General features: G+C 40.2%; 2 protein-coding genes across 5 annotated transcripts in view; one reads left to right on the plus strand and one right to left on the minus strand.

The window, feature by feature from the left end:
* Positions 1–7,868: 7,868 nt before the first annotated feature.
* On the plus strand, positions 7,869–51,435 carry STAMBPL1 (STAM binding protein like 1). 4 transcript variants are annotated; one of them, XM_028481663.2, is made up of 12 exons: positions 7,869–8,215; positions 9,359–9,419; positions 29,415–29,497; positions 32,053–32,292; positions 34,604–34,679; positions 36,385–36,480; positions 38,830–39,187; positions 40,249–40,373; positions 42,317–42,454; positions 48,180–48,292; positions 49,779–49,878; positions 51,112–51,435. In XM_028481663.2, the coding sequence occupies exons 4-12, from the start codon at positions 32,216–32,218 to the stop codon at positions 51,166–51,168; spliced, it is 1,140 nt and encodes a 379-aa protein (XP_028337464.1). In that variant the 5' UTR covers positions 7,869–8,215; positions 9,359–9,419; positions 29,415–29,497; positions 32,053–32,215; the 3' UTR covers positions 51,169–51,435. The 4 variants fall into 4 exon arrangements, with proteins under 4 accessions (XP_028337464.1, XP_023977350.1, XP_023977348.1 ...); XM_024121582.2 differs by having other exon boundaries at positions 32,075–32,292; XM_024121581.1 differs by lacking the exon at positions 7,869–8,215 and adding an exon at positions 8,392–8,467 and having other exon boundaries at positions 32,075–32,292.
* Positions 51,436–60,404: 8,969 nt separating this feature from the next.
* The window catches only part of ACTA2 (actin alpha 2, smooth muscle), a 16,442-nt gene continuing 4,757 nt past the window's right edge, over positions 60,405–72,089 (minus strand). Inside the window, exons 3-9 of the mRNA XM_007100981.4 lie at positions 70,551–70,679; positions 68,721–68,831; positions 66,603–66,687; positions 66,067–66,228; positions 64,415–64,606; positions 63,070–63,251; positions 60,405–60,693 (exon numbers count right to left, since the gene is read on the minus strand). Of these exons, the coding sequence (XP_007101043.1) occupies positions 60,550–60,693; positions 63,070–63,251; positions 64,415–64,606; positions 66,067–66,228; positions 66,603–66,687; positions 68,721–68,831; positions 70,551–70,679 (1,005 nt within the window). The 3' untranslated portion in view covers positions 60,405–60,549. The remainder of the gene's footprint in view (positions 60,694–63,069; positions 63,252–64,414; positions 64,607–66,066; positions 66,229–66,602; positions 66,688–68,720; positions 68,832–70,550; positions 70,680–72,089) is intronic.

Consider the following 72,089-nt stretch of genomic DNA (forward strand, 5'->3'; position numbering starts at 1 on the left):
TGCTGCAACTAAGGAGCCTGCCGCCACTAAGGGCCAGTGCAAATAAATAAATATTAAAAAAAAAATTACAGATTCCAACAGAAAGAGGAGTACCTTGCACCTCTGGTGGGAAGAGACACTACTTTACTACCACCAGCAGGAGGAAGGAAAATTTTCTCCTTGCCTGGTAATAGCTCAGCCAATGAGAGACTGTCACAACTCAGCCAATGAAAAGCCACTGTACTTTGAACTCCTCCAGTATCTTCCAATGGACTTCTTTTTTATAACAGCCCCTCCCACCTTCCCAGTCTCCTCTATAAAAGTAGAGTTTCCTCTCTTTTGCTTCATCAGACTTGCATGTGGTTTGCCATAGCTGCATGTCCTGAATTGCAATTCTTTGCTGCTCCCAAATAAACCCGTTTTGCCATAAAAATAACTGGCTATTTTATTGCTTTTGGTTAACAATAGCACCATTCTTTTTGTAGTCCAGGCTCCAAAACCTCCTTCAACCCCTTCCTGCCTTACACATAGTGCTAGATGCTTTATAGATATGATTTTATTTACTCTTCATAAGAATTCCATTGGGACTTCCCTGGCTGTCCAGTGATTAAGACTTCGCGCTTCCACTGCAGGTGGCGCAGGTTCAATCCCTGGTCTGGGAACTAAGATCCCACATGACTTGTGGTGCAGCCAAAAAAGAAAAAAAAAAAAAATTCTCTTGTATTTACCCATCAAGAAACTGAGGCTTAGAGAAATTAACCAACTTACCTTTGATGTACAATTTGTCCAACTAAAAGTACCCATTTTTTGTGCTCAACTACCCTACCACTTCATATCCAATTTCACAAATTCATTTATCCTTTATAATATGTAACAGATACCCATTTGTTTCTATGTGGCATTTGAGTTCCACTTTAATTCTGACCCTTATTTTCATATGTTTTGCAGATTTGCAGTCTTCTGTCCTCCACACCTTTAGATTGTACCCCTTCTAGAAGCACAACCCTTTACCCTTTGGCCTCACATATGGCCTTCTGGTTTCACAGGGTTAAGAGAACCAATTGACATCATGTCTGGGAAAGGAATGTACAGTCGGTAAAGGTAAAATCTAACAACACTAGCTAGTGGCGAGCTAACCACGTTTCCTGACTGTAATGGAACAGACTCAAGACTCAGCTGTGGTGCTGCAGTCTACAGTGACCTTGACAAGTCAATGCCACTTTCATGATCTCAGTTTCCTTCTCTGTGAAGTAAGGAAGTTGGACTAGGTGATATCTGTGGTTAACTTGTGATTCTCAAATTTGAAAACTCTGCTTGTTCAGGAAAATGTACCCTATTTTCCACTTCAAAGAACGATAAAGATCTTTCTGACTAAAAAAACATGATTAAGTCAAAGAAAGGCAATAACAACAACCTCTTAGAATTTCTCCCTTCTCTTTTTGGAGAGCAGAGTGTGTTTTGTGTTTATTCGAGTCTCTGAAAACATAATGGATTATGACAGAGTGACCTGTGATGGCAAAGTTTGACATTTAGTCAGAGAAACTGAATAAATGAGTGCATAACAATGACAGAGTCATGATTATATTGTTCCTTGGAGTCAAAGAATCCTGCAGTTTTTACGAGACTTGTATGAAACTATGTGGCTTCATTCAAGGTCTATTTTGAACTTACTTCAAATGGCAAATAGGTTGCTAGCAACTGAATTGGGTCCCCCCAAATGTGACTCAATATGACCGTACTTAAAGACAGGACTTTTAGGGAGTGATTAAGGTTAAATAAGGTCATAATTGTAGGGTCCTAATCCTACAGGACTGGTGGTCTTATAAGAAGAGGAAGAGAGAGAGAGATCTCTTTCTCCCCTCTACCCCCATATGAGGACACAGTGAGAAGTTGGTGCCTGCAAGCCAGGAAGAGAGCTCTCACCAGGAACCCAGTCGGCCAGAACCTTGATATGAACTTCCCAGTTGCCAAAACTATGAGAAAAAGTTCTGTTGTTAAGCCACCCAGTCTGTGGTATTTTGTCACAGCAACCCGAGCAGACAAAGATATTAGTGTTTATCTACATTATGAGCCTAAGCTTTAGGCCCAGCAGCACATGCCTAAATGTATATTTAGAGATCTGCTATTTTTACTATTTGTCCTTGGAAAAGGTCATGTCTTTGCTTACATAGCAATAGATAAGTTTAATAGTTGTATTTTAGGAAGGTATTATTCAGTCCAGTGAAAACTTCAGTGGGCACATTTTTCTATAAACATAAGGTATTCTTTTTCTGTTGACCAAAGACATTTTAAATTTAACTAACAAGTACAATGCTGTCTTGTGTGTTTTGCACTGTTTCTGCTCAAACCTACTGAAGAGCTGTTAAATAATAGTCAAAGCTTACCACAGAAGGATTTCTATTGCACGAAGCAGCCCCAGGGGAGATGTGACCGTCACAGTATATGTTTTGACAGTGAGGGTGAGGGTCAGATGCTTTTCTACCACCTCCTTCCCGCTCTCCCTCCACCTGTCTGTCCCTCCCCACACATCCTTTACATCTGTAAGTAAGCCTGCAAAAAAAGGTCTTTAGAAAAAAATCTATTGCTCCAAACTCTACAAATATTTGTTCTGCATTTATCAATATCTTATGTACCTAAATCCAAGAGATTAAATAATGTCAGCTGAAGAGAGAATTCACATTTTCATCAAATGTCTGTCTGGATGTTGAAATGTTAAATAGTAGTAAGCCTTATATCTGTAAAGCACATTGTAATTTCCAAAATGCTTTCATATTTATCCGCTTCATAACTACCTTAAGAGCTTCCCAGCTACCTTTGTAAATGGCCAGCATTCCCATGTTTCGATGGAAACACTAGGCTCAGAGAGATGAGGTTCCAGGAATCCCGAAACCTCACCTCATATCCAGTATGCTGGAAATGAGAGCATAAAGGACATAGAATTCTCCAAGCCTAAGTAATTAACAGGAAGAGAGCAGCAAAATAAATCTCAGGAGTGGAAAAAGTCAAACGTGCCTGCAGTTTCCATTTTTGAAGCAGTTGCTTCCTGCATTTGCTGACACAGGCTAGTTGCCACAGTTATAATTCCTCAACGAGGTCTGAGGAAAAAAATAGGTTATTCAGAGCTTATTAGTTCCTTAATGGCACAGATTAGTGGTTTTTGCAAACTTTTCAGTCTCAGGACTCTATACAGTCTTTTTCTTTTTAATTTATTTTTTATTGAAGTATAGTTGATGTACAATGTTGTGTTAGTTTCAGGTGTGCATCTATACAGTCTTAATCTTAAAAACTATCACGGACTCTAGAGAGCTTTCATTTAAGTGAGTTATATCTATCCATTTTTTACTATACTAGAAAATAATATAGAGAAACAAAATATTTATCAATCTATTAAAAATAATAAACTGATTACACGTTAAACTAAACATCTCATTTTCATTACAATATAATGATATTTTTCCCAAACACAAGAAAAACTAGTGACAAAATTGGCACTGTTTTATATTATTACAAATCTCTTTCATATCTGGCTTCATAAGAGATGACTGGATTCTCACATTTGCATCTGCATTCTAGCTGTGGCGACATCATCCATGTAGCTCTGGAAAACTCCACTGTAAACTCATGAGAGAATGAAAAAAAAAGTCGAAGAATGGATTTGTGTTTTCATGAAAATAGTTTTGACCTTGCTGAGTAGACTGGATAGTTTTGACTGTCTGAAAAGATTTCAAGGGTCACTTCCATACTTTGAGAATTATTGGTAAAAACAAAAGCAAACCCCAGAGTTTTAAGAACACATGTTTTTAAGAATATAGTAATTTCTGAGGCACATGCTTTTAAGTACACAACCTATGAGATGAATTTGTCTTCTAATAGAATGAGTTGGGTATTTTAATTCATTTTTCCCCTTGATTTTAAAGATAATCCAGAGCCAGGAAATTCTAAATCTGTGAAACAAAGAACAAGAACTCCGGTCCATCTGGTCTCAGCAAGGACCTCCTGTAAGGGCGATTATTACCCCAAGGAGCCCCATTTTATGTGCAAACACCAAACAATTACAGGAGGACACAAATTAATTTCAGTTTCTCAATCAATGTAAATTCAACACTGCCCACTTTCTCCTTGTACTGTCAGTTCCAACAAATAAGATTCTCTTAGGATGTCGACTGATGGGGAGAAAAAAGACTACTCCAAACTCGTGGACTTTTGGGTGCCCCAAGGAGAGTGGCAGACCTCCATGTGCTGGCCAATCAGAGGCAAGAGGTTGCCTCTTTTTCTTGAATACCAGCACCCTGTGCTCATCCAGCTTCTCTGAACAGATCTGTGATGTTGTGGAACAGGAGAAAAATCTGAGTGCTGACTCCCTGTTACTTATACAGTGAGAAAGGTATTAATGTTTCTCCACTTATCACATTTGGGAAATACTCAAATGCAGCATTACTTAAAGCAATTTAGAATGTAATGTCCTGTTTCTATATGTACCATCAACTAAACAAAAGACAGGGGAGTCCCTTAATTCATCACTCTTCTTTGTGAGATAGTGTGTCCTTCATTTTTTCCTCTCTCTCTTCTTTATTCCTACCTTTGTCCTTTTCTCAAACATTTATTATGTACCTATTTTGAATGAGGCACTGTGATAGACACAACCTTATATTTTTCTGGCTTCCAATATTGTTTATTTTTAATTATTACATATTTTTTTCCGTAAATAAGATGAAATCATGCCCTTTATAGGAAATTTAAATTACAGTAAAGTATAAAGAAGGCAATTATAATTGCCTACAACTAATCTCTAGGGATAATTTTAATAAATTCTCCTAGATGCTTTCCCTGTGTTTTTACCTATTTGAGATTATATGTTTATGCAGTTTTGTATCGTTCTTATTTATTTAACATTGTATCATAAGCAGCTTCATCATAAACATAACTCTAATGCCCAAAGTTGGTGATAAATATCCCAGTGGAAAAATCTGATTCCTCATTTCAGATTTCCTTAGGATACATTGCTTCCTGGAAGTGGAATTACTCTGGGCAAAGGGATGTGTATATTTTACAGCTTCTGTTAACATACTGATAAATTCCTTCCCTGGCAGTGTATACAAATTATACCACCAGATGAGGGGGCTCATTTCATTGCATCCTCACCAGTATTGATGGGCAATGTTTATTTATACACAATCTTTGTTAATATAATTGATAAAGGCAAAAAAAATTCTACCTTTTTTTTTTTTTTTTTGGCAAACTGGGAAAACAACCCTATGGTTTCATCCTAGCAATGACGCTCCTCTCTTCAAGTAAGAAGACTCTGAAATGAGGACCAGTGCCTTATGGGGGAAATCTGGGCCCTGATGGAAAGGGGGAGCCAGTCCCGGAGGACAGGGGCCACAGCGGGACCGAACCCGTGTCCCCTGCATCGGCAGGCGGACACTCAACCACTGCACCACCAGGGAAGCCCCAAAATTCTATCTTTTAAAGGGATTTATATTGAAATAGAATCTTTAAAAGTGCAAGCAAAATTATAGAACACTTTAAAAGTCTCTAAGATAAAATGTGTATAAATATTTGTGTGCCCACTTTTCACTAATTCAGTTAATGAAAGGGAGGCAGAGCTTGGATCAACCCAACCTCACCGTGTCAGAGTTCTCATGGCAAACACTAAAACCAATTCTGGTTAACTTAAGCATCAGAGAAATGTCTTGGAAGGCCATTACATAGAATACCAAAGAGACAGAAAGGTTGGAGAATCCGGCTCATGAAACAGGCAGGGCAGCTTGGTAGCTGGAATCAGAACAGGCCACACCACCCAAGCAGCCCACTTAGGACACCACTGGTACTGCCATTGGACAGTCCTACCTCTCACCACTGGCACTGCTGTCTATGGGCACGAAAACTACTTCACAGATAATGGTATTATTTCTAAAATGTTCCTTTGAATCAGACTGCAGATTCAGAGATTTGGGTAGGAGACTCTGATTGGCTGAACTTAGGTCACATGATGCTAGCCGCTAAGGGGAGGAGACAGTGAGTGCTGAGCTATTTTGCCTTTTATGAGAGTTTGGGATTCTAGGCAACAAGACTATGATCAATGACCACTATAAATATTTATGTGCATTCTTTGTTTCATAATACTTTTTAGGAATCTGATTAATCTTTTTTCTTTTTGGCTGCCTAGGGTCTTAGTTGTGGCACGTGGGATCTTCATTGCTGCACGTGGGACCTTTCGTTGCAGCACACGGGCTTCTCTCTAGTTGTGGCGCACAGGCTCCAGAGCATGTGGGCTCTGTAGTTTTGCAGCACACATTCTCTCTAGTTGAAGGCGTGCAGGCTCAGTAGTTGTGGCGTGCAGACTTAGTTGCCCTGCGGCATGTGGGATCTTAGTTCCCTAACCAGGGATCGAACCCGCCTCCCCTGCATTGGAAGGTGGATTCTTTACCACTGGACCACTGGGGAAGTCCCTGATTAATCTTCTTAATTATCACTGAATTTTAGATTGTCTAGTAGGTCATGAGATTATCTAGTTCCGAACTACACACTCAAATGTCTACCATATCCTCACTGTCAGGGGATGGGGCATATAGGAGTGGTGGGGACTAGGGAAAACTGAAGAGTATCTTCCCAGTCTAAAGGATACACCTACTGCTTAGTTCTAGCTGATGGCTGCTAGAACCCACCATGAAGCAAAAGTTGTCAGTCCTTCCAACTTGCCAGCACATGCCCAAAGTCTGAATTTTTGTTAAAATTTAGACTCAAATTCAAAATTAGAAAAAACAATGACACCATTGCTTCTTAAAAATCAAGGCTGCAGGCTGCCTGTAATAGTCAGACCTCTCCATTTCAAAAACCAGTGTAGGGAGATGAGGCCTAAGAGGGTGAAATGCCTTAGGCCAAACAGCTCATTTGGTGACAGAACCAGGGCTAGAAGTTTGGTCTCCTGAAGAAAAGCAGGTTAGAAAAAGTTTATGTTCCATTACCTCTCTCTGCAGTCACTTCCCTCTCTTGGAAGTATCCTACCAACCAAACTCAGGAAAAGTAAAAATATGTCTGCGTTTCACCCAGACATATATAATGTATATGTATAATGTTTACACATTCAGAGATTTACACATTAAAAGCCAATAGGAATAGCCTTTGGTGTCTGATCAGAATTTAAATCTTAACTTCTACAACTTTCTAGGTGGGTCACCTGGGACAAATTACCTTGCTCTTCTGTGCCTCAGTCACGGGAAAAGTAAGAGTGCCTTTTATAAGGACTGTGGAGAGGATGAAATAAGATTTCATGTAGAGTGCCTGGCTCCGTGCCAGGACCATACTAAAAACACTGCATATGATAATAATATAATCCAAAAGATATCATAATAGCCTGCATTACCCCAGGACACAGAGCGGGGAGAGGGGAAGAGGACTAAACTGTTTCACGGTGGGGGTGGGGTATGGATAAATCTCAAAGTGGAATTCTTAATACGGTGTAAGTGGGATTTTCACCAAAACCCTATCCTTCCTCTGACTGCGATGCGAGTTCACGGTCAAATCCAGCTATATCACCTCACGTGTGCACTTAAAAGGCACCCATTCTGGTCCACCTCAGTGAAACTGATGGTGGAGCGAAATGAGAGTTCAGGTGGTTCTGGGCTGAGAAGGGGACGGGCAGGGTTTCAGAAGAGAAAGTCGCACCCGATTGTTTCACATTCGCTCTAGGCCGAACCGCGGGGACCTGCTTCCACCGCGAGCGTTTTCTGCGGAACGCGGGAGGCCGCCGCCGAGGAAGGGGCGGAGGCAGAGGCGGAGGCGGCACCTAGGGGCCGGGGCAGAGGAGGCCGGGACCATCGCAGTGACAGTTTATTTTCCTGCGGCGGCGGCGGCATCACGGACGGCTGCTGCAGGCTCGGGATCGCCAGGCCTGAGCGTGGGTTTTCGAGGGAGCTCTCTGCGCTGGGCGCTGGGGAGCTACGGCAGCGAAGGGGAGGAGGAGGAGGAGGAGGAGGAGAGGAACGCACGGAAGCCAAACGAGTGAAGGTAGCAAAGCTCCATCAGTCCGCAGAGAAGCGGAGGAGGGTCGGCCGAGTGAAGGGAGCGGGCGCCTGCTCGCTGGGTGCCCTATCACCCTACTGCAGTGCCTTCTAGCAAAAGCCACCGCGGCCCGGGCTGCAGCGGCCAGACGGATGCCAAGGCCACACGGCAGGCGCGGGGACAGCCGCTGCAGTCGCCATCCCACGCGGGCTCCGGACATCAGGGGCTGCTGGTGAGTAGGCGCGCTCGCGTGTGTGTGTGCGTGTGTGTGAGCGCACACCGGCACAGGCGAGTGTGCATGCCGGGCGCGTGTGCCCGGTGGCCTGGCGCGCGCCGGCCCCTCTTCCGCTGGCGACGTCCTGTCCCGGGCTTGCTCCGCGGGAGGAAAATGCGCTTTGCGGCCGCTCACTTCCTTCCTGCCAGTCCTGCGGTCGGCTGCCTCCGCCTGCGTTGCCTCTGTCCGCCCCCCAGCGGGCTCCGAGGGGTTAGTTTCACCTTGATGGGGAAAGCAGGAAGCTGTGGCTGCTCCTGGGGGCAGGGTGGGACGCCGGCAGTGATCTACCTCCACGCGGGTGTTTCATGGTTTAGGCTTGGGGCGCGGCCTCGGAGATGGTGTCGGCGTTCAGAGAGACCCCCGCATTGTCTTTGGGGGTGCGTGGTGTGGGGAGGGAGGGGGCGGCGGTTGGAAAAACAGGCGTCCTTGCAGGACCGTGTGTCATGCCTTTCTAGATGATGCTTACTGTTACCCCTTTTATGAGCCACTGTTACGCCGTTTATGAGCCACTCATAAGGCATTTTCATAAGGCATTATTCACCTGAATAATTTATAAGCCTTAACGGAGAGCCTTTAATGAAATGCACAAAGAAGTGGAATGTCACTAAAACATAATTTTCCAGAACTCTCTGAAACAGCCAAGATAGCTGATAGCCAAGAGCCTAAGGTGCTGTAATTACTGAAATTTAAAAATAAATAAATAAACAATAAGTAATTCAGGAAACAGAACCTGATCGAGAGGATTGAAGAAAATCTTAAGTGTCTGGGTGGCTTGGGGGTGGCCTTCTGGAAATCGGTGTTTGAATCTTTGAATCTTTCAAAGTAAGCTCCAGAGAGCACAGTGCTTTCCAAACATCCTGCTAATCACTGAGAATAAAATGAAGTCCTAGGTTTTAAGGCATTTCTCAGTTTATAATGGATATCACCAGGATGCTGATTTATGATCTCATGATTCAAGGCCCTGTCAAGGTCAATATGGCAGATTTGTTCCAGCAGTTCAATTACACATGAATGTTTGATTTTCTGTTTCAAGTTTTGGGGAGTAGTTTTCTATGATTGTTTTACACAGAGTTTAAGCCACTATCTTCTATGCTTTTCCAGACTTTGTTTCAGTTGGCAGTCTTATGTTTGTGGGATGGATGCTAAATTGAACTTCAAAAAGGTACTCTGTTTTAAAATATATAAGTATAAAAAATGTACTCTGTGACTCTATTATTGTAGACATTTTATAGCTACACTGTAAATATCTATGTTTCTTTGTAGTACTGAGTCAATGCCTTTGGGAAGGCACTGGGAAGTAGGTTCCTCTTGTTTACCGTTTGCTCCATTACATCTTCATTCAAAGGCATGAAATGTTATTAGAATCTCCCTGGAAAATGAACAGGCTGCTTGTTTTCTGTTCAAGCATATATACAGCAAATTGCTTGCCTCTTGGGAATCTGCTCTTGAATATACTACTTCACCTGTAATTTATGTATTAGCTGTTGGTTCTTGGGAATTTTAAGAAGAAACTTGTTTTCTTACACTCTTTTGTAACATAAGCACCATTTAAATCAGCAGGCAGAGAATCCAAGTCCTTTACCCATATTGTGGTCTTCAGGGCCAGTTTCTTGCATACTTTTGCTGTTTTATAGGACTCATTCCCATTGAAAGGCTTGGGAGAGAGAAATGGGAGCATCGTGGTCCCAAGGGTGTCCTCAGCAGAGAGATTATTTCCTGGAGAGGAGACTGTTTTGGGGATTGGCTTCTGAGAAGGACTGATAAAAAATAAAGAATTGTTAGTAATAGCTACCTCTGTTTACTTTTGGCACAAAGGTCTTAACACAGTTCGATCACATTCCTCCTTCAAGGACTCTAAGACCCAAGCCTACTTACAGCTTCAATCCAGAGAGCGAGGTTGCCTTTTTATAGAGAAGCAAAACCTGGTAATTCTTGCTCAGGATCTGAGGGGTAGAAGAAATAGTAGATGCTGCCCAGAAAATGCCAGGTGCCTTCAGGGAGGATACATTTACCAATTAGACACACTTATAAACCACTGGATTTGTGATTCTATCTAATCCTAGCATTTTTTTTCTCCCCCCTGTGAAAGATTTAGGAGTAACTTCAATTGAAACTATGAGAAATGACTCATGGTCATCCTTGAAAATATGAGTCTGTTCTCTACCCCTGAGGGCTAATGGATCTCAGCTGCCCATTAAATATTTGTTAAATGAATACCAATTCTAGAATCTTCCCAACCTTACTACATCACCTCTTCTAGTATTGATTATTTTCAGCCATAACTTTATATGAATCATCAAACGTTTCATTAAATTGGAGCCAATTGATATAGTCAACTAAGACCAACTTCCTCAACTGAAAGAACAATAAGGATTCCGCTAAAACAAAACAAAACCAAACAAAGAAAAAAACACTGTATTGGTACTTACTGACTTGCTTATTTCAGCTATCTGAACATGTGAATTGTCCAGTTGGATGTGTTGAGTGTACATTCAGAAATCCTGAGTTGACATCGTAATGTTCAACTCAGGAATGATCTAGATGTAGCTACATCTGGATATCTTTTGTCAGAAATTAGTTGCATTTCTAAGCAAATTAGATGAACTTCTAGTACAATCCTTCATCTCCTCATGTTGAGTAGAAAAGCCAGTTAAACTTCTGGTAAATTGCTGTCTTAAAAGTTCATATTTGATTTTCTTTCTAAATTTTAAATTAAATCTATGTTATGTTTGTCCATTGATGTGGTTGGCTTACAGACATTAATTCAGACCACTGGCTACTTAGTAACTTGTATTTATTAAAAGCAGCCCCTTGATATAAGCACCAGTAATTCGTATGTTTTGATTAGCTCTAGCTAGCCTTTCAAAATACTCTTGGAAATGAGTGCATTGTATGATCTTGAATATGAAGAGTGTTATGCCTTCCTTTTTTTTTTTTTTTTTTTTTTAAATAGTTCTGACTTTCTGTCCCCAGTCATTGGAGGTTTACCCTATGATTCATGATCTAATTTCAGGATGAACGATTAGAAAGCTGACTGAAAATTGTCTGGATATTAACATTATGGTGCATATAATAATGCAGATTTTTCTCTGATATTCTTTCCTTTTTGTCCTCCAATCAAGCTTGTTTCATCCTGAATAAAAATCAAATGAGATCCTTAAACATGTAAAAATGTTTTCCTGTTGGGCTGTGTCCAAAATAAACAAATAAAATTTAAAAATCGCTTATTACTGTGGTGAAGTAACACAAACACTACTGCTATTCTCTGCCTAATGAAACATGGCCATTCTTATCAAGTATTCATTTGATAAGTAGGCACCTGAGCACTTGAACCAGAGTTAAAGGCATGTTCCTTCCATGTCTTATTAAGGCCCTTGAAAGCAAGGGGGTGGAATTCTGATTTAGATGAAGTAGCCAATTCAAGGTAGGTTCCTTGAAAGGAGTACGTATGAAAACAGAGCACTTTGGCAGTTGGATGGGGAGTGAGTGGGTTAACAGAAGAGTGGAGGTGAAATCTGATGTCAGATAGTGACAGCCTGACATAAGATCCCAGAGACACTGAGATGAAGAAGGGAAAACTTCAGACATCAGAATTCTTTGTTTTATGTGGAAGAGGAATCGTAAACCTGGGGCATAGTGTGATCACACACGTATTCCACATCCACGGAACACTTCACCAGTTGATCACAGCATTCTTTCCTGCCGAGCCCTGGTGTAACCTCAGAATCTTGCAAACGTTTGACAAATACTTATTAATAAATACTAGTTATTAAACATGTGCTATATACCAGGCACTGTACTCAGCCTTTACATTTGTTACCTCAAGGATGATGGAGTGGTTAGGAACATGAATTCTTTTTGCCATTTATGAGTTGTGGGTCCTTGGGTAAGTTACTAACTTCTCTGAGCTTCAGTTTCTTCATCTTTCAACTGGGATATTAGTTTCTGTCTCATAAGGTTTGGGGAAGGATTAAATGAATAAATAGGTATAAATGAAAAGTACTGAGAAGTGTCTGGCACAAGGTTAACTGCTACATGTATTAGTTGTTAATATTGTTATTAATTCATAAAACAACCTTATGGAATAGGTGCCATTTTGCAGATTAAAAAATTGAGGCACAAAAAGGCTAGGTAAATCACTCAGGGTCATAGGCTGGGATAGAGTGATAGAGCTGGGCATCAAACCCAGACAATCCGACTCCGGTGTTTGCTTTCCTAACTTGTGTGTATCCCTGATCACATGCCAGGTGCTGGGGACACTGACTGGGGAGAGAAAAGTGGGGGCTTGTCCTAATGAGATCTGGGGCTCCAGTCATTTCCACTGCAGAGTTTGTCATCTCCTATATAGAATTAGTACCCAGATTATTGTACTTTTGCTATTTTTCCTTGATGTTTTGGTATTTTGTAAATGTGTTTCATTAAATACTTTAAGAAGGGGTCCAATTTGTCTTTTCACATATGCTTTAAAAATAGGTTATTTTTTGAGCTTCCCTGGTGGCGCAGTAGTTGCGCGTCCGCCTTCCGATGCAGGGGAACCGGGTTTGCGCCCCGGTCTGGGAGGATTCCACATGCCGCGGAGCGGCTGGGCCCGTGAGCCATGGCCGCTGAGCCTGCGCGTCCGGAGCCTGTGCTCCGCAACGGGAGAGGCCGCAGCAGAGGGAGGCCCGCATACCACAAAAAAAAAAAAAAAAAAAATAGGTTATTTTTGTTTTTGCCTAACAGTTGACATATGCAATACATATTATATTCATTTGTAATATCTTTCCTTGTACCTAGTGATCCTTTGCTGGAGGCAGCAGGATATGTCTCCCTAATATAATGTATAATATATACATTATATGTTTTATATATATTGTGTGATGTAATATTATTTAACTATATAATATATATTAGATGCATTTTATACAGTGTATGTCGTGTATACATAATATAATGTATACATTATATATAAGGTATGTATTATAAACTACATTATACTACATATTATATGTAATATAATATATACTGTATAACATATTATATTAGGGAGACATTTACGTTAGATGTAAAGAATCACTGGAGAAGAGAGATGTTACAAATGAGTGTGTGTACATTATATTATTGGAAAGGTATCAGTATTCTGAAAAACTTCTATGCCATCCACTTTTGGCCATGCTCTCAGAGTCTTATATATCTCCCATTCAGAAGCCATGGTGAAGTTATGATGACATTTCATAACCATTTTTATTCAGAATATTTAATAGAGTAAAAGCAGAGTAAATTTTAGCTGTTCTTTGACTTGACATAATTACATCTAATTATAAAAGGCCAGACATTTTTATTATTGGACCTGCCATTAACATTATATGATACTTCGACTATACCTCAATTAAAAAAAATAAATAAAGAGAGGCCAGATTTTAATTATAGGTGGGAAGACTGCTGTAGCAACAAAGAATCAAAAATTCTGAATTCCTCCAGAACTTCTTTAGCAAGGAGTATGTCATCACTGATTTCAATATTTTAACATTACATTAGTCCTTATAATTCTTTATTCTCATAAATAAATTTCAGAAGTCTGTAACTAGTATTGTTTTTTTCTAAGGAGGCAAAAACTTTTCTCGGTCTTGTGTAAAGTGCATGGATACTATTTAGTTGAGGAAAATTTTTTAAATCTCATTTTTAAAAATACAGCCGGCATTGTTTGATTTTACCCTTTTGTGCAAATTACATAATTATTTAACTAAAGTCCAGTTTCTTTTAAAGGAACTATTTTAAAATTTTGTGAGTTTAAACTTGATTTAGTTTGAGTTTTGGTGAATTTGGTCTTTTGTTTTTAAACTTTTGCTATACTTAGGTTTCAGTGCTTTCACAGTAACTGAACCAAAGATTCAGCCCAGGCTCATACAAGAGATAGCTATTCAGGGACTCATCACAAACTATTCATTTTGATTGCTTGACTTGATTTGACTCTGATTTGTTGGAAACAGGAGGCCAGTGATGACTCATTTTTAACCCTTCCAGTCGCCAGGTAACGCTGCCTGCCTGTTTTGCCTTTGCAGGTACTCAGGGGGAAACTCCACTGCGGGTCTTTTAGGGGAGTGTTACATTTCAAACTTGAGTGGCTAGGACAGTAATCAACTGTGCACCTTTTCATTAAAGGCATAAAGAAAACTGCAGTCAGTAATGGTGATCAAGTTTAAATTCAGCTCATCTAAGGACCCTATAATTTTATTTAACCTGTTGCTGGAGCCCTGTCTTTTAACACCGGAAGTATGCATTTCAACCACTGAGAAGAAATATGGAGAGGACTTTATGCCTGTGGGTTCATGCTTCAGTGTTCTGATAGATTGACTTCAGTTCTTTTTCCAATCTGTTTTGTCCTTGAGAGGTTGGTTTATAAACTGTTCCACAGGATAAATTTTCTTTAACAAGAGGAACAATTGGAAGTGGTAGATGGAATGAGATTAGAAAAGAGAAGCCTGGAATAAATCCTGCATACGTTCCCGTGTTTGTAAAAATGGGGCAGAGAAACTGCTTACTGAATCAATATAGTACTTTAAGGAAAAAAAAGATGAAAATCACTTAGAATCATTGGTGGGTGTGGAACTTTTTTGTCCAAGTATTGAGAAGTTCAAGAAATTCAAATGTGGCTTTTGAAAGAAATGTAAATGACCATCACATTCTTATGGCATCAAGGTTCTTTGTCTTTTGTCAAGTGTAATATTATTGAAAGACTTAGAAAGGTAACTAGGGCAGTGTATCTCAAACTCGTCTCAAAAAACCAGAATGACTTCCGTGCCACCCCCGTAGGTTATTATTCAGTAAGTTTGGGCGGGGCCTGGGAGCCTTCTTTTAACAACCTTTTTGGAGGATTCTGATGCAGGTGGTCAATAAACCATACTTAGAGAAAAACCTATTTAGGAGCTAAATCTAATTTTATATGCAAGTTTGTGCTTCTGTTTTTAAGCTTTATGCATTTATTCCTCTGATTTTCATATACATTTTTATGGATTAACATATCCATCAAGGCTGCCTTGGAGTTTTTATAATGGCACCCAACACTGTGTTTAATTTTCTTATTAATACCTGTTTTTCAGGTGGAAGAAATCAGAAAACCACAGAGTTGGCAGGAAAGAATGCTGCACCTCCTTCTGAATGGCAGATGTTGGGATAGGGCAGAGAGGGTTTGATCAAAAAGAAAAGTAGGGGAAGACTTATATATTGGGAAGCAGTGGAAAGCAAAGTCTAATAATGCACAGCACTGAGGGCCAGCAAGGGTGTTTAGACATCTTCTGCTGGACACTAGGTTATCAGTTGCTTTTTCGAGCAGGGGACTAACCTGATGCAAACAAGCCTTACTCTTGTGCTAGGGACCCATGGTACGGGGTCCAGAAGAGAGGATTAAGGAAAGGCAGAAGGGAGCAGGGTGAGCACTTGGGGCCTTGAATTTGGCAGGACTGACTGAAGGGTTCATGCAGCAGGGTTCTCCCGCGCTGTTTTCCTGAAGGTCTATAGCCAATAAACTGCTCTCTCCAGCAGCTGCATGTTATGCTGTGTAACACCAAGGCTGCCCAGTCATCAGGCCAGATAGCCTCTCTGGGTTTAGAAAGCCCTTGAATAACTGTTTCAACTACCACTACCTTCATAACATTGTGAGGCAAGTGTCTCATGCTAGACAAGGGAAACAGACTCAGGGAGTAATTGATCAAAATCCACACATCTAGAAACTGGCAGGGCTAGGCTTCAAATCTGGAGCTACCTACTGACAATTTATAGGCTTTAAAAAAAGTATAATTTGTCTGATAATGAAGTGATACATACTTGTAACAAACTGTACCGAAATGAATAAGTTAAATATGAAATCCTTCGTGATTTCATCCTTGAGAGAACAGCTGAGAAAAATCCAGTGCATGTTGTTCAGATACCTTTCTTGCAAATGCCAACATACATTAAATACATATGTATTAGTGCTACAAGGTGGGAGTCATACGTTATATGCTATTTTACAACTTGCTTTTTTTTTTCACTTAATGCTGTAACGCGGATAACTTCCTGGTTCAGCACATATAGATGTAAGTCTTCTCTAACGGCTTCATTTCCTGTAGAGATTCTTTATTTCAAATAACCTCCTTTTGATGGCTATGTATTTTAATTTCCAAAATTGTAATATTTTTAAGCCATGCTACAGTGGGAGCAAATGTGTGTGTGAGTGTGTGTGTGTGTGTGTGTGTGTGTATTAGTGTATTATTTGGGCAGGACAGTCTATGGGGGAAACTTAGAATTGCTTGGTCAACAGGAGTGCATATTATTTTTTTTAATTGCCAATTTTTCTTCCAGTCTTCATCAATATTAAGTATGACCAATCATGTAAATTTTATCAATCAAATAAACGGAAATACCATTTCAAATCCATAGTTTCTTAATTACTAGTGAAATTAATATTTTTCACGTGCTGCTTAGCCATTTATATTTCTCTCATGACGTGTTCATTCCATTTGCCGATTGTTATTCAACTTTGTATCTCTTTCTTACTGTTCTGCAAATATGCCCTATAGTTTAGACATAATCAATATTATATATGTTGCATATGATGCAAACTTTTTTCCTTTTGTTGTCATTTTACTTGTTGAAGGGATTGTTAAGGTACTAATTGAACATTTTTAAAATATTTAATTTTAAAATAATTTCAGAATTCCAGAAAATTGCAAAAATAGTACACAGAATTTCTGTATATCCTTTTTCCCCATTTCCCCAAATATTAACAGCTAATATAATCACGGTAGTTATCAAAATCAGGATACTAACATTGTTACAATACTATATTGTCTAATCTACAGATCTTTTATTTTATTTTTTTTTCTTTTTGCGGTACGCGGGCCTCTCACTGTTGTGGCCTCTCCCGTTGCGGAGCACAGGCTCCGGACGCGCAGGCTCAGCGGCCATGGCTCACGGGCCCAGCCGCTCCGCGGCATGTGGGATCCTCCTGGACCGGGGCACGAACCCGTATCCCCTGCATCGGCAGGCGGACTCTCAACCACTGCGCCACCAGGGAAGCCCTAATCTACAGATCTTATTCGCATTTCACCAGTGTCCTTCTTCTGGTCCAGGATCCCATACAGGATCACACATGACATTTTTTGTCATGTCTTCTGAGTCCCTTTTGATCTGAAACATTCCTTCAGTCTTTCTGTCTTTCATCATCTTGACACTTTTTAAGAACACTGGCCAGTTTTTTTTTGTAGAAAATCCCTCAGTTTGGGTTTGTATGGTATTTCTTCATGAGTATATGACCAAGAGTGTGACTTAGTTTGGAAGTGGTCAAAAATATCTGCCTGAGGAAGAGATGCTTAAACTAACACTGGAAAGATACAGAGGAAGTAGAAGTGTGAAATGAGGGTGAATAGAAGACTGGTGAGTTGGCAGCTGGATCAGACCCAGCTTTGTGGCACCTATTAAAGATGCATGATATTGACAGTGATGGAAAGCTATTAAAGGGTTTTAAGTGAAGAAATGACAATATCTGAATAGCATACCTGTCGTATGTAGAATTAAACAAAGGGGAGCATGATGGAAACAAATAGACCAATTAGAAGGCTATTCTAGCGATGCAGACAGAGTAAAGGGTGACACAGATTAGGGTACTGTAAGGAAAGATGGTGAGAAAATGCAGATTTGAGAGATATCTTGGAGGGTGACTCAGCAACTATAAGTGGTAGAATGGATGTGGAGTTGAGGGAGGGAGGAGATGCATGGTGACTGTTTCCAAGTTTTGCCAGGTTGTGTGTAATTGGGTGTTAATGCCATTCACTGAGATACAGGAGAAGTGTTCTCTGTTGAAGTCAGAAGCATCACCATCTCCACTTCCCTTAGATGCCAACATTTACAGTATCTTTGCCTACTTACGCTCTTATATCCCGGTCTGTCCACTTAACTTCCAGGTTCTATGTTTTTTTTTCCCTCAGAATCGCTCCCAATGGCTATTTATCCTTCTACATTCTTTTTACCACTCTCAGTCCAGTCCTCAAACACAGTTGCATACTTGCCTCCTCTCTGAATTGCCGATATCTCTTCTCTATGTAAGTTTATCCATCACTCCCAGACTTTTATTTTTCAGCTTCACTGAGGTATAATTAACAGAGACTACTTCAATTTAATAAATATGTACTTAGTTCCTCATTTGGGCAGATCACCTTATTGAGCAGAGTTGAGAATTAAATAAGAAGCTAAGCAAAATTGAAGAGATTCAGGGTCATTTTGCCTAATGATAAAAAGAATCTGTATCCTTGTTATACTCCTTACATAAAAATAAATTCCACACAGATCAACGGTATTTATTCAAAAATAACTAACCATAAAATTACTAGGAGAAAAGATTGGTAGACATATTTTTTAAAATTTTTTATCATCATTCAGTTTGAAGACCTTTTAAAGAATGATGAAAAATCCGGATATCATAAAAGAAAAAAATAGATCCGTTTGACAGCCTAAAATTTTAAAATTTTGTACAAAAAATTAAACAACCTTCAATAAGAACTCCAACTAAACTAATAAATATAGAAAGAAGGATAGAAATAGAAAATTCACCATTTTCAAACACCACAGTAATAATCACTTCAGAAAAGAATAATCTTTGGATGCTAAAATGAATGGGCAAAAGTATACTTGCATATTGGCAAAGTAATTCCCTATAAGACACTTTGTAATTACAAAAGGAAAAATAGTATCTTTACAGGGGGGAAACATGGCAGACATAACTTAGGTGATCAAAGTAAACATCGCTGATAACAGGGCAAATCAGTGTCTCCTGATGTACTGAGAAGGACACACCACCACTTCTGAGATATTTTGCTAAAAAATGCATAACCACATCTGTTGTACTTCGTATTTGTAGCACTTACTGCAGTTTTAATGATATATTTGTGCAGTTAGTTGTTTAGTATCTTAGTACTTCTGTGCTCAACCTCCTGCCTCTAGCAGAATGTAAATTTCAAAAGATCAATATCGTCTGTGTCTTTGCTCACTAGTTCCTAGCAGGAAGTAGGAGCTTCATAAATAATGTTGAATAAATGAATGAATGAATGAATTTACTTGAGCTGATACTTGTGGGAAAGATATACAGTAGTTATTAGCCTTGGAACTATTGAGTGAGAAATCACAGTCGGATACTCTGGTGAAAGTGGATGGAGTGAAGACACAGTGCTCAGATTAAGCCTTAAATGAAGCCTTGAAAGAAATGTGTCCCATGGAATAAAAGTATGTTAAGAGACAGAAAATTAATAGATAAGATGCAAGGTGAGGGAAGTGGGAGGACAAAGGAAATAACCTCTACTTCATTTAGAGCGAAGCAGGAGTTTGTTCTAAAGTAGGTACTGTTCAGCTGATCAAGGCAGGTAATTAGGGGGTTATTTGTAACTGTCTTAGAGCAGTTTTATCTGATGCAGTGAGTCTCAAGTTTCAATGTGCATAAAGATCTCCTAGGCTGCTTGATAAAGATAGAGCTTTGTGGGGCACCCTTCGCAGAAATTCTGACTTGATGGGGCATAGAAATCTGTTTCTTATTAACAACCACCCTCCTCCTCCACTGAGTAATTATGGTGCAGGTGGCCCAGGAACCACACTCAGAGGAAAGTTTACATCAGAGTAGAGGGGTGTAAGCTGCAGGGAAGGAAACTAAGAAGGAAGTGAGTGGGGTGAACAAAGAGAAACAGTGGATGGCCACTTGCTAAGGACTTCGGCAGTATAGGGAGGGGGCTCTTTAAACATTTAAAAGTAACCTGCCAGGGAAAGTTATGAAGGGACACAGCCTGTTTTGATTTTGTCCACCTCATTGAAGAGATTGTCTAGTTCAAAACCAAAAATGTGACTGCAGCTGTCTATTGAAATATGTTGAACAGTTAGAATATTTCCTTTGGTTGAGGAACACTGGAGAAGCAGTGTATGAGAGGTATTCTGGGACAGCTTTTGCTTTTGAAAGTAGTGCTGGACTAAATTCATGTCTTTCAAGCACTGCCCTTAGAAAATTTATGAAAATTAAATAAAATTGATTAATAATGCCCAAGGACTGACCTCATCTCTGGGCTTCAGGCATCCGGCAGGCAAGAAGATGATGTTATTTAAAAAATGTATTTCTAACTCATTATGCTTCATTGAATTAGATAACTTGTGGATAGTATTTTCTTTTCTTTTTTAACATCTTTATTGGAGTATAATTGCTTTGCAATGGTGTGTTAGTTTCTGCTTTATAACAGAGTGAATCAGCTACACATATACATATATCCCCATATCTCCTCCCTCTTGCGTCCCCTTCCCATCCTCCCTATCCCACCCCTCTAGGTGGTCACAAAGCACCGAGCTGATCTCCCTGTGCTATGCGGCTGCTTCCCACTAGCTATCTATTTTTACTTCACTCTGTATGCCAGACTCTAGGTCCATCCACCTCACTACAAATAACTCAATTTTGTTTCTTTTTATGGCTGAGTAATATTCCATTGTATATATGTGCCACATCTTCTTTATCCATTCATCTGTTGATGGACACTTAGGTTGCTTCCATGTCCTGGCTATTGTAAATAGTGCTGCAATGAACATTGTGATACATGACTCTTTTTGAATTATGGTTTTCTCAGGGTATGTGCCCAGTAGTGGGATTGCTGGGTCATATGGTAGTTCTATTTTTAGTTTTTTAAGGAACCTCCATACTGTTCTCCATAGTGGCTGTATCAATTTACATTCCCACCAATAGTGCAAGAGTGTTCCCTTGGATAGTATTTTCTTAAAAGCAAATTGCAATAAAAAGGGAAGTATGCAAGTGGATATTAGACTTTAGTGGCTTATGGGTGGCTTATCTTTAGAATGCATAATTTCCAGGAAATTTTAGTATTTCAACAGCAAGATAACCCAATTAAGCTCATATGAATCTATCTTGGCAAATTAACTGAATTTCTCCCCAACACTCCAAATTCATTTTCCAAATGTTTTATGAATTTTTAATTGTTTTATGAAGCTATTAATTGAATCACCTCCTTTAAAAAGTACAACAGAATCATAAATTAGTATATTTATGAGCATATGAAATGCCTTTTGAATACCAGAATTTATTTTATTTTTTTTATTGAAGTAGTTGATTTACAATATTGTGTTAGTTTCAGGTGTACAGCAAACTGATTCAGTTATACATATGTATATATTTTTTCCAATTCTTTTCCATTATATGTTATTACAAGACATTGACTACAGTTCCGTGTGCTATACAGTAAATACATGTTGTTTACCTATTTTATATATAGTAGCGTATATCTGTTAATCCCATACTCCTAATTTATCCCTCTCCCCCTTTCCCCCTTCAGTAACCATAATTTTGTTTTCTATGTCTGTGAGTCTGTTTCTGTTTTATAAATAAGTTCATTTGTATTATTTTTTAGATTCCACATATAAGTGATATCATATATTATTTGTCTTTGTCTGGCTTACTTTACTCAGTATGATAATCTCTAGGTCCATCCATGTTGCTACAGAGGCAATTATTTCATTCTTTTTTATGGCCAAGTAATTTGAGTACCACAATTTAGAATTTACATTAAAAAACAGCACATATTTGAATTAAACTGTGTCTTGGTCGAATAATTATGGATTTGAATTTCTTAACTACATTTTCCAGGTGGTCAGTCCACAGACATCGAATCACTCTGCCTAAGAAACAAGTGGAGGGAATGGATGCCCTTTTATTTCTTTGGCAGGAAGAAGACTATGAAACAGATGTAATGCTGAACTGAAGTCTCATTTCTGCAATAAATCCTTTCACTCTTGTCCAAAGCCCAAGGATTTGACCTTCCCCTGATTTCACCATCAGCTATTAAATATTAATTGCCAGCATCGCTGTATGACTACGAGTATGAACTTTGGGATCTTACACACCTAATTATGAGTCCTTGCTCCACCACTTACTTAAGTTGCTTGCCTAGTCTGGGCTCAAGTTTCTTCCCCTGTAAAATGGAGATAATGGTCATTATCATTTGCTGAGTGCTTCCTGACACCAAGCATCTCGCTGTTGGTTTCACAAGCATTTTCTCACTTCACCTTCTCAACAGGTCTTTCCTTAGTTCCTGTTATCAACCCCACTTTGCAGTCTGGGTAGCTGTGATTCTGCAGTTATTGCTTGGAGTCAGAATTTGAACCCATGTGGTCTGACCCTGGAGGCTGCATGTCTAATCTCTAGACTCAACTGCTTCCTATTTGATAAGGCTGTTGTGGGGGCTGAGAATGGAGGTCAGTGCATTACTTCAGATAATGAGGGAAGGAAAGCTTTTGGTTAGTATATAATTAGCAACCAATTACTATAATATAATTATGATATTATATTATCATAATAATATAATTATTATTACAATAGCCTTTTGCTGAATTATAGGTGATATACATAGTCCTACCTCAGCTGCCCAGAACTCAACTTGCTCTTATGTAGAAGACAGTAGAGGAAAAAAAAGGTAAGAAAAATGATTTTTGAGCAGCCAAATTAGAAATCATGTAGCAGTCACTGTAATCAGCATATAGTCTATTCACAGGAGATCCTTTCAGACCCATGTCCAGTTAAACTTTAATTTTACAAATAAATTTAAATTATTTTATCAGTAATCAAGATAGACTAAAAGGAGAGAAAGACTGAAGTCAGAGAAGTTTAGTAAAGAAGTTGTTTTTTAAGTGATTTTCTAGATGAAAGCAAATTAGAAATGGAGGGAAGCATTGCTGTTGGCAGGTACATTGAAATAAAACTGTGAATCATGAAGAAAGAGTTAAATAATATTTATATTTTAATCAAAGAAGAATATGATATTATCATAGAAATATTTCCTTCAAAAATTGTTAAATCTCACAAAATTCTTCTCCTTCTTCTTAATATTAGTATTAGTATTCAGAATTCCCACTTTCACCATTAGATTCACATAGGTAAACTTTTCCTTATGTTGCCAGAGGAATCCTGTATCAATTAGGCAGCAGATTACAGAATCCTAAGAGTGCCTTAAACAATGGTACTTATGTCTTACACAGTAACAGTTCAGAGGAGAATGGTTTCACAATAAGCTCAGCAGCTCAACAGTGTCTGCAAGGAGCCAGGCTTCCTGCACCCTCCACCTCTGCCATCCAGCTGGGTCTTAGGCTTGACCCGTCTGGGTTGCAAGATGGCTGCTGCATTTCAAGTTTTACATGAAGACACATGTCCAGCTGATGAAAAGGCACATATTCTCCAGACTATCTCTTTTTTTTTTTCTTTTTGCGGTACGCAGGCCTCTCACTGCTGTGGCCTCTCCCATTGCGGAGCACAGGCTCCGGATGCGCAGGCTCAGCGGCCATGGCTCACGGGCCCAGCCGCTCCGCGGCATGTGGGATATTCCCGGACCGGGGCACGAACCCGTGTCCCCTGCATCGGCAGGCGGTCTCTCAACCACTGCGCCACCAGGGAAGCCCCAGACTATCTCTTTGTGTTAGAGATGAAGGTATCTCAGAGTCCTCCCAATAGATTTCTCCCTTCTGGTCCCATTGTCCAAGATTTGGTCACTTGGCAACTAGTCAAGTCCTGAGTGCCAGGGAGTCTGGAAAACTGAATATCTCTACTGAGGCTGGGCCCTGCTGGCAGGAAGAAGCGGGGGTGGGGAGAGTGGGCGGCTGTTGGATAGACAACTGACAGCGCCTGTCAAAGACTAATTGCAATGAAGCAAGTAGTTAAACATTAGTCATCTCTGCTATGTATAATAGAAGCCTACATCATCTTACTTTTCTAACCATTTGATGTGAAAAGGGACTGATTTTCTTTGAGTTTTCTACTACATGCCAGGAACTGTAATAGAATTTGTGTGTGTGTGTTGTAATGATCTTTATTTAATTTGGTCATGCTGCGTGGCATGCGGAATCTTAGTTCCCCAACTGGGGATGGAAGTGGACACCCCCCTGCAGTGGAAGCGTGGAGTCCTAACCACTGGACTGCCAGGAAATTATTTTTTTTGTGGTTTTTTTTTTTTAACCTCATGTAAGCTTCCACTGAGTTCTTCTGGAAGGGTGTTATTTCCCCGCATTTAATAGATGAAGATAAAGTACACAAAAGGGTTAAATAAGACACCATAGCACTCCCACCTCACAAGTGGTAGAAGCTGGTTTCTCCTACACGTATACAGCCCCAAACCCTGCGCTGCTGGGTTAAGGGTGCCCGACCATCTCATCCTGGTGTCAGAATAAAAATTGTACTGCACTATGAGAAATAATTCTTTTATGGCCCAAAGTGCGACTTGATTGCCCTCAGGGTAGCCTAGACTTACCTCAAAGTAATTTAAAACATATATTGGGCATGGTGATTTATTTAATAATCTTTCCTGTAGCAACTGCATTCTTGCTGATTGATCTAATCTTAACCACACGGCTGAGGTATGTTTAACTTGGGATATCTTTCTAGGGATAAGAGACAAATACCTGATACCTAGCAGGTACTCACATGTAGTACTTACAAGTATATAAAAAAGACAATAAAAACTATTTCTAATATTTGGATCAAGTTTCATATTTATCATATCAATATTTTAGTACAAATGTTATCATCTGGGTCACAGCACATGATAATTTCTGATTTACAAATATTATATAAAAATAATCTCTTGAGTATAAAAAACTAATCTTTGGTTTTAACGTCTGAATCCTTCCAAATGAACAGCAAGGATGGGCTTAGGTCATTTTTTTTTTCCTGAAGCAGGTCCCAATCTGTAAGCCTCCTGTGACTCAGGATATGCTCCTTTCTGCCTCTGTCGTTTAAGGCATGGGAGTGACCCTTTAACCTCCTTTTATCTAAATCAGATTAGGTCACTGCAGCCCACAGTCTAGGTTATGATCATTTCCTTTATCTCCAACTAAGTAAATTGCACCATGTTCTTCCAGGAAAACCTGAACTCTAACCCAGTGGGGAGAAGAAAGGCTGCTTTTGGCCAATTAGAAAAGAGACTACAGCATGTGGCATGAGGTGTTCTGGCCTCTCTCATCTGCCGCCCCTGCTTATCCACTTCCCTATAGCACTCAGCCTGAAAGGAGTGCCAGTGAGAAAACGACACGTTTGGGCGATGGTCTCACTGGCTGTCCTGTGTGCCCGGTCTCTCAGGAGACTCTTTCCTTCCTGGTTAGTCTTTTTTTTTTTTTTTTTTTTTTTTTTTTTTGTGGTATGCGGGCCTCTCTCTGCTGTGGCCCCTCCCGTTGCGGAGCACAGGCTCCGGACGCGCAGGCTCAGCGGCCATGGCTCACGGGCCCAGCCGCTCCGCGGCACGTGGGATCCTCCCAGACCGGGGCGCGAACCCGGTTCCCCTGCATCGGCGGCAGGCGGACGCACAACCACTGCGCCACCAGGGAAGCCCCCTGGTTAGTCTTTGTATTCTGGAAAATCTGGCTCTGTGTATGCAAGTAAGTCGGGATTCTGAGCTTAGCCCACCCGCCCCCGCAAAAAAAGGATTTAAGAAAAAAAAAAAAAAAAGAGAAGGAAAATTAAGGGAATTAATAATTAAGGCTAAAAAGGTCACAAAAGGAACACCGTGTTAACAGGTTAGATATTGTCCTCTTTTGTTCTTGGCGTTACTTGCTGCTGGTTTTAAAGGACAGAGTCATAGAGCTGCTTCCACATTTCCTTGGGGGCAGTTGAGACATAGAGATATCCAGGCTCTGTACCAACTAAAAAAAATATTTTTATATTAGAAAAAGAGAATGGGTATTGCAGATTATATAGCAGTCTGCCACATTTGCTCTTGTGGGTCTTGGGTTCTGTGAGGTAAGGTATCTCTTATTGTGCTCTCAGTTTTCTAATTATTTTAGTGAGACCTTAGTAGTACAAATGGAAGGTGATACTTGACCATTATTTTTTCATCTTTTAGATTCTCATGGCCCACTATATTTCTGGTTAGACTGAAGTAGCATGGTGAGGTTTTGTTTTGTTTGTTTGCGTAGTTGATCTAGAGCAGCGGGTTTTCAAATTTTTTGGTCATAAGACCACTTTACACTCTTATAAATTACTAAGGCACTAAAAAGCTTTGTTTCTGTGGGTTTTATCTATTTATATTTACCATATTAAAAATTGTAGCAGACATTTACAAGAAGATGCAAGTTAATGGCTCACTTGCATTAACTTGTACCCTATGGAACTCTCCACTATACAGATGGATGGTAAAAAAAGCAAATAATGTTTTAGTAATATTACAAAAATAATATTGACCTTGCAGACCCCTTGGGGACGCTGTATCACACTTTGACATCTACTGGTCTCGAGAACATAACCTGTTTATGCTGACATTGTTAATTGTTTATATTGCAGGGGATAAGTGCTAGGACTGCAGATTGAAAAATAAAGGAATTAAGGCAGGACCACTGCCACTGAGTAGTTAATGGTCCAAAAAGAAGCAGTTGACTGACCAACGTATAAACTTCTTTCTTATTAGATTTGAGGGGAGTTGGTTTCTGTTTCTGAATTATAAATAAATTTGTGTGTGGGAGTTAATAGAGTTAAAGAGAGATTTAACTATTGGTTTTCATCTATAGGAATTTAATAAATTCTGGTGTTCAAGATATATTGAATTAAGCATTTTCTATGTCTAGAAGCTCATTGCGGAAAAGTTTGATTTTTGTGCGCACTTACCATTGTTTTTGGCCGCCCAGCCCTGAATCTACCTTTTCTCACCTGGCACATCCCACTTTGCCTCCTATGGAAGTGTGAAGTGCTAGATATTTGCATTTTTAACTACCTTTGCAGCCTGGCTGCAGGCATGTGACCTAGGTTCTGCCAGTCAGGCACCTCCATCTCATATTTTGAAATAGAAACTAGTGACATGAAAAAATATGTGGCACCTCCACAGGTGGTTTCCTGGACAGCAGCTGGTGTTGGTGATGGAAGCCGCTGGCTCCCCCTCCCATCAGTGACAGGCAGCAGACCAGTGCTGCTGTGTGATTTGGGGTCGTGTTGCTGGGTATGCAGCCTCCAAGCCCAATTTCTCTGGCCTTCTTGGAAATTTGTGACCTTTCCATTATCATTCTGTGGATTCAAGAGTCAGTGCCTTTGCTTGCAACTAAGAATCCTGCTTGATACATTCTCAGATGCAGTGTCTTTCAAAGCATTGTTTGGAAGTCTCATGTATCGAAATGACCTGCACCACATCCTAACAATGCTATTGGTGGGCTTAAAACTAGGCGATCCAGAATCCTTTTGAGTGCCAGGAATCTGCATTTTAAAACAAGTCTCAGGGTTATATGATTTTAGAACTGCTGTACTAATGTTTCCAACTTTTTACATTATTTGTGCTCTGTTTAAGGATCTGAGTAACCCCTAAAAGAATTCATTCTTGGCTTTTAGGAGACTCTAATCAATGAGTAACTAGTATTTCCTTGTCCTCTTCTCTCCCCACCCAGCCTCCAATTCTCCATAAGCGTCTTTGTTCTGTCTCCTTAACTCTTTTAACGTCTTTTTTTTCCGTTTCATTCTCACCAAGAAGTGGTAATTCCCCCAAAGGGATTGCCTACATTCAGTGGTCCCAGGATTAATTTGGATTTTAAAACTACACTGTGACTGGGGCTCTCTGTAGGTCCTTTCTTTCTTGGGCATTTCTGCAACCTGCAGGCCTACAGCTTGATGTGTACTCCAGGGATTCCTGGAGAGGATGAAGGGGAAAGATCATAACACACTAAGTGACTTTCCTTGGAAGGATTTTCCAGCCATGGATTCAGGTCAGAAAATAGCACGGAAGGATTGAATAATCTACTTCGGAAGTTTTCGAGAATCCCAGAATGTTGTAACTTGAAAGAGTGTAGCTTAACCCCCTCATTTCATGAATGAGGAACTGAGGAGAAAATATGTGTTCAGCGTCGCATAAGTGATTAGTGGAATATAAAAGCCGACATAAATTTAGAAGTGGGAAGTGATCATGCAGAGCTCAACCTAAACTAGCATACAAAGGAAGGAGACTAACATTTACTGAGTGATTATTTGAACTTGGGTACATTCACTTAACATCCCTGAGCCTCAGTTTCCTCAACTGCAAAATCAAGATTCTAATAATGGTGGACATTGATATGATATTGACTATGTGCTGGGAACTGTTCTAAGCACTTTATGTGCTAAGTCATTTAATCCTTACCACAACGACATGACATAGGTACTATTATTTTCCCCCTTTATTCAGGTGCACAGAAAGGCTAGATATTTACCTGCAGTCACCCAGCTAGAGTATTCATTTTCTATTGCTGCATTGCAAATCCCCCCCGCCCCAGCTTCATGTGTTAAGACAACATACATTTATTATCTCACAGTTTTGTGGGTCAGGAGTCTAGGCACAGCATAACTAGGTCCGCTGCTTGGGGTTTCACAAGGCAGCAATGGAGGCGTCGACCAGGGTAAGGATCTGATCTGAGGCTTGGAGTCCTCTTCCAAGAGCACGTCATTCTTGGCAGAATTCATCTCCCTACTGCTGTGGAACTCAGGATGGCTGAGTCTTCCAGGTCAGCAGGAGAGGTCTCCCACTCAGGATAATCTCCCTTCTGATTAATTGAACCTCAAATGATTAGGGGCCTTAATATATCTGCAGAATCTCTTCATCTTTGCCATGTGACAGAATATAATAAACATGGGAGTAATCTCCCATCACCTTTGCTATGTTCTGCTGAGATGAGAAGCCAGTTACAGGTCTTGGCCAACTCAAGGGGAGGGGATTACATAAACCAGTGGATCCCAAGGGGCGGGAATCACAGCACCATCTTAGAATTTTACCTACCACAGCCAGTAAGACTTAGTTTAAGCCCAGATGGGCTCCAGGTCTGAGTCCATGCTTTCAATCACAATGACCTTCTTTCTCCTTTCGAAGCAAGTAAATCCACTTTATACCCTTGCATACATAGTGTTCTAAGTAAGATAACACCCAGCAGATTCATACTGGGTACTAGGCAATAACTAGTTCTCTTCACACTTCCTGTTTTAAAAGTCTGCTTCAAGAAACCTTACAACCACCTGCAGTTTTGTATTTTCAGGAAGAGATTTCCAATAGTCTCAGATTATATAAGTTATTTCAATTTGTTCATAATTTTTCTGAGGCAGAAATAAACCTGGCATTTGGGATTTGAGACTTGAGTTCTCAAGAAATAACCATAGCTCTGCCTTTTGTCTTTGAAACAGATGAAGTGATTGAGAAGAAACAATAAACACCATCATTTTGTAGACAGGACAACATGGATCAGCCGTTAACGGTGAATTCCCTGGTAGGTGGCATGAACTGATATTTTACATGTGGTCCGAAAACCCAAAAAGAAGAACAGAAACACACTGAATGTGAAATGAGTCACAGTTACTTCAAGAAGTTGAGCACTTGCCGTTTTCATCCATCTGCGTGGTCCTCTCCTTTGAGGAAGTGATTAATAAAACCATCTTTGCTAGAATTAAAAATAATGTGCTTTTTTTTTCCATGAAAGTGTGAAATTTTAATTTATCTGGTTCAATTCCAGGAGTGTAGTCCTTTAGCACAACACCGGGGAGAAATATTTCACAGATGACATTGTAGCAGGTACTTCAACTTCTTTGTGCCTCAGCTTCTTCCCAGATAAAAATTAGAGGCTTACCTTGTGTGGTAACGACCAAGGAAATAATTTTCTATTTAACACCTAGATGCTGCTTTGGGGTCTTTGGGTAAATGTGTGAATACTTGAAACTCTCATCCTTTTCATCTTTTCCCCTTACAGCCAACATAGTACACACCTTCTTGAGCTACATCTTAGAAGAAATAACGTGCTGGAGAGGAAATAACAGGAGCCTTGGGATCCCATGAGATTATTGTGTGTCCCAGATCAGTCTCTGAATGTGAATATAGGAACGTTATATAATCTCCATGGCCCTGTTTTTGTACTTTGTGCCTTACAACTTTTGGAAACCATAGTTTTAATGTTGCCAGCCTGTCCTTGGGGCTTGCTAAAAGAAAGCTGTCATTACCCTCCCCCTCCTCCTGATGACCCTCCCAAACCCACTCACTACCCCTGTAGCCCTGGGAGCAGCGGTATACTGAATACCCTATACACACAAGGCTTAGCACCAGAACATAAAGAAGTAGAGGGCCTGGTTCTTGCTCTGAAATAGGTTAGTGTTCTCTCTCTGAGGAAAACGTCCTTCACAGATGCTCAGTTGCTTTTGAGAGTATGTTTGAGGAGCAGAAAATTGTAGGAACTTTTCATTTTCTGACCCCATATTGTCAAGGCACTGTGGGATAATAAAGGCTGACCCATTTCCACCTCTGCAGAGGAAGGAGTCATCCTTATGGAGTGCCTTGTGTGTTTTTCTAGAACATTATGTAGGAATAATTAAAATTTTAGTGGACATGTCGATGTAAAAATGAACACTAAGGCTTTTTCCTCTGGAAAATTTATTTACATCTAAGAAGTTCATATGCAAATGAAACACTATAGATTGATGAAGAGTTTAGGCTATTTCCCAGTTTATCTCTGAAATCAATTTTAAACTTAGGAAGGGTAGCACCATTCCCATAAAGGGAAAATAAATCTTATTTTTTTCCTTCAGATAAAACGATAATTACAATCATGTTGCTCCCTGTCTCTCTTCCTCCTTTATTTGATACATTTATTGGTTATCATCTGTGTTGCAGGGAATATACTACATTCCAGAGGACAGAGATGAGTGTAAAATGATTCCTTTCCCTCATGGAGTTCATAAGGAGTCAAAAATACTTGTATACAAATAATTATAATTCAGGGTAGACTGTATAGTAATGAAAAACAGACAAGTTACTTTTGTGCACACAGGAGGCTAGAAGTCTGCTTTAGAAAATGCCCTAATTTCCATAGATTTTTTTTTTTTTCCAGTAACTTTCTGATATCATTGAAATATTTACCTGTGGTCAAATAACAATATTTTTGGAACACAGTCAGGATTATTTGTTTACGTGGGGTTTATGGCTGCTTTCACACCAGCGGACCTGAGTAGCTGCCATGGAGACTATATGTCCCACTGAGCCTAAGAAACTTGCTATATGGCCTTTAACAGAAAAAATTTGGCTTTTTCACCTTTCAGAAGCACTGACTTTTTATTGAAGAATTGAATAATTATCCTGAATGTATATGTTCCATGTTTTTTCAGATGTGTATAGATGTTGTTTTTATTAATAAAATACAAATGTATTAATATCACAGACTTTTTTTTAGTAATTACTATTATTTTTTCAGCCAGGGAATAATTAATGGTGTAGTTACTATTATGTCGAACTCTGAGAGTGTCTTTATGTTAAAAAAGGGGTGGGGGGAATGGCCATATGCTTGAAAAGGTTTTTCCTGGAATTATTGGTGGGGTTTTATTCACTTGGTAAAGATACAGGGAGGCCCTGAAAGCTACTTATAAAACCAGATGTGTTTTGGAATAGAATTGAATCCTGATAGTAACTTCGAATCCAAGCCATCTCTTGGAGGCCCTTCAAGTATAATGACGTGATCCCTACCCTGGTAGGAATCCATCTCTTGGCTTGCTTCCGTGAGGATATAAGGGTCAATGATATTTTACCTAAAATGACCTAAAACATTTGCATACCCAGGAACTGCCACATAATTGTAGCTGAAACCTATAAGAGGTCTTAGTCCAAAAGAGTGTATGTTTACCCTGGAGATGTGTGTCTTTTTGGTGTGTAGACCACATGTTTAAGCAAAAAGACTTATTTTTATCGTATCATTAACTCTTAAGAAAAACTTTCCTTAGGTATTGATGTCAGGTATTTAGTACCTGTATAATTTCAGTCATGTTCATTTCTTCTTATAACCAGAGATTCAAATTCGACTTTGCAGAAAAAGTTAGCTGCGACGCCGGACCACAGGGATGTTTCCCTCAGCCCGGAAGAGCGAGTGCGCGCCCTAAGCAAGCTGGGTTGTAATATCACCATCAATGAAGATATCACTCCGCGCCGCTACTTTAGATCCGGAGTAGAAATGGAGAGAATGGCGTCCGTGTATTTGGAGGAAGGAAACTTGGAAAATGCCTTTGTTCTTTATAATAAATTTATAACGTAAGTGTTTTATTTTGGAGGTCTTCGAAATGAGAAAATTGGGGAAAATATTTACATGGTATTTTGGTGAGACAGCTTAGATGCCGGCATGTTTTCATTTTCAGACTGAATTTACAATCTCCCAAAGCATGAGATGTCCAGGTTTTTAAGTTACCAAGTAATGTACTCAAAGGCGGCCTTACACCATCTCTGAGGCTTAGGGGTGAATGATCAGGGATGGGGCGAAGCTCAGAGATGTCAGACACCTTTCAACAGGCCAGCGCAGTAAGCAGCATGCCCCTTCCCTCTCTTCACAAATAAAATTTCTTGTTTTGTGTCATTCTTCCTTCACAGGAATGCAAGCTTTATGAAAGCAGACATCATATTGTAGCTCCATCTACAACACCTGGAATGTGCCATTAACATTTTAAATATTTAATTTGATGGGTTGAGACTAGGGGATAAATTGACGATCCTAGGAAGGAACTGATTCCGGGACAGAGTGTAGTAGTTGGTTTCACATTGTAGTTAGTATTTTTTTAAGGCAATTATTTAGCTGTGTAAGAATTGTATGTATAAAAGAGCTTCCAAAATATTGAGTGAAAGTGGCTCCATCAAAACAGCCATGTAAAAATATCACACTTCACATTAGATAGATATTTGTTAGTAAGATATCGTAGTTTGAACTAAAAGAAATGGGATTTGGGTTTTCCATACCAATTTGCCAGCTTACTGATTGGGAGAATCTCCTGTTACCAAAAATTATTTCATCTGAGCTGAACCCCTTATTTTTGTTTTAACTGGAAATCACACATTGATTAATTGTATTAGTTTAGCTGGGGACTTAACCTGAGAACATTCAAGAAGCTGAAAAGATCAACTGTTTTAAATACTGCATCCATGATTCTACCATGGGCGAAATTAAAGGCAGTTAATATGGTGTGCAAAGTGGGCTCTGCACCTTATTCAAGTTAATTAACTTCTTGGAAATTTGGAGAATAGTTGGCAACATTCATCCTACCTGGGAAAAATCAAGTTTCTATAAAGTTAAGCAATAACTATGAAATTGGACATTATAAACTGTCATTGATAGCACACATTTTCCATTTTAGTTTCTGAACTATAAGTTACTAATTGATAATATTTTTTTCACCTTCTTCTGGGTTTTGCACACATACACGTAAGTGTGGTAAAGGGCCACTACACTCTCTGAGTTACTGAGTAATCAGAATATTTGAATTCTCTCCTGTCATTAACTATATGACCATAGGTAATTCAGTTATCCTCTGTGAGTTCAGTTTCTAATCTACATAAATGAAAGACTTATGGGTGAAAATCTCTCAAGTCTCTTCAACTCTAAATGTCTATGACTTTATGCTACTTACAAAAGCCTTAGGCAACTGACACACCTTATGTAGTCTCTTTAGGCTTTAATTTTCTTATCTGAGAGATAAGAGTTGTAATACCATTCCTCTGTATTCTATAGATGAGATGATGATTGTATGTGTGATTTGTAAACAACAGAACATCAGTAGTTATAAGGTATAACATATTAGTTGATCAAAAATAGTATTTGCTCTAAGCTTTTCATTCATTTAACAAATATTTATTGAACATTCATTATGAGAGGGACACCATTCTACAGGCTAAGAATACATCAATAAGGAAAAAACAAAAACAAAACCAGAATTTCCTGCCCTTGTGGAAGCAATATCTTCACTTTACCTGGAAGCAATGTACCTGGTTTGCTGTACTGATTTCCTTTCATTTTTATTGTCCCTTGTTCCTCCAAAGGTGATGAAAAATAATTAACTCTTAATTAGCACCTCCTAATCCATTAAGGATTCTGGCTGACATTTGTCTGAGTTACGAATTTTCATTTAAGAGTTTTTAATATAGACACCATGGCACTACTGATTCATCAGTGGCCCTTTGAGTCTTTCAGTGGTGAGAAGGGGTTACATCCATCTTTCCAACCTCTTACCTTTTCACATGATCCTCAGTGTTGCCAGCACTACACATAAGTAAAATGATGCTCAAGTGGGATATAGTGCCGAAGACCCGAGAAAAACCAAAGTGATGTGGTCTCTTCAGGGAGCATCCCAACTTTAACCCTCTTAACCTCAGTGCTTAGTTTGCTGAGCTCAACTACCCTGTAATGCCAAAATCATACTTGGGCCAACCTTTGATGGAAAGGCAAATGGAAAGAATATAGGTTAAATAATGTTATTAACCGTATCCTTTTTGAAAAGGAGGCTCATTCTCAAATTAGAAGCCATCGTTGAGCTTTTTCTGTCATATAATGCTAAGGACGTGTTTTCTTTTTCTGCAGTTTGTTTGTAGAAAAGCTTCCTAACCATCGAGATTACCAGCAATGTGCAGTACCTGAAAAGCAGGATATTATGAAGGTATTGTGGGGTAGACTCTCCCCCGGGGGGTTCAAATATTCCACAAGTATCCATTATTGATTCATCCCCTTCCTCTCCTCCTCCGTCTCATCCTCTCAAGAGTTTAAGCACAAAAGATTTATTCCATTAGCTATGATGTTTCGATCTCTTCCTAGACCTTTAATCATCATTACTGTGGGATGTCTACTTGAAACGAGAAAAAAAAAAAATCAAGAATGTACTTAATCATCTTAAGACGTGAAGAAGGAATTATTTTATGATTCCTCCCAGAGATTGAGAGAACGGTTGTCTATTTCCCCATACTTATTTGAGACAGTCATTTTGACTGGTTTTGATTATTCCATACAATTCTGAGCCCAGAACCTGTTTGAATATCAGTGTTGATTATTAAGGCAGCCACAAAGTTCTAGTCATTCTCTTCTTATAGTACTAGCCTATGAGACAGTAAAGTGTTTAGTGAGTGGCCTGAAATATTACAAAGGAAAAGGAAGGTTGTTGAAATGTATTTATTTACCATCAACGTTTGCTGCATATATAGTTCCAAATATCTTTAGCTAAGAATATATCCTTTTAGATAACATTTTGAAATGTTTTCCATTTATTTGTCTTAAGTAGTTTGGATTGATTTTATATGATGGAAGATAAAACAATGTATACAAAGTCAATCACAGAATGAAATTTTAAATTACTCTCAAAAAATATTTTACCACATAACAGAATAAAAGCTTTCTTACCAGCTATGTCAGGCCTGGGGGTGCCTGTAAGCAGAACACAAATTTTTGTCAAATGGTCATCTACATTTTAAAATTTCTGTACACTATCTGAAGGGTCATTCATTATCAGGCCTTTGAGTAGCATTTCCCCTCAATTCTCTTGTTCACGTAAACTCAGAAAATTCTGTATGGAAACCAAGGTCTTAGGCTGCCAAGGTGACTCTTTTACTCTAATTTAGGGTTATTCTTATTTTTACTTGTAGGGAAAGAATTCTCCAAAAGCATATACATTTTCTGTTTGTGCTTGAATAAATGGATGGATGGATGGATGACAAAAGATTGGCTAGAGTTAGGAGTTTTAGTCCTAATGAGGCCATTAGCTAGTTGTATGACATTGGACAAGCCTTTCAATCTCTCTAGGCCTTTGTTTCCTCATCTCTACAAAGGTGGGGCTGGTGGGTGCTTGGACTGTATCAGATTTTCCTGCATTATGAATCACTGGGAAATTGTCTGAGATCCAGATCCCAATCCCTTCTCTAAACATGTTGTCTCAGTAGGTCTTGGGTTAGGCCTGGGAATCTATATTTTTATAAAAAGTGCCTCAGCTGCTTTTTACAGTCTGTTAAACCTAGGGATCCCTACTTACGGTATTCTCTGAGGTCCCTTCTAACTATGATGCCATAAAATTTACCTACCATGGAATGTGCAGTTATAAACCCACTACCTAAAAATGAGGTACCTACTAAACAAAATGCTTATCTAACCAGTGAAGTCAGTAAAGGTCTTACAAAGGGGATATTTTTTTCTCTTCTCTACTGAAAAGTTATATTTTGGAGCCCTAGAAAAGATTGATTTTTCCACAATCATCTTTGGTTACTTGTGTCTTGATTTCTAATGCACATACCAGCTGTTTTTCTTTCAAAGCTGATGATCTGAAAGCTGACTATACTGAAAATCCCACTAATCAATATGTATATATATATTTTTAAAAGAAACTGAAGGAGATTGCATTCCCAAGGACAGATGAATTGAAAAAGGACCTTTTAAAGAAATATAACGTAGAATACCAAGAATATTTGCAAAGCGAAGTAAGTTCAATTGGTATATTTATTGCATGACTGTTTTCTGTGCAAGTATTTTTTGAATTTCATTTTAATGAGTTTTTCAAATGTCATATGCATTCAAATTAAAAATTAAAAATACAGTGATGTAAAACCCATAAAAAATTCATGTTGATATCCTGGTTAAGCATTTGCACCAAAGATGTGGTATTTTTATTTCCTGACAACAGCTAATAAAGTGAAGCATTAGAAAATAGACTTCTTACAGTGATTTAAACAGAGCTTTTTGACCAACTCTTGCCAATGTAATCTTGAGCCAGATGGCTGCTCTTTAGCAATGAAAGGAGACAGTAAGAGAGGTAGGTAGAACAGTATATGGATTCTGATGTGTCTAATTATGTATGCCTTGGAAATGTGAATTTGATTCTTAAATATTATAATCAGTATAACATCCAGATGGAATAATGGCTAACCATATGAGTGAAATGTAATCATATCACCAAGGGGTGATGGCTCCTGGATTCTTATTAAATAGAGAGTGAAAATGAAAATGATGTCTGAGACTGAAGGGCATCAAAAGAAGAAGCTGACCAGTCAGTCTATAAGATACTCCAGTTCAACACTTGAACTCTTAATATTTACAGCATAATGATAAAGGTTGTTTTGCTTTTTTGTTTGGCTATGTGTTTATGTGCTTTGGAAGTTGTCACTTTTACTGACTATCAGTTCAGTCCAACCTTGTTACCTCGGAGTATGGTCACAGGCCTTCTCTACTTCCTTTGGTATGGCTAGAAGGCAGGTTTGAGTGAGCTGTTTGCACTGAGTGACAAGGAATGTTGCAATGAGAAGATTTCCCCCAGTGTGGATACTGATGATTTGATTTGAACTATAAAAGATAAAAGTGATTTTGGCAGCTTGGACAGAACAGCAGGAAGGGATTAAACTTAAGAGCCCAGTTAAGTTCCCTTCCCTACTCAGCAATGTGCATACTGGTCCCCTCAGGAGCTCTCTGGGAGGAACAGCCTCAGCAGTTGTTACCTGGTCTGCCTTTGGTGACACCAATTACTTCATAGTCCATAGCAGGATCCCAAGTATATGACATGTAGAACTCTTTGGGGGATAGAATGGTAGGCTTTACGCCTGGGAGAGATGAACAGACACACTGATAAGCCTTTGCTACAGGCAACACTCACATCACCTGGGAGCCTGTTGGAATGCAGATTCTCAGGCCCCACCCCAGACCTGCTGAAGGCCAGTCTGCTCTATAACAAGACCCAGAGTGCATATCAAAGTGTAACCTGATATGCTGTAAGTTTACACTGCTGTAAGCTCTGTCCCCCACCCCACCGCTGCCTTATAGTAGCTCCCAAAGTCTAGTTTTCATCAAAATTATTTGGGAAGCTTGTTAAAGATTTATTTTCTGACCTAATAATGCCTGGATATTTTTGTTAAGACTGGGGAGCTTGGGAATCTTCTTTTTTTTTTTTTTTGTGGTATGCGGGCCTCCCTCTGCTGTGGCCTCTCCCGTTGCGGAGCACAGGCTCCGGACGCGCAGGCCCAGCGGCCATGGCTCACGGGCCCAGCCGCTCCGCGGCATGTGGGATCCTCCCAGACCGGGGCGCGAACCCGGTTCCCCTGCATCGGCAGGCGGACGCGCAACCACTGCGCCACCAGGGAAGCCCCGGGAATCTTCATTTTTAATAAAACTCCTAGTAGTTTGTTCTGATAGAGTTGATTGGACCACATTCTGAGAACCATTTGTTAGTGATTCCCCCTTCTCCATAAAGTTCCAGCAGTATGAGTTATAGAGTCAAATGCAAGAGGTTCTAGGGTGGCACTGTCCCATAGAACTTTGTGTGATGATGGAATTGCTCTATTTGGCACTCTCTGATATGGGAGGCACTAGCCTGTGGTACTTCAAATGTGGCTAGTGAGAACTGAGGAGTTGAATTTCTAATTTCATTTCATTTTAATTAAACTTAGATAGTCACATGTAGCTAGTGGCTACTATATTGGACAGTGCAGTCCAGGGTGATATAACTATTTCTGAGGTATGGTCTGATCAGTCAGGCTGTGCAGACAATCCTGACTTTGATTTACTAATATTTAAAAGCACAGGAGGGTGGAGGGAACTTGATTGTCCTGGCCTGTCTCTGGTAAAATATGAGTGGATTTAGAACTGCTCCCGTAATCAGATTAAGGGGCTTTTGCCACGATGTTATATATTTTCCTGGCAGTCTCAGGAGTGTCCCTGTGGGCATATCGCAGTATCTAGCTGTGTCTCTCCGTCTGCTAGAAGATTGAAACTGTCTAATCCCAGTTTGATGCCTTTGCCTTGGAAACTAACCTTTTCTTCTGGCAACCACATTTTTTTAGAACAAATATAAAGCTGAAATTCTCAAAAAACTGGAGCATCAGAGATTGATAGAGGCAGAAAGGAAGCGGATCGCTCAGATGCGCCAGCAGCAGCTAGAATCGGAGCAGTTCTTGTTTTTCGAAGATCAGCTCAAGAAGCAAGAATTAGCCCGGAGTCAGATGCGAAGCCAGGAAACTCCAGCACAGTCAGAGCAGATTGATGGGAGTGCTTTGTCCTGCTTTTCCACACACCAGAACAATTCCTTGCTGAATGTATTTGCAGATCAGCCTAATAAAAGTGATGCAACCAATTACGCTGGCCACTCGCCTCCCGTAAACAGGGCCTTAAAGCCAGCTGCAACTCTAAGTGCTGTTCAGAGTAAGTGAGGAAATGCACCCCACAAGACATGGAATCTCCTCTAATGGAACCATATTTCTGTGACATCTGGGAGGGGTCTCCTCATTTTATTGTTAGTTGTGGTAGTTCCCCTACATGATGTGATGTGAATGACAATATCATCTGACTTTTGCTATATGTAACCTCAGAATTCAGGAAATGTGATTTACCCCCTGGTAGAACAGAGACTCCATAATAAACAGCACTGTATTTGATCATGGTACAGAGATTTTAAGAGAGAAAAATTCCGAGCATTTTTTTTTCCTTTCACGTATTTTGACCAAGAAGCACTGAATCCTAAAGGTAAACACACTGGAGAGGAAAGAAGATGCTGGAAAACTTGTTTGTTCAGAACCTTGTTCAGTCATTAAATTTAAATATTTAGCATTTCCCTAGCCCAGGAGGATCTGTACACATGGGTGTTAACCTCCAAAGGGGTTATGTGTTTCTGCCAAAAGTTAGTGCTGCCTGGACTGCAACATCAGTGCTGGCAGCTTTCCAAAACCAAACGGGAAAATTTCCCAGCAGACACTGTTAAGTGGAATTTATATTTCCATTTATTTTGAAAGAGTTATGATAAGCAACCATTTTATAAATTACTCTACTGCCAGTTATTTCCAAAAACATGGTGCTTTTACCTAATGATCACCAACTTTCATAAGATATAAGTAACACATGGCAAACACAAAAAAAGATTTATCCTACCACTTATAGAATATGAGATGTATTCTATGCAGGCTATGCACTTTGTGCCAAAAGAAAACACACACATACATGTAAATAGTTGATATAAGGCACAAAGATGTAAAAGTGCTTGCACCTTCCCACTTGTATATGAATAATTTATATGCAAGGGGTAATTTTACCTTCCTTCTAGTCAATGTTCACTTTTACAAGTTTTAAAATGAAATACAGAAAGTGGAGCACCTGATTATTTCATTTTTGAAATTTATATTTACCTGCAGTCACTTGCTAAAAACAGTTTTGAAGGATAGGATGTAAGGTTTGTTCTTTTTGTTTTTTCTCCCTTTTCTGTTTCTTAGATTTAGTGGTTGAAGGACTGAGATACGTCGTTTTATCAAGAGATCTTTGCCACAGATTTCTGCTCCTGGCAGAATCTAATACAGTGAGAGGAATAGAAACCTGTGGAATACTCTGTGGGAAACTGGTATGGTCTTTGTTTCATATCTTCCCTGCACAGGATACTTTCAGTAGAGCTGGCTTTCTTGTGATAAGCTGAGCAGAACAAAAGCATCCTAAGTTTCGTAAACATTGTGAAATTAACCTAATATAGATTAATTTCATAAAACTACTGTCATTATTAATGGAATTATCCTTCTAGAAAATGGATTGTAAAATTTCAGAGATACTATAAAAGTTTATTGTAAAGAACTAATCAAACCGTAAGTTAAATCTTTGTTTAGAAAAAGGGTGGCTTTCAGATTTTCAGATTTCCAGAACCATCTAGTTTTCTGAATCAAATTTCCGTTGCAATTGTTAGTTTCACATATATTCCTATAATTAACTCAACCTGCTTTTGTCTGTGGTAGATGTAATCTTGCCACCTTTTTTCAGATACATGCAGAATAAAGCTAGGGTTTTGTTGTTTTCTTTAAGGCAGTAGTTTCAACAAACTGAAATCTTATAGCACAGGTCATATTTAAGTATGGAAGATTTTATCAGAAATAAGTGATGAAAGACAATATCAAACTAGAAGGAGATAAAAGAGAGAATATACATTTAATTTCCTACTTCAAGAAAGAGGAACAATGTTTCTTTGGAAGTGCCTTTGTACCCTCTGTGGGGTATCAGTTTGTATATCTAAGTCCGGGCACATTTTCATCCCTAAACATTTACTTGGGAACTGTTATTTAACTGAATAAGATGTTTCATTCAACACACATTCTCCTACTGTATTCCAGTGTTGAATCATCACGTTTCCCCCAGGGCAGAAGAAACACAGGAGACAAGTAAAGGAGAGTGACCTGCCATCTCCTCTCCACAGCCACCTTCTTTGCCCTGCAGCGGGCAGTATGCTATGGATGCTTCTTCCCCAAGACCACATGTTGTACTTAGTTTGATTCACTCATTCATTGATTCATTCTTCATTCATTCCTTCATCAGACAGGCATTCAGTCGCCTACAACAGCTTCAGTCTTTGCCACATGATGCTTATAAAGAACCAGAGAGATGATTAATTATAAATGGAGCTGGGTGCTCTCGGTGGAAGTGCAGGGTATCATGGGAAGGTGTAACTGGGAAACCCTGCCTGGGAGGGTCAAGAAGGGGTTCCTTGAAAGCCGATGTTTATACTGCATACGTTTAGAATACATAAAGTTAGCCATAAAAGGAGGGACTGGGATGGAGAGAAGTGTTATAATCAAGGCCAAAGGAATAGGGCCCAGTTTGCAGAAGTGCCCTAAGACTAGAGACAAGATGGTGCTGTGCAAGGATGGACAGCTCCTCACCACACAAACTTCTTTTTTCTGAGGATCCTATCACTACTTTACAACCCTCTTCCTTTCAACTCTTATCTTTTACCTAAGGGGGGTGCAATTTGTTTTTCCTTTCTCTTTATCTGATTGCCAATCCAAAACATTACCTTAATTATGAAAAATCCCAGTGAATTCCACCCCCCCCATAGTAGAAGAAAGTCGTAAATCTTCACGCAAAATTAAATAACAATAAACTAAAAACAAGACCATCAACCTTCACAAACCTTAGAAATGTCCTTCAATCAAACCACAAAATTATTTAATTAGCATCTCCCCACCAAATAAACCTGCTGCTGTTTTGTTCTGATTTTTACCATTGCAGATGTAATATAACACACCATTATTTATTAGCTAAACTTCCAGGGAACAGCCCAGGATGCTAATTCCTATTTATGATACATTTTATATTGTGAAAATGGGTTTCAGGCTCCAAACAACTGACTCTCAAATTTTTGGCAGATGATCCGTGTTCAGGTATGGGGCTTTGTTTTTGAATTGTGATGGGTCGGGGTGGGAGATTGATGATGTAAGCGGTCTTGTTAAAACATTATACTTCCTACTCAGGCTTTTTTTTTCTGTCAGATGCTTATTATTCTCTTTGCTATTTGTTTTTCAGACGCATAATGAATTTACTATTACCCACTTAATCGTGCCAAAACAGTCTGCGGGACCAGACTATTGCGACGTGGAGAATGTAGAGGAATTATTCAGTGTCCAGGATCAACACAATCTCCTCACTCTGGGATGGATCCATGTACGTTTCACCTTTTGGGTTTCAGTTTATTTATTTTTTTTGGCGGGCTGTTTTCCTTCTGGAGGAAGTTTAGCTTAAGAAATAGTTTCTTATTTTTAAAATTTTCAAGTGTAATAAATGTCATCGTTTTAAAGCATTTTCTTCAATGTTAGGCCGTGTCTACATCTGTCAAATCCAGATTTGGAGAGGGCTATAGTATGCTTTTTCCTACCATCCCAAGTTGAAAGAGAGATAAACATTTGGAAATCAGCTGACTTGTTTTGATGATTTTATGTAGTCTAAGGGAGACCTAGGCAGATTTTTAACTAATATGATTAGACAATTATTAACACTCTCTTTCCCATGGCTGTGGGTCTAAAGTAAATTATTTTAAGAAAATTTCTGAAAAGGTCTCTTTTAAAAAGGTGTTTGTACCTATCAAACAGGGACCTTACCCTCCACTTCACCTCCCCTACAGGCCAAGGATGTATGCGTCGCTGTATAAACAGCCACGGAGTAGGGCCAAAAACATTGGGTTCCAACATCCACCAGGCCACCATAGGAGCAGGAAAGGCCTTACAAATCAAAAGACAAGAGTTTAAGTATCAGCTCTGCTAAGAATTCACTATAGGAATGTTGGCAAGTTATTTAAGCAATCTGAGCATCAGGTTTATCATCCATACAATGGGGACCATAATAATGGACTTCATGTGATAGTGAGATAATGCCAGTGAATTTCTTAGCACATTTTTTCTAGCAACTCAGAATATTGTAGCTGATGATATTTGGTGATGATATTGTACTTTTCCTATCCATGGTTTCATCTATCTGGGGACATTTTTCCGTTCAGTCTCACACATCTGGGCCTGGGGTAGGAACAAGTCATCTCACGGCATGAGGTGCTAGTCAGGGTTTCCCGGGCACATCCTAGGGACCTCCAAGGGCCTCTGAAGAGTGAGAGGGAGCCATTTCTTATTTTACTTGCTTTATAGAGAAGTATTGAGGAGGGGCAGGGCACACATCCTCACCCACACCTCAACACACACACACACACACACACAATCAACAAGCTTTTGGTGTTTTGTAATTCAGGAGGGCAGAGGAGACGAGTCCTAGCTCCACCTGCAAATTACTGTGTGCCTGTACAGTCCTTCGATCAGGACTCCTAGCGTCCTGTTTCCAGGTTCCCTCATTGATCCAGTTAGGGCTAATGAATGCCTTCTTTCCCTCACCGATTTGTGTGAGCTGTAAGCAACATACTAGATGTGAAAGCCCTTTGAAAACTATAAACCACCTCTCAAATACAAGAAATTATTTATAATGAAGACTTTGCAAAAATTTTCTGTATGTCTGTTTGTTTTCCTTACCAGTATGCGCCTTACTGTTTGCTTAGAAATTGGGTAATTTTAAAGGCATTATTTAGTTTAATGTAATTTTCTGTAACAAGAATGCATTTTAAAGGAAAACAAATTGTAGCAAAGCAATTGTAACATAAACTGAGAAAGAATGACAGTTAAATTACACTTATGTTGAAAAGTCAGTGTTAGTTTATCTCATAAAACATTTTCCAGATCAGAAACAAAAGATTTTCCCTTATGACATGTACATATAATGTATGCAATAATGAAGTCATTTAAATAATGAATTTAGCATAATTTTAGAATCCTAAGACTTTGCTTTTTTTAAATTTTACCATGTCAGATTGTGGTGGTTCAATGAAATCAGTAACATGTTTTATTTCTAAACTTCAGTGGTTGTAATGACTTTTTGTGATGGTTTTTATTGGCATAACAATAGCAACAAATTCCAGAGCTAACATTTTTTGGATATAAATTGGTCATAGGAAAGAAAGGTTGAATCAGAATCAGATGGATCTGGATTTCAATTTAGACATCTCAGCTTAACTAGCTCTATGCCCTTCAGCATGTTATTTACTCTTCTGCTTAGCTCAGTTTCCTCATCTGGTAAAATGGGGATAATAACAGCACTCATCTCATCTTGTAAAATTAATTCATGGAAAAGTGATTAGTTCAGTGCCTGGCATGTTATTCAATTGTGATAAATGGCATCAGCTGCTGATGTTGTCATCATCGTCATTACCATCATCATCATTTTTATCTCCATCGAATCGGGGCATGGGATTGGAGCACCATTCTCCCATGGGAGAGCTGTCCTTATTGGAGCTGGAGTGATTCCTCTTGGCAGAAATGAAGGACTCAGAATATCTTAAGGTGCAACACAAAGACACAAAACAGAAACAATGAAGACAAAACAAAAACAAACAACAGAATGTCTTAACAGTGTGCATTCAGTCTGGAAATAAGTTGAAGGGAGAGTGATTTGTCTGTTTGACAATCTGCTTGCTGCCTCCATAGCACTAGAGCTTCTTTGAACACTTCTTACTTTTTCATCAAGGCATAAAAGGCTTTATGTATGAATAGAAGGTTTTCACTGAATCAGGTAACAGGCAGTCAGACCCTCCCACTCATGCCCTCACTAAAGATTTGGGCTTTAAAAGCTAATTTCTGGGGCTTCCCTGGTGGCGCAGTGGTTGGGAGTCCGCCTGCCGATGTAGGGGGCGCGGGTTCGTGCCCCGGTCCAGGAGGATCCCGCGTGCCGCGGAGCGGCTGGGCCCGTGGGCCACGGCCGCTGGGCCTGTGCGTCCAGAGCCTGTGCTCCGCGACGGGAGAGGCCGCGGCACTGAGAGGCCCGCATACCACAGAAAAAAATAAAAATAAATAAAAATAAAATAAAAAATAAAAGCTAATTTCTATTCTTAAGTTGATCTAGGTCTTTGAAGACCAATAGTTATTTTTTCCCTGCCGACTGTGCGTCCGGAGCCTGTGCTCCGCGACGGGAGAGGCCGCGGCACTGAGAGGCCCGCATACCACAGAAAAAAATAAAAATAAATAAAAATAAAATAAAAAATAAAAGCTAATTTCTATTCTTAAGTTGATCTAGGTCTTTGAAGACCAATAGTTATTTTTTCCCTGCCGAACATTTATCTTTCTATAAATAGGTATCAATGGATTTTACCTTCATTTTATTAAATAAAGTAGAAAGGGGTTTTGAAATCTTGCATTTCTTCAACAGATCATAGTTATGTGTAAAGGCATGAAGCGGTTTCTATGGGCCTATGCCCTCTAGTTAATAATGACAACATGAGACAGTCTCTTCAATAAGATATGCTGGCAAAAGTATAAAAAAGCTACCTGTAGAAGAATGAAATTAGAACAGTCTGTAATGCCATACACAAAAATAAACTCAATATGGATTAAAGACCTAAATGTAAGAGGTGATACTATAAAACTCTTAGAGGAAAACATAGGCAGAACCCTCTCTGACATAAATCACAGCAAGATCTTTTTTGATCCGCCACTTAGAGTAATGAAAAACTAAAGATAATAAATAAATAAATAATAAACAAATGGGACCTAATGAAACTTAAAAGCTTTTGCACAACAAAGGAAACCATAAACAAAAGGAAAGACAACCCACAGAATGGGAGAAAATATTTGCAAATGAAGCAACTGACAAGGGATTAACCTCTAAAATATACAAACAGCTCATGTAGCTCAATATAAAGAAAACAAGCAACCTAATCAAAAAATGGGCAGAAGATCTAAATAGACATTTCTCCAATGAAGACATACAGATGGCCAAAAGCACATGAAAAGATGTTTAACATCGCTAATTATTAGAGAAATGCAAATCAAAACTACAATGAGGTATCACCTCACACCAGTCAGAATGGGCATCATCAGAAAATCTACAAACAGTAAATGCTGGAGAGGGTGTGGAGAAAGGGAGCCCTCCTGCACTATTGGTGGTAATGTACATTGGTACAACCGCTATGGAGAATAGTATGGAGGCTCCTTAAAAAACTAAAAATAGAACTACCATATGATCTAGCAGTCCCACTCCTGGGCATATATCTGGAGAAAACCATAATTCAAAAAGATACACGCACCCCAATGTTCATTGCAGCACTATTTACAATAGACAGGACGTGGAAGCAACCTAAATATCCATCGACAGATGAATAGATAAAGATGTGGTACGTATATACAATGGAATATTACTCAGCCATAAAAAAGAATGAAATAATGCCATTTGCAGCAACATGGATGGACCTAGACATTATCATACTAAGTGAAGTAAGCCAGACAGAGAAAGACAAATATCCTATGATATCACATACATGGAATCTAAAAGAAAATGATACAGATAAACTTATATGCAAAATAGAAATAGACCCACAGACAGAAAACAAACTTATGGTTACCAAAGGGGAAAGGGGGAGAGGGATAAATTTGGAGTTTGGGATTAACAGATACATACTACTATATATAAAATAATCAACAAGGACCTATTGTATGGCACAGGAAACTCTCCTCAATATTCTGTAATGACCTATATAGGAAAAGAATTTGAAAAAGAATGGATATCTGTACATGTATAACTGAATCACTTTGTAGTACATCTGAAACTAACACAACATTGTAAATCAACTATATTCCGATATAAAATAAAAATTAAATTTAAAAAATGACAACATTACAATAAAAAGAGCGATAACAACAGTAATCATAAAAGCTAATGATTTTGATTCCTTTCTCTGTGCTAGGCACTGTTTTAAGAATTTTACATGGATCATCTCATTTAAGTTTCATAACAATCCCATGAAGAAAATGATTATTATCCTTATTTTACAATTGCTGAAATAGGCATGAGGAGGTTATGGAATCTTTGCAGTGTCATACAGCTAGGGAGCGATGGAGCCAGGACCCAGCAGGACGGGGACGTTGGATACATGATTTAAGTGGTCGCATCCCTTTTTCAATGGTGGTTGGGGTTTGCTGTGAATTACAAATCATGTGGGTGCACGTGTTTGTCTCTCCTAAACACAGGTCTGTATATAGCCCCAAACCTGGAAGACAGATTTTTTGTTTGTTTGTTTGTTTTTTTGCGGTACGCGGGCCTCTCACTGTGTGGCCTCTCCTGTTGCGGAGCACGGGCGCGCAGGCTCAGCGGCCGTGGCTCACGGGCCCAGCCGCTCCGCGGCGCGTGGGATCTTCCCGGACCGGGGCATGAACCCGTGTCCCCTGCATCGGCAGGCGGACTCTCAACCACTGCGCCACCAGGGAAGCCCAGCTCTTTTAATTTACAGTCTCCCCTTCCCTCCCGTCATGCGAGATGAGTCCCAAACATCTTCAACACCTCGGAGAGCTCTGTTCCCTCATCTGTAGGGAACGGGGATCCATGAAGGGATACCAGCATAGTGTGGACTATAAAGCGAGACTTTTCCTTTTGTGTCCGCGGTGTTGTGTGTAAGTATCTGGGTTTCCAGTCACGGTTCTGCTCCTTGCAAGCAAGTTACTTAAAGGAGTCTCAGGATCCTCATACGTAAAACTGAGACGCTAAGTATCTCCCAGATGAGTTGTGATGATTAAATGAAGATCTATGTAAAGGCTTTGGCAAATTTTCAGTTTTATGTTTCCCAATAAGCACAAAGTGCGTAAACACTCCCAAGAACCTCTTCTCAAAGTCGTAGTTATTCCATAGATGCATAAAGGGAAGGATGATATCAGCAAGACATTTTCAGAATCTTCATTTGATTAATGATGGTAAAAAAGAAAAACCAAATAACGAGAGTTTTTTCTTGGCATGGGCTCTTTGGCCAGCACTCAGCTATTGATTGTCCAATAGGGTGGTCCAATAAGAGTGTCCTCTTTTCTTTTTATAGACACATCCAACCCAAACTGCGTTCTTATCCAGTGTTGATCTCCACACTCACTGCTCTTATCAGCTCATGTTGCCAGAGGCCATTGCCATTGTCTGTTCACCGAAGCATAAAGAGTAAGTGTGACTATTGAGAGGGTTCAAGGAAGGCTTTGTCTGGGTCTGCTAGGTTCAAGTGTGTCCACACACCAGGTTGTAGCACTTGGATAAGTAGGCAGACCATGCCCTTGGGAAGAAGAGATTGGTGCCTGCTGGCTTCCATAACTTGCAGGTCTGCCATCTTTTGCTTTTTAAGGTCCTTTCCGTGGTAGAATTACTGGTTTTCCTTCTTTACATGACCTTGAAGTGGATAAAGCAGATGTTATTCCAGTTTGCCAACTGAGATCTTAGTTCTATTGTATGATTTCTGCTGTGAGAAAATTTCCAGCCTTGGGGAATTCCCTGGCGGTCCAGTGGTTAGGACTCTATGCTTCCACTGCAGGGGGCACGGGTTCCATCCCTGGTCCGGGAACTGAGATCCCACATGCTGAATGGTGCAGCCAAAAACAAAAACAAAAAAAAGAGAAGAAAATTCCCAGCCTTAGCTTAATTATCTCCAAAACTTTCCTAAATTTGGAGGACAATGACTATCATAGCACGATTATGAGCAGAGGAGTCAGACAAACTGATATTGGAATCCCAGTTTGATACCTGACCACTGTGAGCCTCAGTCTCTTCCTCCCCGATACTTATCCATCACAGATTGATGTGAAGGTGAAACTAGATGATAGTCTACATAGAGGGCCTAGCGTGGTGCCTGGCACCACAGCCAGCACTCAGTAAATATTTACTGCAGCTATAAATACTATTTATTTCTCAGAAATATTGCAGGTTCAGTTCCAGATCACCACAATAAAGCGACTGACACAATAAAGTGAGTCACATGAAAGTTTTGGTTCCCCAGTGCATATAAAAGTTAGGTTTACATTGCAGACTATTAAGTATGCAGTAGCATTATGTCTAAACAAACAATGTACATACCTTAATTTAAAAATACTTTATTGCTCAGAAATGCGAATTATCATCTGAGTCTTCAGCGAGGCATAGATCACTGATCACACTTTACCATAACAAATATAATAATGGAAAAGTTTGAAATGTTGTGAGCATTACCAAAATGTGACAAAGAGACGTGAAGTGAGCAAATGCTGGAAAATGGCTCCAGTAGACTTGCTCAATGCAGAGCTGCCACAAACCTTCAGTCTGTAAAAATGTAGTGTCTTCAAAGTGCAATAAAGTGAAGTACAATAAAATGAGATACGCATGTATTAGAGAAATTAGAAATATCCATCACCTGTAATTTCCTCCTATGGGGTCTCAGCTTTTCTCCCAAAGGTCTCACTCAGCAGTTCAGGCACTTGGCAGTAGCATTGGTCTCCTCAGTCTTCCTCTAGGCCGTCAGCACAACACTGGTTTAAAAAAAATCGCTGTAAAATTTGTGGTCTGTCGTTTCTTTCTCCATTCCATTTGAAGAATATGTATGCTTGTGCCATTCAAATGAAAGCATCTGGAAAGCCCAAATGATCCTCAATTTTTGCACCTTTTTTTTCACTCTGAAACTTAGCACCGGCATCTTCAGGCTCAGCAATGCTGGCATGCTTGAGGTTTCTGCTTGTAAAAAGAAGGGCTTTCATCCACACACCAAGGACCCCAGGCTGTTCAGTGTGAGTAGACAACGTTGGTTATTTTTTGCACATAGTGTTTATTTTTCACTCCCTCCTTTTTTTTTTTTTTTTTTTGATTGAAATACAGTGATGTAATGTGTTACTTTCAGGTATACAATATAGTGACATTTTCATACCTTATGAAATGATCACCATAAGTCTAGTAACCATCTTTCCCCATACTAAGTTATTAAAATATTATTGACCATATTCCTTATGCTATATATTATACCTCTGTGGCTTAAAAAGATGTGAGATATATATATGTATATACATACACACACAATGAAATATTACTCAACCATAAAAAAAAAAAATGAAATCTTGCCATTTGCAACAACGTGGATGAATCTAGAGGGTATTATGTTAAGTGAAATAAGTCAGACAGAGAAAGACAAATACCGTATGATTTCACTTATATGTGGAATCTAAAAAGCAAAACAAACAAAACAGTCATAAATAGAACAAATGCGTGGTTGCCAGAGGGTTTGCAGGTGAAATAGGTGAAGGAGATTAAGAGGTAGAGACTTCCAGTTATAAAACACATAAGCCTCTTTTTTTTTTTTTTTTTAAGGAGAGAAATAGTAGCAATATAATATAGGATAAAACACTTTATTGCTTAGTTTGGAATTTTCTTATCTCATAAAATCAATCTTTGTATTTTCTTCTGATTTCTTGTCATTACTATTTTACTTACAAAAGAATGACAGTATTTCTGTAGCAGAGTTGATTATACATAAAGTTTCCTTTCCATTTACGTATCTGTGTGATACTTAAACAATTAACAGTTTTCTCCAGGGTCCCAGCAAGCAAACGATTATTAAAGAAAATGATATTAAATGTGTCCTAATGTGTCCTAAATTATTTCTGCTTGATATGGCCAAATTAGTTTCTCATAACTCTCAATGAAAGCTGTAATCCTATTTTTTTGATTAGCTTTGTATAGCCCCAAAGTAACATTATTTGAGTACATCTTTTTCTGTTTGCTTGACTGTTCCCTGACTGTGACATCAGAGAAACAGTATTTTGAACTTAGAATTTATTTAAAATGAAAATTACTTGCACCTTTTGTAAACATTTTCTTGTTGTTGAAAATGAATGCATATGATTGTATTTGTTCTGAGTGGAAATATTTTTAAAATTAGAAACATTTTAAATTAGGAAATTCATACTCCTTCCCTAAAGAGAATCATGTTTAACATCATGAGGTAAAGCCAATTTTTTCTTTCCTAGATATGCAAACATGTGTTGGTAAAAGACATAAAAATAATCGTACTGGATCTGAGGTGATATGTTCCGAAGATTAGCACCGTCCACGCCAGACACTTACCCATGGACCTGTGGTTGCTGGATTTTCTTAAGATGTTTCCAGAAATGACTGACATTTTATATTTATACATTTTAGATCAGAAAGTTTGTTATTTATTACTTTCGCACATTTTGAAGCTTTATTTTTGGGTTGCTTTGTCTCAAGAGAGGTTACAATGGAGTTAAATCAATACCTATTAATGTGCCCAAATACTATGACCAGATAATAAATTGTGCCACAAACAACAATATGTCTGGAATTTTTAAACTTTTTTTTTGACGTAGAGTGAGTGTACAATATTATATAAGTTCTAAGTGTACAACATAGTGATTCACAATTTTTAAAAGTTATACTGTCTGGTAGTTTTAGAGGTCTCTGCATGTGTTTTCAGAGCTTTAGATGTTTTGCTGTATTATTTTTATTCCTGTAAAATGTAGTTCCACATAAGAAATTCTGAGTACCAGGGTGTTTCCAAGACAGGCCATATGTTTCTGAGACTTTTCCCTGCAGTGGTCGAAGGAGGATGTGAGAAGAAACACGGCTGCAGACAGTTGAGCCCATCGTGTGTTTTCAGTGTCAGCGAATCCTGGCTCAGAATCTGTAGTCAATCTTAGTGTAGGAGACCGGAGCCCTGAGCTTCTACTCAGGGATCAGGTGTCAGAGGGCCTGAGATAGCCGATGATTCATTAACTTGATTTAGAGGACTAAAAGCAGAGACACTTGAGAGAGGAATAAAAAAAGGCTCAGATGGAAATGTAAAGCCTATTTCTGTGAAAGTCAATAGGGATGACAGGGAGAAGAAATGAGGTATAGGAAATACTGATAATTCTCAACCAAAAAGAATAAATAAAATCATTTGGAAAGAACATTCATAATTAAAAGTATCTATATAAACCAAGGCACAGGGAATAGGAAGAAAAATATGTTTAAACTCAATAGGGTATCATGAATACAGAGTTATAACATGACCAAGGCTTGGAATGGAATTTGTGACTGGTACCCAGATAATAAAGGCATTTACCTGCATCAAAAGATAATAGACTAATAGAAGGAATGGGGGACTGATGGAGTATGTTGGCAAGTTGAATCGGTAGGAAAACATTATGAAGAAAATGTAGCCCAAATAAAAGGAGAGAAGAATGGAAGTCAAGCTAATCCGATCTAACCTTCTCTCTTCCCAATGTTTTGTGTGGCAACCTCAGCTTTCCCAGACTTTGCTTTCCTCCTGGCATTATAAGTGAGTTGCCTAAATGATCTTGTTTGCAGGTACTAACATCCACTTTTTAGTTCAAGGATTTCTGTATTCCTAGGAGGAATATTCCCTGCACTCTGTGCTTGGACGAGATAACATTCCTCCCCGACTTGTCTCTTCCCTAATACAGGTATCATGCCACCTAGCTTCTACTCTAGCTCTCATTCATAAAGAGCCTACTGTGGGCAGCTCAGTGACTTGTTTCTGCCTATGACAACTTGTAGGCTTGGAGAGTTCAGGTCTCAGACTCCAGAAGCAAGAGCTTTGCCTGCCCAGTGCATGAGGACTTGAGTCTATAGTCTCCGACAGCTAAGGGCATATTAACTCTGCGAGCCTGGCTCCACGGACAGGCCACTTTCCCCCGAGTGATGCTGTCCTCAACGTCTTAGCATTTAAGGACAGCATGATATTCTGACATACTTGATCACAGGAAAAGATTATGTAATTTATTCGAGTAACCATGACTGTCAGGACTAGGGAGAGTTGAGAAATGAATGATATCCTCAGGGTGGAAACCAAAGATACAGTAGTAGACCAAGAGGATGTCCAATGAGAGGTATCTGATGAAAAAACTATGGCCATTGAATGGTACCTAGAGATAGAAAGGACTCAATTGAAAGCCAAGAACATTTGGCTTCTTAGATTTCTGGAGAGAATAGAAAGAGCTACTCTGAGCATTCAGAGCCAATTATATCGCTTCTGAATAGCAAATTAGAAGGGAACTCATTTTTCATTAAAAAGATAGATCATATTCCCTAAAGGAGTGGGGGCATTCTTGGCATTTTTATTCCCTTGCAAGGGGAAGCAAAATCTCAGACCTGAGACGAAGTTTGAAAAGCTGCTCTTGAAGGGCGTATGGTTTTCTTATTGCCAGGTGCAAACCCAACTAACCAGACTTCCCAGGAGGACCTTGTCAGAGAGCTGAAGGACTCCTGGAGGCTGCAAATCTATGACTTGCCCTGCGTGGAAGAATGAGTTCCTGATGTTCTGTGTCTGAAAGAGGAGCCATCAGAGATGTGGCCACGCCACCGAGGGCTGGGCTGGCCGTGTGCAGAGCCCACGTGAGTCACCGTGGAGGCCCGTATGAGTGTGAGTGTGTGTGTGCGTGCGTGAGTGGGTGGGTGTGTGACCATAGAGTTCCCTGGAAGAGCTTCCTCTGGAAGATCTCATTCCCAGCAGGCAGTGCAGCTCCCTCTTTTGAATATGAATCCATTCCAGAGCCCCAGTTGCCACTTCCTTACCTTCGAAGGCAAAGATAGTTCATTTCTTTTCAGATTTGTGCTTCTGTAGAAAATGAACCAATTACTCCTGAGCTTCATTTGTGTTTTTTTTTTAATTTTTATTGGATTGGCTTCCTTTGTATTTTTTTTAATTTTTATTGGACTGTAGCTGATTTACGATGTTGTGTTAGTTTCTGCTGTACAGCAAACTGTATCAGTTTTATATATCTATATATCTATATATATATATATATCTATATATCTATCTCCACTCTTTTTTAGATTCTTTTCCCATATAGGTCATTACAGAGTATTGAGAATTTCCTTTGGTTTTGAATGCTAGTCTGTTTGTACTCAGTGCCTGGCACCTGGTATGTATTTGTTATGGGCTGAGTTGTGTCCCCCCCAGAATTCACGTGTTGAAGTCCCAACCCCCAGTACCTCAGAATGTGAATGTATTTGGAGAAAGAACCTTTAGAGAAGTAATTGAGTTAAAATTTGGCCACTAGAGGGGGCCCTAATCCAATGTGACTGGTGTCCTTACAAGAAGAGATCAGGACACAGACACAGAAGGAAGACCCTGTGATGACACAGGGAGAAGATGGCCTCTACGGGGAGAGAGGCCTCAGAAGAAACCAAATCTGCCAACACCTTGATCTCTTACCTCCAACCTCCAGAACTCTGAGAAAATAAATTTCTGTTGTTTAAGCCAACCAGTCTGTGGTATTTTGTTATGGCCACCCTAGCAAACTAATATAATACTCAAAAAACATTTACTGAATTTGTTTTCTTTTTTCCTCAGAGATGGAATGGAAATGACTTTCTTTGTTGTCATGCAGAAATCATTCTCTTCTCCATAGACCTTGGAGCAAAGCAGGATATCTGTGGATTATTCTCAGCTACTGAAGTTATTCTTGGTTTCTTTTTAGTAGAATTTTACTTGTGGAAAAAAATGGCATTATATCTGAGATACAGTATCAGTTAAGGCCACATCCTAGAACTGGTTCAGTATTTTTCCCCCCACTTCATCCCCTGCTGCACTCACTTCGGTCGTGCTGGAAACTGCCTTATTATAATGGTTTGGAGTTATATCGAAATTTCTGTTGCAAAACCAGCTACAGTTGTCCCAAATGTGGAAAGCAGATGTTTCTCTTCCAGCATGTCTTGAAGAATTTTCTAGCAAGCGAATGTCTTCTGTGAAAAGGATGCTTGAGAAATGTCATGTATTTGGCAGAGATAAAGGAAGAAAAGTAAACTTTCAGCTCCTTATTCTTAGAAGACATTAGCTTGTTATTTATTGTGAAGACATCAATATGCAAAGAACTCTTCTCTGTTTTTTTTAAGAAACTGGTTTCCTTTTCTAACATCTTGGCTCTTCACAAGGCAAGAATATATTTTTCTTGGGGGCAGCTGACAAAAACTTTAGTTTAGTTAGTCTGGGGAGATGCAGAGGATGAGGGAGAGAAAACAGGGAAATGGAGAAGGACCCTGGGGGAGAGAGGGTAGGATGAGAATACTGTAGACCGCAGACCGGCTTTACTTAATTTGTTTGAAGTCAATGTCTTGGGCATTATCTAGACCAAAAGACATTCTAAAACCAAATGGAGACAAATAGTTTATAGTTTAGTTTTGTCTTGTTTTACCTCTATCAAGGAGGATTAACTATTCATCTGCATCGAGTTAACCAGCATTGACTGTGAAAAACTAAAATTGTGTACTCAAATTAGTCATTGTCTGGGTGCATCCCAGATGTATCAATGTAATGAGTGGTGAATCTGTATTCTTGAGTCCCAAGAGGATGTTTAAAATTCCTCTCTTCAATTTTTCAAGAAAAAGCATTTATAGGTTGTTCAAAAAATAAGCTCCATTTTGTGTCCTCCTGATGTAAAGGCTGATGAACAAGAAAAATAAACAACCAGAAGAATTTACTCTATTCTTGACTTCGGGCAAGGTTTCATTACCTACAGAAATGAGGTGTGTGAATTAACTGATGTTGCGGGTTTTTTTCAGCAATAAAGCTTTGTACTTACTGACATTTTTTCCAGGGCAATACATAATTTTAATTTTTTTATTAAAAAGTAATTTATTGGGGTGAAAGTCACATAAAATAAAATTAACCATTTTAAAGTGAACAATTCAGTGACATTTAGTACATTCACAGTGTTGTACAACCATCACCTCTATCTTGTTCCAAAACATTTCTCTCTCTCCAAAGTGAAACCCCTTACCCATTAAGCCATTTAGCCCCATTCCCCTCCCCCAACCCCTGGCAATCATCAATCTGCATTCTGTTTCTATGGGTTTTTCTATTCTAGAGATTTCATATAATTGAAATCATAAAATCTGTGAACTTTTGAGTCTGGCTTCTTCACTTAACGTAACATTTTATAGGTCTATCCACATTTTAACATATATATCAGTGCATTCCTTTTCATCCATTGTATGTGTATACAATTTGTTTATCCATTCATCCATCAATGGACATTTGGGTTGTTTCCACCTTTTGGCTATTGTGAATAGCACTGCTATAAGCATGCATGTACTTATTTGTTTGTACAAGTGCAAACGTGTACTTGTTTCAGTATATGTTTTCAATTCTGGATATATATTTAGCGGTAGAATTGCAGGGTCACATGGTAGTTCTATGCTTACCTTTTCCACAACAGCTAAACCATTTTATATTCCCACCAGCAATGTACAAAGTTCCAATTTCTTCATATCCTTGCCAACAGTTATTTTTTTATTATTATAGCCATCCTTGTAGGTACGATGTGATATCTCATTGTAGTTTTGACAGAGCAATACATTATTAAGTTAATTCTTTTAAAGCCAACTTTTAATAATAAAATCAGAGGTGATGATGAAGGCGCCTGAGGTTTCTAGAACCCACTCTCATCACAGTCTTATTGTTGTGGGTGACCAGTCCCAGGCCTTTATCAAGTTCACTAGCACCAAGTTCAGAAGCAGAATTTTATTTTATCAAGGATGGTCAACTATTTGGGCTGCAACCAACTAGAGTCACAGTAATAGCGCTCTAAAATACTACTTTGCTTTTCATTAAATGCAGTGGTGTATGAATTCACAAGAATATTACATCAGAACATCCATCTGAAATCACAACTTTTTCTGTTTTTAAGAATGAGGGCTGGTTCTAAATTTGAAGGATACGATTCACCTGCTTAATATATTTAAGTCTGAGTAGGTGATGCCATTTCGTAAAGGAAGGTTGAAGTTAAATGATTTTAGGCCATTTCTTAAGGAGTTTTAGATTGTAGCAGATGCAGAGAGATCTAAAGCAGGGGAGGAAAGAAGTGATCCAAGGAAAGGACTGAGGAATAAGGTTCAAAAACTGAATGAGGAGGGAGAGAAATAGAAGACATGATCTAAGAGGAATATGAGAATGTGAAAAGGACATCTTTTGACTTGGTGTGACTACAGTGCTTTTTCTCCAGCAAGAGGAAACCTGCTTAAGGACCCCTGAGCTTTAGGCCACTGAAAACTGTCATGAACTACTCTACAGAGGAGCCTGTGTCATATCTGTTTTCCTTGAAGATAACATGTTACAAAACCAATCAGGCAAATGGTAATCATTTATATTCCCTTCCATCTTTAAGGGGCATGAAGTTGCCACATAAAGAACAGTCTGGAATAGTTGGAGCCATCAGGAACAAATTAGAGTGAGAGATGGTGGTTTTAGGGTGTTCGTTTCCCGGATACATTTCTGAAATTGAGATGAAGAATTGATTTAACCTGTAAGAGAAAATGCTCGGGAATGGCAAGTGAATCAGATAACAAAGTTCTCACTCAGCGTTGCCTTAACAGCTTGTAATCGGTGTCTGATTTCAAGACAGACATTTCACAGAGAAAATGTTATGAACTCTACTTTGGAAAATTATAGTCAAGTATAGTCGTACTTCTAAAGTCTATGTGTGGGTTCAATTCTTTGTGTTCTCTTTTCTGCGCATGCAGCATCCTCTCCCATCTCTGGGCCTCTGCCTGGAACACATTCCCTATACGCCCTACTTCCTCTTGTCCAGCCTCAACCCTCTCACTCCCCCCTCTTTTTTTCCTAGTTATCTCTTACTCTGTAAACCTCTGCTTAAGCACTACTTCCTCAGGGAGGCCTCCCCTGAGGTCATAAGAGCTCATACCCCATATATTTCCACTTTTGTAATCCTCACGATGCACCCTAGCTTCTTGTTTAATGTCCATTTTCCCCACAGATTGTAAGTCCCATACAGACAGACCTTGTTCTTTGTATCTCTCCTATGTGCCCTTCAAACATTACCTGAATTGACTTGGTTCTCCCAGGAATAAACATTACTTAAACATCTGGTTTTCATTCTCTGATGCAGAAGAACCACGTCCCCAGCTGTCCCATCTCCTTCTCTTTTTTGTCCGATCTTTTTGAATAAGCTTAGTTGCAGTCACTGAGTGTGTTGGCCCAGACAGCCCCCTCCCTTGCGGGAACTGCAAATTCTTTTCCAGGCTGTTCTTTGTTTGAAATTCTGCTAAAAATTCTCAAGCTCGGCCTGACTACGTAAATGATGCCGCACAGACAACGGAGAATTATTCGTTTTTAAAAAAATAGCGCTTCCTTCTGTCCATATGCTCGCAGCAAAGGTTGCATGATGTGGATCCATGTTATTAAAAACTCATGTCATCTTCAGGGGCTGTCTGGGCCCGTTCTGGGAAAACTGGTGGTCATAGGAGAAGTGTTAGATAGAGTTTGGGTTGCTATTGTTAGGGGAGAGAAGAGGACTCATGAAGCAGCCAAATCTGCCTGTTGCTGGGTTTACCTCCTCTGGAGATTCATGTGAGGCTCATCAAGAGATGCTGCCACCTGTCCAGTCCTCCAAGTCATGGGCATCTGTGGCATGAAGGGGAGGAGTTACTGATCTATGACTGGGAGAAGGTGCTTAGGCACTGCGGCTGGGTGCTCACAAAGAAAGAACATTTCACTAATGCACATTCGGTGGGTGGTTCAGGTTTTCCTGATTTTTGCCTCGGGTCACGCCAAGTTTCCAGATGAGACTGTTCTAAACGCCCTTTTCTTTACCGGAGAGCTCGCGCCCTCTGGTGGTGAATGTGAAGTACAACACTACAGTCGTATGTTCCTTAACCACTCGTAGCCTCGGTTGCTCCATCCGTAAAAAGGCAGTGAGAATATCCAATAAAATGAGATCCTAATATAAAAGGCTTGGCAGGATCTGGTCATGACAGTTACTCAGCACATGCCAGCTCTTATTATTTGTAGTATTAATTAATCTTAATTGGCTGAAGCTACAGGGCAGAGGAGACCAGGGGAAGCTTGGATTTTCTGGACCAAACAGGCATTAAATCTTTGACTCTGAGGTCTTTGCAGTGAGATGCTTCCATGGACGGAGATCAACCTCCTAACTCCCAAGGACAGCCAGTGGCTGCTGACCGCACTCAGATGTTTATACCCCAGGAGGACACCCAGCCGGGGAGCTGCGAGGATCCTAAACCGCCTAGGCAGAAAAGTGCTTTGAGACAAAGACGCTTAAGGGCAGGGAAAGTATTTTTATACATCTTTGTACCTCCTGGGCCAACTGGGTAAAAGAGAAGTTGGCAGCTCTCCTATATAATGATATTAAGGGAAAACTTCCGTTTCTTCCTCTATAAAATGTTTGGGATTAACATATACACACTGTTATATAAAAAATAGATAACCGGGACTTCCCTGGTGGTCCAGTGGTTAAGACTCCACACTTCCACTGCAGGGGCCACAGGTTCCATCCCTGGTCGGGGAACTAAGATACTGCGTGCCGCGTGGTGCAGCTGGAAAAAAAAAAAGATAACCCACAAGGACCTACTGTATAGTATAGGGAGCTCTACTCAGTATTTTGTAATAACCTATAAAGGAAAAGAATCTGAAAAAGAATAAATATATATGTGTGTATAACTGAATCACTTTTCTGTACACATGAAACTAACACAGCATTGTAAATCAACTCTACTTCAATAAAAAATTAATGTCAAAATAAAGTAAAATAAAATGGGTATGATAATATTTTCCCCAAAGAGTTCTGAAGAACAAATGAGTGAAGATATGTGTGAATCCCTTAGTGGTGATGATTGACACCAGTGGTCCTTGGAAAGTATTGTTATTTTTCCCATCCCTTCTGGTGTGAAAGTAACTGTAGTATCATTTTCAGAGACGCATATTGATTAGGAGAAGGGAAACAGATGATTTAGATGTGTAGTGAGATTTTAAAGCACTGTCTCTGTTTTTTAAAAATCTATGTTTCCCCTGGTAAACTTAAGTCATACTTTCTTTTAATATATATTTAAGTTTAATATTTTATATATAAAAAGTCATATATATGTGCATCTATAATTTATGTATGTATATGTGTGTACAAGCACACACATACACACACACAGAGTTGTTTTATTTTCACCCCAGGCTACCAGTCAGGAAGTTATAGAGAGCAAAGTTATATAATGACTCAGCAAGTTGTGAGTCAGTGTGGATTATCCTTTGCTACATTTTAACCCATGTTTATGTTTATCTCCTGCGTGTTTTCAAATTCTTCCCACTTACGGCATTGGTTGGCACTTCCCGTGTTAATGTGATTCTCCCCTTTCCTGGGAAACTTACACATCCTGGTTGTCATGTCTTCGGCCGCACCACTAGAGGGAGCCACTCTGTAATGGGTGAGGTCAGCCTAACAGAAATAACGTGATCAGCCTGGTGCTGATCAGAGGCCAAGGCGACAGGTTACAGGTAACATATTTCAGATTTATTAAAAAACACATAGGTAACAAGTCGGAGCTTTGGCTAGGAATGATTTGGAAAAGAATTGAAGGCATTATTCCACAGAACATTCACAGTGTGTGCTAGAGACAGAGAGCAGGGAAGTGTTCTAGAAGCATTTGCGGTGGACGATGGATGGCCCGGCCTCGTCGTACTCCTGTTTGCTGATCCACATCTGCTGGAAGGTGGACAGAGAGGCCAGGATGGAGCCGCCAATCCAGACAGAGTATTTGCGCTCGGGAGGGGCAATGATCTGTTGGTCAGGATGAGGAAGAAGGGCCATTAATGCACTAGAACGGGGCCTGGGCATTCCAGCATGGTCCGAATTTGGTGATCCCAGCTGAAGTTTCATGGACAACAGGGACAGTCTTGGCTGTTAGGTGCTGAACCCGAACCTGAACCCTAACCCGTGGGGTGTGAATAAGTTGTGGATTTAGAGATTCTTCAATGAGCACATTTGGTTTCCCAGCTTCCTTTTACACAATCTATTCCAAAGCGTCTATGACACCCCTGCTGCATTCAGTCTACTACTGGGCAAACTGAAAGTTGGTCCCAAATCCTGCATGGCCTCCACTTAAGCCCTGACAATGTCCCTGACTTCCATAAGCTGTTCTTCAGAACTCAGCACGACATAATACGCTCTGTGGACACAAACACCAGCAACTTCAAGGAGAAGTTTAGATTGTGCCAGAACTTACCACACAGGAACTTACTATAGACCTGATTAAGTACACTGAGATGCACTGTTTAACACAGAGGGGCCCAAGCGTCCCCCACTGGGATGGACATTCCCCTGGGATAGGTCCGAGTTAGGCTGCATTGGCTGGCCCTACCCACTGCATAGGCCTGGCATGCGTTTCTTAAATCAATGAATGGTTTAGGCTCAGAGAGCAGTGAATCAGGCCAAGGGTATGTCTCCCTACAGCAACTCTAAAAATAGCTATAGTTGAGTAATTCCAAATTCCATATCAGACTTGGATACTTGGGTAGAAATGAATATGGACACTTGGGCCAACAGATAAGGTATTTCTGAAACGGTGGTGAAAGGGTTTAGTTTCTGTTTATCCCTTGACCTCTGGTTGAACATTTATTTTTAATACAAGTAGCTGATATTTACTGAGCACTTACCATGTGCCGAGCACTGTGCTAAGCATTTTACATGTACTGTCTCATTTAATCCTCATAACCACTTTCAAGAGTAAGTGCTGAATTACTCCCATATTCCAAATGAGGAAACAGAGACTGAGAGAGGTTTAAGTAATTGACCTTGATCACACCGGTTGGTACATATCAGACCCAGTATGCAAACCTGGACCTCTCCCAGGTATTTTTTGGTTTTGTTTTAGAAATAACTTTTCATTTTCATATAATTTTAGTTTTACAGAAAAGTGGTAAAGACAGTGCAGAGAGTTCCTATAGACCACCCCCCACCCCCATTCATGTCAGTTTCCCCTAATGTCACCATCTTGCTGTGTCAGGTTTTTAATGGTTTGCTACCATCACACAGGAGCTCAAAGTTCTACATTCATTTCTATTCAAGACTCCAAGTTTGAAGAACTAGAAACTACCCAACTCTAGCTGGGTGTCTGTCATATGCCCCCAACCTAGGTTGGCTTTGTCAGCAGCCCTAGCAGCTGGTTTCATGTCCCTCCCTCCAGGGTGGGAAGATGAGGAGGTAAGTGCCAATCGGAGGGGCATCCGAGAATCACAAGTCCTCAGAAAACAGTCTCTTTCCTCTTAACCCGCAGAATTCCGAGCCTCTAATGTGGAGAGAGAGCATGCTTCCACCTAGTCCTCCCTGTTATGTTAGCTGCAGACCCTTTCAAAAGAGGAGTGCAAATGACAGAGAACTTGTCTGAAAACCTCTCGTGTGTGTGAACTGCCCCCAGAGTACCGCTTCGCCTGATCCCTGGGACGTGGACCAGCCTGGCCTCCTGATTTCAGAGTGATGACAGCCTTTGAGAAGTCACCAGCCACATGTAAGTTTGCCTCCAAAGAACGATGGCCTTTTAATCTGAGTTTCTTTGACTGTAACTCAAAACTCACACAGTGTAGGGGTTCTGATGGCTCAAGGACTGAGCTTGGTCATCCTGGGGTCATGCTGCACTTTTGAGCACTTGTATCAAAGGGTATGTCAGACAGAGAGATGAAGATAAAATTCTAATTCCTGGCCACTGAGATGGAGTCACATTTAGTACTGGAAGAAGAGTATACACTATTGAATCTACAGGGTTTACACCTCTTCAGAAATAAGTCTTGCTCATCTGTAATATTTGTAACGCTCTATACATGACATGCACTGTTTTTGTGATGAGGAAAAACAACACAATGTGTATTTTAGCGAGATATGGACACATGGGGGGCTCTATTGACCTTCACTGCAGCTGCTGAAAGCAGCTGATTGACAAGGATAAGTACAGATTAAATGTTGTACAAGATAATTCAACTTCTTTATGAACTGAACTGACCTACATCGTTTAAAGTATGGGACTTGTGGACTTTTAACCACTGCCTAGCTCGAAAACCCGTGAGTGCATGTGACCAAGATGTAGCCTCTGAAGAGTCCTTCACCTCTGGCTGTAGGGCTGGCATTGCCAGCAGCATACATGGGTCCGTCACTGAACTGTACCTTGATCTTCATGGTGCTGGGCGCCAGGGCCGTGATCTCCTTCTGCATGCGGTCGGCAATGCCGGGGTACATGGTGGTGCCCCCGGAGAGGACGTTGTTAGCATAGAGGTCCTTCCTGATGTCAATATCGCATTTCATGATGCTGTTGTAGGTGGTTTCATGGATGCCAGCAGACTCCATCCCTGGAAAAGAGACACAGGCCATGGTCCTTGGGTGGTGAATAAAGCCCAGGTTGACGTGGAAGACGATGCGAGCAACTGGATGATCTTACAGTGGACCAAAGCTAGGCAGGCATGATGCTCTGGGAACCGGCCATCTCAGGACCAAAAGGTCCTCGAATGCCCCATGTCCTCCTACCTCTTGTCTAGGGAGGAAGCCCTGCCTCTGCATCGCTGGGAGGGTGGGGGGCTACAACATCATATCCCTAATTTTTAATAGACTCACTACTAGAAATGATTCAAACAAGAAGCAAAGTCTTCAGATTGCCAGCAGAAGGTTCCACGCTGAGCCAATGTTGCAGCCGTTGCTCAGAACTTTCCCAAGTCTCTCTTTGGCTGCTGCCTTGTTCTTACTCCTCAAAGCTATATGATGCTGAATCATCCAAAAAAAAAAATGCTTCATTTTATTTGGACAAAGACTCGCTTTTCTTCAATCTTTGCAGTTTTGTGATGTAATACTAATAATGCTTAGTGATTAATTACAGCCAATATCTAATAAGCCTTGAACGCTCATTTCGGCCAAGCCCTGGGCTAAGTGCCCCCCCCACAGCTCATGTAATCCTCACAGCCACCCTATGAAATAGGTACTATGACAATCCTCATTTTACAGATGAGGACCCTGAGACTTCAAGGTCCAAGGTCATGAATAGAGAATTAAGACTCAAACCCAGGCTCACCCCTCCCAGAGCCTGCCCTCTGTAAACAACTATACTAACCTGTCTCCCAAGGTCAGTGCTAATGTAGGATTGCGCATGTCCGTTTTTCTCTCCCCTTATTATTCCCAAACTCAGCATTCAACCTATCCTTCCCATCCATCCATCCGGTGGCTCCGCTGCGTCCTAAGCACAGAGAGTATCTGATTCTTTCACTGTCAACCACACACCAAGAATGCTTTGGGCTTGACTACAACATAGACAATGTTTTCTTAAAAAGAAAACTCCTTTTCTGGCCTCCTTAACCCTTAAAAACGTGACATTCTTTCCTTTGCCCTGGTTTAGAAATGCACTTGGTTTTGTGGCCCCTGTCACATGTCCCCACACGCAGAAGGGTGCTGGGGGCTGAGGGTCGGCTGGGTGCAGGAGGAGAGGGTGGTCTCCCCAGAAGCAGGGGCAGGGCGTGCTGCCTACCAATGAACGAGGGCTGGAACAGGGTCTCTGGGCAACGGAACCGCTCGTTCCCGATGGTAATCACCTGCCCGTCAGGCAGCTCGTAGCTCTTCTCGAGGGAGGAGGAGGACGCAGCAGTGGCCATCTCGTTTTCAAAGTCCAGGGCTACATAGCACAGTTTCTCCTTGATGTCCCGGACAATCTCACGCTCAGCTGTCAGCGAGATACAAACATGGTTTGCACAGGTGGTAAAAATCCACCTGCCCCACTGCAGGCTCTCCGACAATGCAGGCTCCATCCACAAAGTGTATAAGTTCAATATTACATTCTGCACCCCCAAATCCATCAGGGCAATTAAATTATAAGTCCACTACGGAACCGCTTCTGTTCCCAGCGGAGCGCCTCACACAGAAGGTTCTTAGCAAATATTGTCTGGAAAGTTCAGGACAGGATGAAAATGAGCTGGCTAGAAACAGGCAAAGAGCAGGAAATCCTTAGTACATTAACTTTTTTGCACGATTAACTAATGAATCTCCATTATAAGCGCTTTATAACAGTTTGTTATATTGGATTTTCAGTTGACCTGGAAGACGCGTGCCGAAGCCACCCCTTAGAGGCCCCCCTACAGTTTCAAAAAGCTCCACAGACCCGTGTCATCTGGGCCAGGTAGATTCTAGCTCAAACCCTTGGAAAATTCATCACCTTCCAGAAAGAGGCAGGCCCTGGCTCAGGACAAGTCCCAAATGAGAAGGCCCCAGTGGTGCATGGAAGAAGTGGGCAGGCAGACCGCTTTCAGACTCCTGCCCTCTGAAGTTCTAAGCTATTGGTTCCATCTGGGCCCCTGGGAACCTTTTGGAAGCATCTTGGAATTCTTCACAGGGAGTAGAGGAGGAACAGAATTCACTCAACTGCCTACTCCAAAAGGAGATTTTAACATCTTCAGGGCTCAAACTTGGAGTCTAGAATAAGCCTCAGGGATGTCCAGAAACCTAAACATTTGGACAAGACCAAATTGGCCAAGGGAGGGCGGGCAGCCAGGGTCAAGGGCACTGAGGACGTCCCGACATCTCTAGTACAGTCTGCCTCTGGGCAGCGGAACACCAGTTTATAGTCTGAAGAAAAATGCGTCGCTGCCTGCGGGCTGATATTAATAGTCACTCACAAGTGCTGCATGCTTCCTCAGGGCCAGGAATTCGACATGCATGATCTCATTTACTACTCACAACATCCTTGTGAGAAAGGGTCTATGATTACTCCCATTTTACAGGTGAAGAGGCTATGGCTTAGGGAACTTGGGCATCTAGTCCAAGGTCACACAGCTAGTGAGTGAAAGAATTAGGACCCAAGTCCTATTGAGATGTCTCCAAAGACTGCCCATCACCATGCCATACCATCTTCAGTCTCTACGTGTGAATGGAAGCCATTCAAAGATGTTCAAACAGTGCAACTCTGACTAGCTCATAATACCAGATGGTTATAGCTGTTCTTCTTGAAGAAATAGTGTAATCGTTTAGCGATTTCACATAGCAAAATATGCACTGCTTTGCCCTGGGCGTTAGAATCAGGCCTTGATACCTGCAAGGTTGCCTCCCATTGTTTCCTTGGATAATCACCAAGTCCGGCAAGAACACCCCGCCCTTACATCCCCTCCCTTTATCTCCCGCAGGCCTCACCTGTGGTCACGAAGGAATAGCCTCGCTCGGTCAGGATCTTCATGAGGTAGTCGGTGAGATCTCGGCCAGCCAGGTCCAGACGCATGATGGCGTGGGGCAGGGCATAGCCCTCATAGATGGGCACATTGTGGGTAACACCATCTCCAGAGTCCAGCACAATGCCTGGGGGACAGTTGTACACAACAAAAGTCACCAGGGCAGCTGGTATGTGATCACTTACTGGTCTGGTAGAAGGGGAATTTCTAAGCCTCTTATTTGAAAGGAAGGAAGGCATTTGATAGGAGAAGTGGGGCAGGGCTGGATCAAGGAAAAAAAACCAAAAGAACAGGAAGAGGGAAACAATAGGAGAAGTCCTCCTGGAAATACAAGTTAAAGGGCTTAATTTTAAAGGTGAAAAGAAGACCTCTGAGGGCTGGAATTAACCCTGTCAATTTGAACTAAACCCCAATCCATCACAACCCGCATGTTTATGAACCATTAAATCCTGTAACTGATGGTGTATTCAACTGAGGCTCTTACCCCTCCCAACCACCTACCAGTTGTACGTCCAGAGGCGTAGAGGGACAGCACCGCCTGAATAGCCACATACATGGCTGGGACGTTGAAAGTCTCAAACATGATCTGCAAAGCAATTCAAAGAGCTGAGTTAGTGATGCTGCCAGTCTTACCAAGAATGCACAAGACTGCATCTTGTTGAGGAATGCAGAGGGCCCTCGTGGTTCTGGGTAGAGGAAACTAAGGTAAAGGAGGGCCAGGGCAGCCTTGGTTACTAGTCAAGGAGAAATGAAGGTGTAAATGAAGAAACCATTATACCAGAGGCCTGATGGCATGGGGAGGGGGATACATGACCAGCCAGGTATAAGGAGGGTCTAGCTTCTGGCCCTGGCCCTGACTTGAACATGACCTGGGAGAATTCACCAAACTAACAGCTGAATGATGTGGGCTTCATTCCAGGTCTCTTGATTACAAATGGAGGAGGAGTTTGGATGAGAAGAGTTCTGAGGGTCCTCCAGTGTGAACAGTCCAGGACTTAATACTGTTATCAAAGCCAAAAGAAACAAAAGATAGCATCTATACTTCTCTGGTGTATGAAAGAGCACCCCCCTCAACACACACACTTTTTTTTTTTGGCCGCGCGGCTTGCAGATCTTAATTCCCTGACCAGGGATTGAACCCAGGCCCTCTGCAGTGAAAGCTCAGTGTCCTAACCACTGGACCGCCAGGGAATTCCCAAAAGAAGCCTTTTAAACCTGAAGCTCAGACTGGTTGAGATGAGCCCTGTTCTGTGACCTGAGGTTCGTTTAATCTGTTCCACTTTTTTATGTCGTTGCTGGGTCAATGCCAGCCCTAGAATCTGAGGCCACTCTGGGTGCAGTGAAGGAGCCCTGATTCCTGGAAGAAAAGAACCGCCTGCTGGTAACAGAGAACCGAGTATGAATGTCAATGTGGCAGCTCATGCAGTCCAGGGACACGATTAGAACCAGAGTCCCTCCGGGTCAAGCATTAGAAATCTGTGCCCACGGAGATGCCCACAGACCACCATTTCTCCATCTGCAAAACCCTCCCTGGTCTATTCACCAGAGCGAATATCTAGTATCATTTGCCAGACGGCCATAATTCCCAACTATATTTTTTACCATTCACAGGAAAAATAGCCCCCATAAGAAACAACATCTTTTGCTACATGAGCACTTCCCAGGCACACAGATGTTACCCTGTAGAGAACAGCTGCTAGTGTGTTGGTGTAGCGCCTAGAACTCTTCTGAGAAAAAGACCCTGCAGTATTTACATTTATTATTCTCCGAGGTCAAAAGATCATGGGTCAAATCCAAGCTCTGCCACTTCTAGCTGTGTGACCTTGGGACAATCACCTAGTGTACTTGAGCCTCGATTTCTTCATTTATATTATCAGCATACGAATAGCTCCTGCTTTACATTGTTAAGATTTAAACAGACAATGAGTGTAAAATGCTTAGCCCAGTGCTTAACCATAGCAAGCATGAAATTGACACTAGGTGTATTTATTTAGCAGCTCATCCAAACTGGAAATCTTGTCTGGCTGGTGGAATGGATGGTCTCCTGATCCAAAACCTTTGCGCTTCAGACAAGTCACAATAATGACAATAATAACTATTTGTTGAAGGTTATCATACCAGGTACCATGAAACACATTTAGCATTTACCTCATTAATCTTCACCTCAACCCTTTGAAAAATAATAGTACTAATATTACTCCCAACATATGGACAAGGAAACTGAGGCTCTGAGAAATTAAGTGGATTCTTTAAAGTCACATAGCTGATTAAGTGACAGATCGGGTTTTCAAACCGGGATCTGTCAGACTCCAGAACCAAAATTCCCCATTTTATGTTATCCTGCACTTTGAAATGACTTCTCCTTAGAAGGTTTTAACCTAAACATGTCACCTTTTCAGTTAAATCTTGGAAGTTTCCTGTTGCTCTTGGAACCAAGGGGCCATTCCTGCAGTAAGGATGTCAGTGCCATCAGGGTGCCCCTGGCCTTTGGAATCCTGGAAAGTTATCAGCCTGTGAGTGGACTGGTGGGTGGGCCTTCTCACTGCGGTCCTGCACAGCCCCTTTAACACAGGACCTTCCCCAGACACCAAAGTGCTGGGCCCTGGAGTGCATATTTACCTGGGTCATTTTCTCCCGGTTGGCTTTGGGGTTCAGGGGTGCCTCGGTGAGCAGGGTTGGATGCTCTTCAGGGGCGACACGAAGCTCATTGTAGAAAGAGTGGTGCCAGATCTAGCAGGGAGACCGAGGAAAAGCACAATGATGTGAGGCTGTAGGGGCACTGCAGTCCTCGAAAAGGGATCTGAATGGGCTAATGAAACCAGATCCAAATAAAATGCTAGAAGTACTCACTATGTGTCCACATTTTTACAGATGCAGAGACTGAAACTCAAGGACTGTAAGTAACTTACTGAGGATTCACAGCTCGTAGGTGAATGAGCAAAAACGCAAACCCAGGACTATGAGGCAGGATGGAGTAGTGGTTAAGGGTACAGGCTCTGGCATCAAACCTGGGTTCAAATCCTGGCTTAACCACTTCTTGGTTATGTGAGCTTAGGCAAATTTTAACCCTTCTCAGCCACAATCTCTCCATGGGTAATATAAAAATAATTTGTATGTCTTTGTGAGACTTAAGTCAGGGAACCCTAGAGTTGCTATTTAGCCCAGTGCCTAGCCCAGAGTAAATGTTACTATTATTCAACTATATCTTCTTTACCCCCTATTTCCACTTTAGTTAATATTCATGGGCAAATGACTTAGAGTAGCAAGTAAAAGGACAAATGAATGAATATATGAAAGGATGAATGAAGCTGACCTAATTGCCACTTTTAATATTTGAGGGAAATTTTCCTCCCCTCCATTCCCCTCTTTGCTCCCCAGGGCTGAGAGAAGCCTGCCTCGGTCAGCACACTCTGGACCTTTCGTTCATGGGTGGACATTTGGCCAAAAAAAGCCAGTGCCTATTTCTAGCAAGTCCGTGTGATGTACTTTGGACATACTTGTGTTTGCTTCATGGTTGAGCAACCTCTTTATTTTTTTTATTTTTATTTTTGAGCTGTTTCTTTTTTTAATTTAATTTTTATTTTATATTGGAGTATAGTTGATTTACAATGTTGTGGGAGAGAGAGAGAGAGAGAGAGAGAGAGAGAGTGTGTGTGTGTGTGTGTGTGTGTGTGTGTGTGTGCGTATGGAGCTGACAGATATATAAAAGTCCAGATGTTCTGGTTCTAATATATTTGTTGCATTTAAAAAATTTAAGTCACTTTCTCATTATTTCTTCTGCTTTTTCTCTGATCACTTGTGTTTCCATAATGCCTAATAACAAACATCAAAATCCTAGGATTTAACTCTTCTCCTCATTAGCTCTTCTATATAGGTCTGGGAGATAAAGACTTCACTTAATGCAACACAGGGAGATACTTTTGAAAATATTTATTTAAAAATTTTTGTCATGTGCTTGGGCTTCAATATGTTGAGGGACATTCAGGAATGTATGAATGTATAGTTTTCTATAGTGAAAACTAAAAATGTATATATATATTTTAAATGTTCAGGGTGAGTTAATGAAAAACTTTCAAGAATGGGTGGGTGAAGGCAACCCTTTGTTCTCCTGGCTGCTACTCATATAATGCTTGTCCTCGGAGGGCAAGCCAGTGGACTGAGCAATAGACTATTAATTCCCACCATTGTCTAAGGACTACTGTTCTCATCTGCAGAGCTAGCTCACTCTAATTGGTTTATAAACCCTGTTAGGCAAAGGATTTGCTTTTTTTTTTTTTTTTTTTTTAAAGAAACAGTTCAGGATTTTTTTTTTTTCCAGTCAGTAATAATCTAGAAGGAACATTGTACAAGTAAAAGTACAACTGGGCAAAGTGAGCCAGTTCTTTTCCCCAGCAGTAGCAAAATGTTTGGAATCTGGAGCCACAGAATTATGCATGAATCTCCCGGTACCTTTTCCATGTCGTCCCAGTTGGTGATGATGCCGTGTTCTATCGGGTACTTCAGGGTCAGGATTCCTCTTTTGCTCTGTGCTTCATCACCCACGTAGCTGTCTTTCTGTCCCATTCCCACCATCACCCCCTAAAAAAGGTTCAACACATCACGAGCCGGCCTCTCTCAGAACTTGTGAACTGATTACAGTCCAAACACAAAGGGTTAAATCCTTGCGATAGAAAGTTCCTTCCGGTACCAACAATGATATGCTGAATCCTACTGTCACTAAGTTCTTTATTTATTATTTTTTTCATAACAGGGTCAATTTATTGGAAATGTATAATAATTCTAAATGTGTATGTACCTAATAACAAAGCTTAAAAAACATGAAGCAAAAACTGACAGAATTAAGGGCTTGATAGACAAATCCACAATTAAGGTTAGAAATTTTAACACCTTTCTCTCAGGACTATATAGAAAACTTACACAAAAATTCAGTAAGAATCTAGAAGATCTGAACAGCACTATGTCTAATTGACATTCCTAGAATGCTAAGCTCAACAAGTGCAGGATCACATTATTTGCAAATGTACATGGAACATACATCAATACAGAGCAAATGCTGGGCCATTAAAGTTGTTAAGAAACAGCCTTAGGTGATCGGAAACAGTTCTCTCAATATAGCAGAGAACCCTGAATAGTTCTCTCAAATAGCAGAGAACCCTGGGGGTAAGGCAACTTTGTGTCATTTATCCTCTACATCCCTTGATGAGCTCTCTTAGGGCAAAGATTGTATCTGTCTTGTTCGCCACTATGACAAATTTCCCGGCACATATTCGGCACTCAATCATTATTTGTTGAATGGATCTGTAAAATTTTACATGTTAGTTAAATGGCATTTTGCCTCTTATAAATCCTTTAAACTGTACTTTTGAAGTTGTCACCTACCCAAGAGTATATCTAACTGTTATAAGCAAAAACATTATTTCTACAAATGATCACTTTGTGCTTGATTCCTCATAGATAAATTCATACCAATCAACACTGACATCTGCCTAAAGTAGTGGGATGTATTTTTTAATCATTAAGGTGAAGCTTTAAAAAAGAGAGAATTCTCATGACTAAAATTTAAAATTGCACTGGAGTGACTTAAAATTGCAAAACAGTCGTGGCTACTATAGTTCCATAAGTAGTGATTTATGCAAAATATCTCCATCCCAAAAGTTCAACAAAGGGACAGAGTTCATTCATGGGGAGAGGCTTCTATTATTTGTTCTTGTGAATCTATGCCAAATTGAAAGCTTAAATATCAATCAGATAGGCTCAATGTGCAAAATACATTTCTGCTGTGAAGGAGAATTTCTGAGATGAAACTCTCAGTTTTTACCCTGTGGCTGCCATCAACATTTTGTTTCTACATAATGCTATGTAAAATTACCATGTGGCTGTCCACATGTATTTATTTTGTTGACAGCTAACAGATGTAAAATTACATTTGGTAACAATGCTTATTTTCATCTAACATTAGCTTCTGTGAGAGTGGGTGACCTGGGCTTT

The sequence above is a fragment of the Physeter macrocephalus genome, chromosome 20 (genome assembly GCF_002837175.3).
Source record: "Physeter macrocephalus isolate SW-GA chromosome 20, ASM283717v5, whole genome shotgun sequence".
Lineage (NCBI taxonomy): Eukaryota > Metazoa > Chordata > Mammalia > Artiodactyla > Physeteridae > Physeter > Physeter macrocephalus.

Excerpts from the sequence above, each read along its gene's own strand:
- STAMBPL1 (XM_024121582.2), top strand. The coding sequence starts at position 29,468 with ATGGATCAGCCGTTAACGGTGAATTCCCTG. Across the intron at positions 29,498-32,074 it reads CGTTAACGGTGAATTCCCTG|AAAAAGTTAGCTGCGACGCC; the intron begins GTAGGTGGCATG and ends TCGACTTTGCAG. Across the intron at positions 40,374-42,316 it reads GAATACTCTGTGGGAAACTG|ACGCATAATGAATTTACTAT; the intron begins GTATGGTCTTTG and ends TTTGTTTTTCAG.